This window comes from Miscanthus floridulus, chromosome 19 (assembly GCF_019320115.1).
Source record: "Miscanthus floridulus cultivar M001 chromosome 19, ASM1932011v1, whole genome shotgun sequence".
Lineage (NCBI taxonomy): Eukaryota > Viridiplantae > Streptophyta > Magnoliopsida > Poales > Poaceae > Miscanthus > Miscanthus floridulus.
The window spans coordinates 98,024,744-98,087,261 of record NC_089598.1 but is presented as its reverse complement, the minus strand read 5'-3'; the positions used below and the strand labels follow the sequence as shown (position 1 = coordinate 98,087,261).

General features: G+C 45.0%; 3 protein-coding genes and 1 long non-coding RNA gene across 5 annotated transcripts; all 4 read left to right on the top strand.

The window, feature by feature from the left end:
- Positions 1 to 4,466: 4,466 nt before the first annotated feature.
- On the top strand, positions 4,467 to 8,355 carry LOC136529570 (uncharacterized). Its single transcript, XM_066522648.1, has 6 exons — positions 4,467 to 4,637; positions 4,958 to 5,090; positions 5,303 to 5,406; positions 5,802 to 5,946; positions 6,051 to 6,191; positions 6,317 to 8,355. The coding sequence occupies exons 1-6, from the start codon at positions 4,597 to 4,599 to the stop codon at positions 8,108 to 8,110; spliced, it is 2,358 nt and encodes a 785-aa protein (XP_066378745.1). The 5' UTR covers positions 4,467 to 4,596; the 3' UTR covers positions 8,111 to 8,355.
- A 2,055-nt stretch (positions 8,356 to 10,410) lies between these two features.
- Positions 10,411 to 12,323, top strand: LOC136528087 (uncharacterized). Its single transcript, XR_010776984.1, has 4 exons — positions 10,411 to 10,568; positions 10,704 to 10,759; positions 11,878 to 11,919; positions 12,021 to 12,323. It is a non-coding gene; the product is annotated as an uncharacterized lncRNA (long non-coding RNA).
- Positions 12,324 to 30,803: 18,480 nt separating this feature from the next.
- LOC136526453 (uncharacterized) lies at positions 30,804 to 34,417 on the top strand. The gene is made up of 4 exons (XM_066519117.1): positions 30,804 to 31,814; positions 32,073 to 32,838; positions 33,655 to 33,821; positions 34,406 to 34,417. Exons 1-4 carry the CDS (start codon positions 30,804 to 30,806, stop codon positions 34,415 to 34,417), a joined length of 1,956 nt encoding a protein of 651 aa, XP_066375214.1.
- A 21,300-nt stretch (positions 34,418 to 55,717) lies between these two features.
- On the top strand, positions 55,718 to 58,187 carry LOC136526955 (uncharacterized). Of its 2 annotated transcripts, XM_066519529.1 has the most exons (7): positions 55,718 to 55,831; positions 55,909 to 55,992; positions 56,088 to 56,159; positions 56,947 to 57,036; positions 57,394 to 57,471; positions 57,859 to 57,939; positions 58,041 to 58,187. In XM_066519529.1, exons 2-6 carry the CDS (start codon positions 55,927 to 55,929, stop codon positions 57,928 to 57,930), a joined length of 378 nt encoding a protein of 125 aa, XP_066375626.1. In that variant the 5' UTR covers positions 55,718 to 55,831; positions 55,909 to 55,926; the 3' UTR covers positions 57,931 to 57,939; positions 58,041 to 58,187. The 2 variants fall into 2 exon arrangements, with proteins under 2 accessions (XP_066375626.1, XP_066375627.1); XM_066519530.1 differs by lacking the exon at positions 56,947 to 57,036.
- The last annotated feature ends 4,331 nt before the right edge of the window (positions 58,188 to 62,518 follow it).

The window sequence follows — 62,518 nt, the reverse complement described above, 5'->3', positions numbered from 1 at the left end:
CTCAACTCTGCTTAGCCATTCCCAACGTAGCCTGAGGGCCAGCCCAAAGAACCTGAGATCCAAAACACCTAGGCCGCCCAGAGATGTCGGACGACAGACAGTAGTCCAGACTAGTTTGCATTTTCCTCCTAATGCCCCCAAATTATACCTTTGCCTTGCGCATTTTATTCCATCTCCTCCATTCTTGATGCAACACATGCACCATCCAATCACCAAATGATATGATCCACTTCATATCATCACGTGGCCGTATTGGTTCATCGATCTTGACTTCACTTGCTCTTCACCGTTGCTTCGGTCCATCGGCACCAAGTCATCACTCAACTTGCCCTTCACACTTGCAACCGGTCCATGGAGCCAAGTCTTGTCTTGATCTTCTCCACCTTTATCACATGACTCCATGTCATGTCTCATATGCAATGAGCTCCTTCATCACATGTGTGAGCTCTGCAACATCTCCAAGCCATTTCACCTCCATGGCAAAGGTTGCTCACACATGATGTACTTATGGACTAATCACATGTGTATCTCATATTAAACACAATTAGTCCACCTAGATTGTCACTCAATTACCAAAATCAAACAAGGACCTTTTACCTATACCGGGAGTCCCAGATACCGTTCATTCATTGTTTCTTTTGTAATCTGTAGCAAATCACACACCTCTTTCTTCCCGTGTGGATTAGTATTCCGGCTAAAGAGGACCACCAATTTAGTCTTATTAATCATCTGTCCTGAGCAATATCCATAGAGATCAGGATGTCTTGTAGCTGTTTGGCGTCACCCTCCGTTGCACGAATCAGTATCAAGGACAAGGAGTCATCGGCAAACAAAAGATGTGAAACACTAGGTGCTCTCTGACAAACTTTCACTCCCACAATATTTCCTTCCTGCTCTGCTTGCTGCAATAATGCAGAAAAACCTTCTGCACAAATGAGGAACAAATATGGTGACAAAGGGTCTCCCTGACGTAGACCTCTTTCAGGTTTAAACCCCTCTGACAATTCTCCATTCACCTTAATACGATAGCCCACTGATGTCACACATTCCATAATTAAATTAATCCACTGCTCACAAAACCCCATTTTTCCTATTTTCACCATCATGTTACGAAGAAAGTGCCACTCAACCCTATCATAGGCCTTACTCATATCTATTTTGATCGCTGCATAACCAATGTCACCCTCTCTTTTATTCATCAGGTAGTGAGTGATCTTATAAGCAATAAGAATGTTATCTGAAATCAACCGGCCGGGAACAAAAGCACTTTGGTTCGGAGTGATTATATCCGGCGGCACATCCCGAAGGCGACAAGACAAGACTTTGGATACAATCTTAGACCACATTAGCTCAGTTACCTTCTCTGGCTTTTCTACCTTGGGAATCAAAGCAATGGTCGTTTCATTCCAACCCTCTGGTATAAGCCCTCCATTCAACACGTGCATCACCTCCCGCGTTAGCTTTTCACCGACCACATCCCAAAAATGTTTGTAGAAGACCGATGGAAGACCATCAGGTCCGGGAGCCTCTAGATCACCAATGGAGTCTAGAGCTCTCTTTTATCTCCTCCTCAGTGAACTCGGCCATCAGCTTGGAATTCATGACTCACCTGGACGCAGACAGAATCCCGCGCGCTCCTAGCTCCAACTATGGGCCACGCTCGCTGCAACGGATGATGGGCCGCGTTTGTGGGCTGCTTGCTCTAGCGCGAGGGCAGCAGTGATGCTTTCCGAAACAAACCTGCCCTTGGAGTTGCTCTTCCGAGGTGTCGGTTTGGTGGGGTTTATCAACGATCGTGAAACAAACATGTGGTCTCTGTGATCTGTGAACATTTTATACTCCATATTTATTCCGTTGACGGTCCAGAATGGCAAAGAAAATGTAGAGAGTTTTAAATAAATAGTGCTGCGTAGGACTGTGCAAGCTAGCAATGTTGCTATGCTTTCGTCGATGCATACGGTCCAAATGGCATTCTTGGGAATTCCACTTCGCCGGCACAAGCATCTCTGGTTCTTAATTGATCATCTGCTAATCTTAATCCACTTCTGTCGGTAATAGTAGTACCTGGCAATGTCTCCGCTCTGCTGGTCAACTTGGGAAGAGAACCTATCAGTCCTCGCCACGTCTGCTACCGACAACATCCTACGCTTGCATTTGCATGGAGTATAAAAGGATTGATTATGCCAGTATTCTTTTTTTTTTCAGTATGGCACGATATTCCTTCGAGATTGTAATGGCAGGCAGGCACGGCATCTTTCCTTTTTCTTTTCTGTAATGATATTTTCTTCTCTCCTTTGTTGAAATGGTTTTTCTTCTCTTTGACGTGCCTACCCTCTAGTCCTCTACTATTACTATTTTCTTTAGGGCCTTGTTTAGATGCCATCTAAATTTCAAGTTTTTTCACTCTCTCCATCACATCAATTTTTAGCCGCTTACATGGAGTATTAAATGTAGATAAAAAAAATAACTAATTACACAGTTTAGTTGAAAATCACGAGATGAATTTTTTAAGCCTAGTTGGTCCACGATCGGATAATATTTATCAAATAAGACGAAAGTAGTACTATTTATCGGATTCAAAAAAAAATTGCAAAGTGAACCAGGCCTGGAAAAGGCTTTGTCAACGGCTACGACTACTGGCACGGATTCCGTTCAGCTTGTACGTCCTGCTGCCATAGCTCTGCTGCAGCAGCAGCAAGATTCCTGGTCATGGTCACGGCAGACAGGCATGCCTTGACCTGTGCAAGATTTGAGGAAGAAAAATAAGGTATGTTTAGTTCGCGAAATGAAAATGTTTGATGTCACATCGGATGTTTTGGGATGTCGAAAGGAGTTTTCGGATACTAATAAAAAAACTAATTACATAGTTTGTCTGGAAACTGCGAGACGAAGTTATTAAGCCTAATTAATCCATCATTAACGCATGTTAGTTACCGTAGCACTTATGGCTAATCATGGACTAATTAGTCTTAAAACGTTCGTCTCGTGATTTCCAACCAAACTGTGCAATTAGTTTTTTTTCGTCTATATTTAATACTCCATGCATGTACCGTAAGATTCGATGTGATAGTTTGGGGTGAAATTTTTTGGAAACTAAACTAGGCCTAAGGTTTGGCTGGTGACATTTTATTTTAATATAGCAGATTAGCTCATGTCCATGCCCAAAGCGATCAATTTGGGCCCCGTTCGCTTTACTGAAAAGTCATGCCTAAAAATACTGTTCGCTGATTTGTTTTGAGAGAAAAACACTGTCTGTTCGTTGAAATAGTATGGCTCATAAGACAATCGAACAGGACTTTGATTTGCTGCTGACCTTGAAACCAGAAATGAGAAATCTCGCAATCAAAAAAAAAAGAAAGAAATGAGAAATCTCTCTGGATCAGATCAGCCAGCCAAATCACGTTGGCTTACAGTTCGTGTGGATTTGTGGAAGAGTGTGATAGACGTCAGCGTACCATGCCAGAACGGAAGCTTTTCTGCACGCCCCTTGCCTGTCCAACGGGAAAAGGCAGGCATGATGAGGGTGAGGCCTGGCTGGACGTCTCCGTCTCGCAGAGCACGTGAAACCATCTGCGGTAATCACTTTGTTTTCCCATGCGGGAGGTTAATCATTGTTGTTTACTGTAGTTTTGAGAGAGAGAGAAGCGCAGGCCGGAGTACAGTACAGGAGCAGTACTATTATCCAACTTGCACCCATATAACCTTTAAATTTTAGTTTTACTGTATTAATATATTAGTAAAGTATACGGTTTTATTATAGCATTATCCACTTGAAACAGAGATTCTCTACGAAGCAGCAGCATGTTTCGCAACGGGTTAATGCTACTCATAAAGTTATAGCCTTGTTCGTTTGTGTTTATTTTGCTGAAAGTACTGTTGACTGATCTGATGTGAGAAAAAAATAATGTTCGCCGCCTAATAAGTCATGACTTTTAAGCCAAACGTAACCAAATGAACAGGCTGATAGTATGAAATTTTACCGAGAGGTATCTCACGTGTCATGCCTGACACCTTAACATTACCTACCAAAATCCATATACACATAGTACACAAGTTTTCCAATAAAACTTTTCGAAACTTACTATATTTATCATGTTTGTATATGAGCATCGACATAACCCAACATGGCAATGATGAGATACGACATACGAGTTCCTAAACTGTTGAAAAAGTCAGCAGGGTGCTCGCAAGGATTCCGCAACGGGCCACTCCTAAGATTTAGGAAAGGGCAGGGCTACGAATTTCGAAAGGCGGTTGCTTTATTCCGCTTCTGCCGTTGCCGTCCCGATCCCCGTTCGTCGATCTCCAATCGGACGGCCGGCGACTGTCCGAATCCCTCTCGCCTCCACCTGGCCTGACCTCGCGTCGCCGGCCAAGCCGCCACGACCAGCTCGCTCGCCTCACGTCCGTTCTGTTTTGTCCTCCTGCAGAGTCTGTCCACCACCACCACCATTTCCATTCTCCACTTCGTGGTTCGTGCCTCCCCCAACCGTCTCCTCCCCTCGTAAGCCTCCTCCTTCCCGCACCTCAGCTTCGCCTGTTGGTCGGAGCGCGCAGGGGAAACGAGAGGGAGGAGGTCGCCGGAGCAGTGGCAAGATGTTCGACAGCTTGCTCAACTCCAAGTTCTATAACAAATGGTACCGAAAGATTGCCTTTTCTTCGTCAGGTTTCTTGGTTCTCGGCTTGCTCTGTTCCCGGTCCCAGTGGGATTCATTCGTTCTTTCCTCGGGTTCTTTGGTTTCATGGATATTTTCTTTGCTGGGTCCGGATTCCTTTTTTTTTCTGCCTTTTCTTCGCTTTTATTTATCTGGGATGGGATGCTGAATGCGGTTTCCCTCCCCCCATGGTCGCGACGATTTGGTTGCGTTTGTTTAACCTGAGCGAGAAAAGCGGCTTCTGTTCTTGGGTTGGGCTTAACCAATCTTTGGTTTGTTTGTCTGTTCCACGACGGATGCAGTAAGCACGCCTTCAAATGCATCCGGACACGGATGGCTCCGATACGGCGGAAGAAGCACGCCATGATCCGGTTCCTGAAGAAGGACGTTGCCGACCTCCTAGCCAATGGCCTCGACACCCACGCCTTCGGAAGGGTATGTTTCTTTTCTTCAGCCGGGCGCTCTGTTGTTCAACGTTGCGTATGCATCGCTCTAGAATCGCGAATGGGTTTTGTTCTGGGGCAAAAGCGAGTACGGGAGTCTTGTCTAGGGGTTTAATTGATGGATTTTACCTGTTGGTGGTCGAGCTGTGTTAACTTGGTGCAGTGTATTATGTTTCCTGGCATTAATTGCTATTTGGAATGCAGATGGATGGCCTGATAGTTGAGCTGAACCATGCTTCTTGCTATGATACGATTGAAGGGTTCTGTGATTACATTGGGAAACAACTGGGAAGCCTTCAGAAGCAGAGGTAAATATAATCAGCTCAACTGACGTTTGTTTTTTGTTTCCTCATTTCTGTTGTCAACTACTAACAATCATGGTAACATTGAGGAATTAATCTACGAAACACATTGTTAATGGGCAAGAGTGTTGGTTATGAGCCTTATGGCATACCAACCCATGTCTGTCGGGGCCAGCTGCGGTGCATTTTGTTAAGCAATCAAGACATTAGTTTCGTAGCACTAGCATTTGTAATACTTCTGCTAATGTTTGGTGTTAGTAAAAGTATTCGCCGTAGTTCAGTTGGTGAATTCCAAGTTTCCAACTACCCTTTAGTAGTATGCCAAGAGTGCAAACAGAAAAGCGTTGTCTTGATGCTCAAACAATTAACACATTTGTTTTGCATTTTTCTTTTCCAAACAGGGAATGCCCCCCAGAATTCAGGGAAGCTGTGTCAACCCTCATATCTGCTGCTGCTAGGTATCCAGATTTACCTGAACTTTGTGACTTAAGGCACATATTCACAGAGAGATATGGAAATTTCGTTGAGCATTTTGTTAGCAGGGAGGTACGCAAGATGATGCTAATTTCTTGTTATCAAATTGTTTTATGCTTTTGCGGTCCTCTGCATTACATATTCACAGTATTATAATTCAATCCTTCTGTCTTCAGTTCATTCGGAAACTTGACAGTACAGAGTTCACTAATGAGGAAAGGTTCCAAGTCATGCAAAGTGTTGCTGAAGAATTATCCGTTAGTTTTGATGCCAAGGAATTGCAACTCAAGTTATGGGCCACACCGGAAACAGAACATGTAAGTGCTCCACAAATTTATTAACTGTTTTCTCAAAACAAATTTATTACCTGAACTATGATGTAGGCAAACAAAAATGTGTCCTTAACTTGAAACCATGTAATGTGTTTTCCACTTTTCCTTAGGATATGCCTGAGAAGGGTTCAAGGAAGGCAGCACAACTATCAATGCCTTTATCCAGCAAGCAGAGATGCGTCGAGGATGCTCCATATGAAGAACAAGAGGATATCCTTGAGAAGAGTTCGAGGAAGCCAGCAGAACTAGCAATGCCTTTATTCGACAAGACAAAGTGCGATGGTGATGCTCCATGTGAAAGAAAAAATAAGGATATGCTTGAGAATTACTCAATCAAGCCTGTAGAACTAGCAACTGCTTCATCCAACAAGCAGAAGGTTACTGAGGATGTTCCATGTAAAAGAAACTATGATGCTGAACCTGCACACCATACTGAGAAAGTGGAGGTACAGTTGATCCAAAAAGATATTCAAGCTGTTGCTGATGCACACCATACAATTGATGAGAATTCAAGGAAGCAGCAACCTGATGTGTCTGATGAGAAGGAACATTTGCAGAAACCAGTGTCTCCTGTGGACACTAACAGAAGAAACACCCAAAAAGATGTTCAGAAGCTTAACAGAAGAGCTGTCCGCCCTTTGGAAAAGGAGCTGATGGAAGCAGTGGAGCTTGATCTCAATGGCCTACCTAAGAATGGATTTGGTGCAGTCAAATTTCCTGAAACAGAAGGCAACAAAACTGTTCGACTAAATGTCAAGCCAAACGAGGCTGCGAGAGATTACCATATTGAAAAAGAGAATAACGAAGTCCTTCATGGTTCACGCATGCCTGATGGTCCTGAAAACAATGGTAGACATGTAGATTCAGGGCTAAGAGCTCAGCACCCAGACAATCAAGGACGTCCAGTGAGTCCTCTTAGTGGTAACACTAGAAACAAGGCGCCTTACACTAAGCAGAATGTTGCAAACATGAAGAATCCTACTGAAAAAAAAGGAAACAATGGTTTCTTGCATGATAAACCGCAGCATTTAGCTGATTTGGGATACCCAGTGCAGAAAGGACAAGGAGTGCCAGAGAGGGCAGGTACTATGCTGCCTCCTTATGTTAAACGAAAATCTAACATGCAACCTGTGAATGATGATCCTGAAAAGCAAACTCCAAGTGGTTACAGGAAGCCCAACATCCCTGGACAGATTGATCACTTGGAGAACAAAGATGTGCTTCGACCTGTTTCTGTTAGAAGGAGAGCTGCAAAGCTGACAGCACCTGTTGATACTAATGTTGAGGTGCCAAACAATGAGAAGGTCACAAGCCAAACATCCAAAAGTCACAGAAGCCACTCAAGCAGGCAGAATGGTGCTAAATATGACCAGAACCGGAAATGTAATGGAACTGATGATGTTGGTAGTGGGACAAATGCTCAAATAACTCCAAGTAGCCAATCAAAGCACATAGGCAGGAGGAATGGAGCTTTAAACCACAACAATGACTATGGCAGGTTGATGCAGCGTAGGCAACCTGAAGCAGATGAGACTGCTATTGATTTCGGTAATCTCTTGCCTCGAAATGCAAATGGACAGAGGCGACACAACAGCGGACATAAAGGAGACCTTGATGAGGAGGAAAGGATGATGGACAAGCTTTTGATGCACTATAGCAAGAAGAAAGGTACGGACCCGACCAACAATGAAGCACATATAGATGCTGTGCAGAAGGTTTCCTTGCATCCCCAAGGTAGAGCTATCTCGCCACCACCTGAATATGTTGGCCAGGGCGAAGATGCGAAGGTTCCTTCTCGATCCACCTCACTTCAGCCAGATGGTCCTAGGAGTGCACATGTGCACCCCAAAATGCCAGACTTCGATGAATTGGCTGCTCGGGTTAAGGCTCTGAGGAAGGCTTGAGGTGGCATAACCGCATAAGATGGACTCTGGCTTGTATACACGTTCTTTCAGCTGAAGAGTTGATCCTTTGTTGACAGTTCCTTGCAAGACAACCACTGAGTCGTTCTTTGATGTGCAGTTCCTATAAGAGATTAAACAGATTTGTGTATGTGTTTTACTCTCTTTTTTCTGTTAGATTTTTTTACAGTGCTCTTGTTATAGGTTTTCCTTTGAACCAAGTGTTTGTGTAGAATAGGAGCACTGGTTTCAGGTTAACACGATATATAATACAGTTGATAGGGATTTTCCATTGCTTATTCTTTATTTGTTTGATAAATTCACCACTTCATGATGGAATGTGTGTAAATGATGATAAATTCTCAGGGATACATTCTCTTCAACTGCTTAGATTTGTATGAGTGCTGTACGTTTGTACATACTACATACATCTGGAATTCTGGATTTTACAGCCCTGCCGTATGCAAGGGAGATTACTTTTACTTTCCTAGTCATCCGTACTGGCGTCCGTAGTCCTTTTCTTTTGTCATTTGCAGGAGGTACACTTTTTTGTTCGTTCGTTTGTTTGTCATGTGAGAACCATATTTTGCAAGAGGTACACTTGATTCCTACATCTATCCGTAATACTGAATAATTTTGTCTACGTAATTTTGCCGGATTGTTAAAACTTTGTCGTTTAGCTGCAATGCCTTCAGTTGAGAGGTGGCGCAGAAGGTAATGGTTAGCATTGCAATGCAAAGTTCCTTGTTACAAATTTCAAGGTGAATTTCCTCCGAACAATGGAGTCCATTTCCCCTCTCTCTAGCTCTAGCTAGCCAACCGAATCTACATACATCGACCTGCACATGTCATTGCTACGGCCTACGTGCATGTCATGTCGTCCATGGCCAGCATTTGCTGCGCCTCCTAGCAGAGGCAGCGCATGACGCCGACGACGAAGCTGGCGATGCAGTCCTGGCCGCGGCCGTCACGGCCTCGGAGCGCGTCGTCCCGGACGAGGCGCTCCAGGCCCCGGTTCCTCGGCAGCGCGCCGGCGCGGTGCAGGATCGTCGCCGCCGCGACAGCCGGCCCGCCGGCCGCCACGCGCGCCGCGAACCGAACCACCGGCCTCAGGAACAGCTGGAGCAGGGCCTGCACGAGCACACGAGGGTCAAACAAGGAAACGCGTTAGCGTCGTCAGCAGCCAAGAAGACACAGCGCGAAGATGCCAGCCAGACACTCACCATGAGCTAGCGATGGCTACTGGCAATGTCGCTGCTGGATGGAGGCGTCGCCAATTGGCAACGAAGATGCAGACTCCTCGAGAGCGCCGCCAGACAGCCGAAATGCAGGCTTCAGATGTATACGGAATGCTTGACGGCGATGGCTCTTGGTCAGAGCTTCACAGGAGGGTGATATATACACGGGAGCAGGGAGGGAAGGAAGCCGGAGCCGGCGACGCATGCAAGGCTTGAGCCGTCAGAAGTCAGATGCACGACGCAAACGGGTGGCGGTGGCTGCGGCACTGGTACTGGTCCGGAGGGCGCCCACCGTGCCCGCCGGCCGGCCGCGCCGTTGTACTACGGACAAGGAACGCGCAGCCATCGTTCATCCTGGGGCTGCTGCTGAACCACCACGCCGCCCACGCCACCCTATCTCGGGGCCTGCACCTCTGCCTCTGCGTGCGCCGTGCAGCCCGCCCATTCCGTCACCCCCTCGCGTCTCCATTTCGGCGTCCGTGTTGCTTCTGCTCCGCGTGGCGTGGCACCCCTCGCGCGGCCTGCGTACTGCCGCGTAGTCTAGCATCAGGCCAGCAGTCTGGGGGTTGGTTTTCCGTCGACTTGTTTCTTTGGAGGTTTCGTACCGGCTTCCTCATCAACAAAAATACAAGATCAGGGATGGGTGTACTTGGATTGGATAGATATACATGTACGGTGTACCGTCCACGTACGGTGAAGGGACGTCCAAAATGGAAGTATGGAAAAACTTTGGATAAGTATACAATAGTCACATGATCAATGCTGAATGAAGATCACCTTTGGACTTTGGTTTGGACAACAGCAAGCAATTTCTTGCCTGCACTCCACACGCACGCAGAAAAGGAAACCCAACGGTACACAGAACAGCACATTATGGGCCGAAAGAGCTCATGCCACGACCAAGAGATCCTTCTCAGCCCATTATACAACACACAGGCCGACTCTACCATCCATGGCTCAAAAGCCCATACTAGAAAAGGCCCGGCCCGGGTTCCCCCGACCGAAAGATTCCCACGGGCTGGCGTCGCGTCTCATGCACGCAGCCTCCGTGCATATTCACGCAGCCTCCGTGCATATCACTCGCCCGTCTCCCCTCGCTCTCGCCCACGCGCACCCGATTCCCCGCTTGCCTTTCCCCACCTACTGGCCGTCGCGGCGCTCGCCAGTCTAGGGTTTCGTCCCCTCGCCCGCCGATCCGCCCCCGCCGGCCATGTCGAAGCAAGGTGCGTTCGTCTCGTCGTTTCCTCCCTTCCCTCTTCTGCGATCGGGTGGGATCGGGTTGTTGTTTGGTGTCGATTGGTTGGTTTTTTTTTTCGTTCTCGAGGGTTCTGACACGACGGCTGGGTTTTGCTTTCCAGGAGGGAAGGCCAAGCCGCTGAAGGCGCCCAAGGTTGACAAGAAGGATTACGATGAGGTATGCTGCTACGCGTTGGACTTTCTTCCCGTTTCGTTGCTCGATTGGTTCATTGCCCCGAATAGCGATCTGCGTCTGTGAAACGCCTAACCATAGGGTGTGGGCGGTTGACTGGTGGAGCCCGTCTTCGTGTTTTAGATCGGTTCATGTTTCGTGCTTAGTTCGTACTTCGTAGTTAAAATCCTGCAGAAGGGGAATTTGGCGAATGGTATGTGGGGTGTCAGAACTTGTGATAATTGGGCTGTCATGTAAGATGTGCTCTTGACGTATTTTTAGCAGATGTGCACGATAGTGGATTCATCATGTAAAACAGCTAGGATAGCTTCAAAAATCTGCAAGTGACCATCTTTTTTCTTATGTCGTGCTGTAAAACGCTGGTAGCTGGATCTATTCATGACTTTCCGTATTCCAACTACTGGCCCGAACTTCCTCTGAAACATTAAAGGTGGCGTACCCAGTGCAGAGAGCTCTCGCTCTGTGCGGGGTCTGGGGAAGGGTGTTAGTGGCAAGCTTTACCCTCGCCTGTGCAATGTGAGGAGACCGCGACTCGAACCTGGGACCTTCCGGTCACAGGCGGTAAGACTCTACCGCTTGCACCAGGCCCGCCCTTCTCTGAAACATTAATCAATTGTTTTTTACAGTCCATTAACCAATTGTTTTGGAATATAGTTTTCAGAACTAAATTGCTTTGAATTGGCATCTCCGAACCTCGGAGTAAATGTAATGGTACAGAGGTAGCTATGCGAGTGGTTGTTTTATATGTTTGTGTGGTTGTCTAGTTCAACATAGATGAATACCTTAGGTATTATTTTGATGAATGGCTGTCTTACCACATTAATGAGGGAGGATGGAATGAGCATGTTCGTATGGTTGTCTAGTTCAACATAGATGAATGCCTTGAGTATTTTGATGAATGTTGTCTTACCCCATATTAATGAGGGAGGGTGAATGAGCATCTGACTTAGACGATGGTCATGCCTTCAAAATTATGAGCAATTCCTTCTTACTTGGAGAACTAGTTAGTGAGCAATTAGTAGAAGGTGTAATTTGAGCCAGCTTCAGTGATCAGTCCACAACTGATCTCTACTTGACATTATTCTGGTATCCTTTCTGTGCAGAGTGATCTTGCTTATTTGCAGAAGAAGAAAGATGAGGAAAAGGTGAGACATTGTGGTCAATTTTATCTGGTATCTTTTTCTATTCTGCTTGGGTGGAGGATCCTAATTTGCAGCCATTTATTGTATGGTTTTTGCACCAACAGGCACTGAAGGAGCTGAAGGCCAAGGCACAGAAAGGCGCAATTGGAGGCTCGGGTCTCAAGAAAAGTGGAAAGAAATGAGCCTGGCCACCTTCTCTGTGTTATGCTTCACTATATGCGATTGTAACAGTGCTACCTATTGTGTTCTGTGTTTCGCAATGTTGCAGTTGGTTGCTTGATCCGAAGATGTTTCAGCCTCTCATCTGCAAGCTATGGTACTGATGGTTTCGTGATAATAATGATGACATATTCTGTAATGGATGCCACAAGACAAGTTTCTTGCATTTAAATCTCTCTGTTCCTTGAGTTTTACATGATCCCAACTAGGAATGGAAAGTCACTCTGTTGGCCTTGCCCGCACTCAAGTGAGAATCTAAATTTTCCCAATTTTCTGTGCTGAAGATTACTGACCATCCCAAGTGCCCATTTATTCCAAGTCTTCACATAGGTTTTGTGCCCGTTCTGTTTGTTTAGGCCACGTTATTTAAGTAAGTTGCCCACTTTAAAATGGCTTATTTGGAAGTCTTAGGACAAAATGTGCTTGCTTGCATCCCTAGCACACACATGTTTTGGGGTATTTACAGCTCAGGTTTTGTTCGTGTTTACCTACTCCTAACAAGCTGATCCGTTGTTTCCGTTTTGTTATACTGATCAGCCAAACAATGTCTTCGTTTTGTTATACTGTTGTTTCCGTTTTGTTATACTGCTCAGCCAAACCATGTCTTCGTTTTGTTATACTGCTCAGCCAAAACATGTCTTCATTATTTTTCCAGGGGGCAGACTTGCATTAGGCTTCGCTCAGCCAAAGCATGTCTTCGTTATTTTTCCAGGGGGGCAGACTTGCATTAGGCTTCGCTCTTGTGTCTTGTGCACGAGGCGGCTTCCGCTCATGTACACGGAGACGAGATCGCTCTTGTACACGGCAGACGAGAAAGTGGAGTTATAGCACTGTCTTGCAGTAGCACGACTGGCATTAGTAGAGTCAGCCCCTTTGATGGCAGGATAACCACTACCACCAGTAGCTCTTCTTGTCCCAACATCTCTCATGCCCAAATTGTCAAACTAGCCAGCAACACATTGTTACATAGAGGGTGGTGAATAAGGAACTAACGGAGCATTGGTGGTGGAGAGAAGAAACACACTAGCACGTAAGTAGAATGAGTTCACCCTTTCCAAAGTCTTTATACACCTGAGAAGGTTCTCAAAGACAGACTTACCCCCTAAGTGCAGGACGTTCTTAGACCATTTATAGCGGGGTTCGCTAGAGGGAAGTAGACAAGCAGTCATTGACGCCTGTCGATCGAAACCTTATTATGCCGTCAATGCCGGGGCCCTACACTCCTAATGCTTGCTTCTTAATTTCATTCTTACATACATGTGTGATGTCTCAAGAGCTAACATAAATTATCTGGGATAGGATAGTCACATTCTGATTTCCAGGTACAGCTCTTTAATTCCCGTGCCTAACTTGAAGCCTAGCTTGGAGACATAAGGGAGTAGTGCTTAGTCATCAATGAAGACTTGGAGACATAAGGGAGTAGTGCTTAGTCATCAATGAAGACGATGCAATCCGAAAGCATAAACTGAGAAATAATCCTGCTTGTTATTATATATCTACAAGCCATAACCAAATAGTACACGATTACCTTTAATCTACCCAAATACTGTCGAGGGGGTGCATCGTCCGCGGAGCCATCGTCCATGCTCGTGCGGCTGGAGCGCCGACCGGAGACGCCGCAGCCCACGGGGCCAAGCAGAAGGCTCCATCGGCATTTATCGTCCGTCGGCGTCATGGGTATGAGCGGTAGCATCTGTTAGCACGCAGCAGGGACTAGGAATTGGAGAATATTATAGAACAGAGGATTGGATCATTGGATCTGGGGTTCCAAACTGGAATGTTTAGAGGAGTTTAGAGTAAAGTTTGTACAGTTTCCTGATACCCCCAAATGAGCGTTCACAGGCACACCTACGGCTCACAGAGCCACACACGCACACAGGCACATTGATCCACTCTGGCTCGAATATTTCTGAGTTTTGCCTCCTGACAGACCCATTTTGCGTTCATTGTTCCTCTGGACTCTTAGGTATGGTAATAGTATCACAGGTTACAAAGGCGGAGGCGCAACGAGTCCACAGATGTGCACAGAGTCCCTCTCCCTCTCTTACCCTATTACCCATTCGTTACCCACGCCCTGTCGGTGATGGGTCATTTGCGGGTACGGGGATGGATCACCCGCGGTGTCCCAGATGGCATCGCTAATTAGTCCTCGCTAGCATACACAGAAGGCAGAGACGAGAAGGACATCATATACCGGTTGTAACTCTGTAAGTGGCACTACAACACTGTGAAGCAGTAGTACAGCTACCAGTGGCTCTAGGCTAGTCCTAAGTAGAGGCAGTCTCCTGGATTGCACCATCACATCTACCATGTGTAGCTCTTCGTGTCCCAACACCTCTCATGCCCAAATTGACAAACTAGCCAACAACACATTGTTACATAGATGTTGGTGATTAACGGATCCTGCATTGGTGGTGGAGACAAGAGAGAAGAAACATACTAGTACTACGTAAGTAGAATGAGTTCACCCTTTCTGGTGTTTTTATTTATACACCTTGATAAGGTTCTCAAAGACTGACTTACCCCTGAGAGTAGCAAGTTCTTAGGCCATTTATTATAGCCCTGACTATATATAGTCATTTTTCTAGAGGAAAGTAGTCATTGGCGTCTGCAATTCAACACCTTAATTATGCCATAAATGTCGGGCCCTGCACTCCTACTTCGTTTTTTTGGGTTTTCATGGCCTATAGTCCCCTGCCGCCAAAGCACGAACTACTTGAAATCATGAAAATTTCATCCTTAATCTAGGCTTTTTTTACATGATTCAATGGCTAATATAATTATATGATTTCCGAGTATAACTCTTTAATTCCTATGCCTAAATTGAATACGAGGGAGTGCTGCTTAGTCGTCAATCTGATGAGTACAGGCCCGATCTTCCGAGAGGTAGCCGGTAAGTTCGATTTGTGGAGATCTCGACGTTGGCGATCCGGCTTCAAATCAGACACGATTCGAACCCTGCAACCGTTACACCACCGCTCCGTTGGTTATCAACCAAGCACAACTTGAGTGACCTCGCCAAGAAGGCTTTTCCTGCAAGCGAATCGAAGAGCACAAGCAAGAAGGTAAAACACGCAATCTGAAATTACAAATATGAATGACGCGAATATCAATAGAGGGTTCAAGAACTCGGTTCCAAAGGACTAATCGACACAGTGGAGGAGATCAAGAACGGGGGCCCTGGATCACTGTAAAAGGATTTGTCACCACAGTTACAATGAACGATTCAGTTTCTCGAGGGAAAACTAAACTCTAAACAAAACCCAATTGTGTAGCAGCGGCGGCGACTGTGTTTATAGTCTAAGACTCGACCTAGGGTTGGGGACGGCCAGGGGTTGGGCGCCCACAACTTGGGCTTAAGGCCCGACACGATACATGGCCAAGTTGGCCCAAATAGGTGACGCAGCACCTTGCCGTGGTCACACAGAATGATCCACGGACCTTCTAGAGCTGGGACCAGATCCAAAACGACGGCATCGTCGTCCCCTTTCCAACGCATCCAAGAATGGCCCGTTTCGATGTCGTATGAGGAAGTTATGACTGAAACAGTAACGACGTGTCTGCTGAATCCGAGGACGACGTGGCAGCTGAGTTGGAAACGAATTGCAACTTGGGGAAGACCATGGCGTCGGTGTGTCCAGCGTGGCGATGTCCTCATCATCCTCCCCTTCTCGAATTGGAGTCGTCCTCGACTCCATCTTGACGATGTCCTCATTATCCCCTCCTTGTAGAATTGGAGTCGTCCTCGACTCCATCCCATCATCAGCGAACTCCTGCAAAAGGTTAGTGACAGCAGGCAATGCACCAGACATAAAAGGTTGACAAAACATAGTATAACATGGTGCATCAGGATTATCACATAACTCAGCAGTAGCAGGAGTTGTAGCAAGAAAAGCACCTCCTTTTAACTTAATCCCATTATTTTTAGCAATGTCTGTTGGAGGTTTATTTTTGATCTCATTAGCATGTTTAATAATATCCGTAGGAGACAAAGGCAGCAATGTAATTTTCTTGTCCTTATGTATGATAGTGTATGTATTAGTTCTACCATGGTGTAAGGCATCATTATCAAATTCCCATGGGCGACCTAACAAAATGGAACAAGCTTGCATAGGGACAACATCAAAATCAGCAGTATCATGATAAGAGCCTGTGAAAAAGCTAATGCGTGCTGATTTAGTTACCTTAGTCTTACCACTATTATTGAACCATTGAAGTTTATATGGATACGAATGTTGTCGTGTGGTCAAGCCAAGCTTGTCAACCAAATCTGAACTCACCAAGTTGTTGCAACTCCCGCTATCAATGATAGTGAGAACACGACAACCCTGCACAATGAGATACATGTGGAATAAATTGTGGCGTTGGATCTTCATCTCGTCTTCATGACCCACACGTGTACTCAACACACGCTGCACAAGAAGGCTAGGGTAGTCCGCGGCAGCAGCCACAGAGTCAATGGTGATGGCCTCCTTGTCATGATCGTCCTCGATGGGATCTGCATCAATGTTAGCAGCAAGGGCTAAATCATCTTCAACATCACTAGCACTTACATATCCATCCTCGGTAGCAATGAAAGCGCGACGACTGGGGCATTCCTTCATGACATGTCCCATGCCTTTGCATCGGTGGCAAATGATTTTAGAGCTGGACGAGGAGGAGCTAGTAGAAGCACCCGGAGTGCCACCTTTCTTCAGCTGTGGAAACTGCACATTAGACAATTTACTTACCCCGGAAGAAAATGGAGGTGTAGATGGCTGTAGTGCAACAGGAAGCTTGGGCGTCTCCGGCTCGGAATGCTACTGAAAATTCCTCCCATTGTTAGACCTGAGAGGCTGGTGTTGTTTGCGTCCCTGTACTTCTCGTTCGGCCTTAATAGCAAGATGATACAATTGGGAAAAATTGCGCCATTCTTTGTAATCAAGTATGTTCTGTATATCATGGTTTAAACCACCAAAAAATCTAGCACTAGCATCATCATCATCTTCATTTATACTACAACGTGCTAAACCAATAAGCAATTCTTGATAGTATGCTTCTACTCCTTTATCACCTTGTTTTAAAGTTTGTAGTTTCAAACGTAAATCACGTTGGTAATAAGGAGGAACAAAACGAGATTTCATACGTTGCTTTAAAACATTCCAAGTTTGAGGCACAGCAGCAGCATTATTGGCATTGCAAAGATCACTCCACCAGAACAAAGCAAAATTAGTAAACTCACTGGTAGCAAGTCTAACTCTATGCTCAGCAGGAACATTATGAGAATCAAATTTTTGTTGAACAGCAAGCTCCCAATCTAAATATGCCTCTGGATCAACATTACCAGCAAAAGGTGGTAGACTAAATTTAATTTTAGCAAAAGGATCATTATTACCATGATTATTACCTGCCATACCGCGACGATTGAAGTTGAGGCGGCGACGGGCACCACCGTCAGCATACGCATCTTCATCACCAGCATCTTCATCATCAGCACGATAAGGTGGAGGGCGTTGCTCAAGCTGTTCAATGCGGGTGACCAGATTGTTCACGTTGCGCGTCAGCTCGGTCATAAGATTGCGTTGTTCAGTCATGAACGTTGCAAGCTCGCCCTTGGACACGCACTCATTGAAGTCCGTCGGAGTTCCTGCCATGGTTAGAAGATAGAAAAAGACAACACCAAAGTATTATCCCTATCAACTAAAAGGAAACAAGTGGTGGTGATGGTGGTGAAAGTGGAATGCAAAATCACAAGCGGCTTACCACCGTCTTGCCTGTATTCTTACCAACGCCAAACAGGAGCAAAACCAAAGTGGCGAAGCAATCTGTTGTTGAGCGTGGGTAACAGTTGCAAGATGAACCTGTGCTGACAGAAGAATATGTGGAGCTATGGGTAGGCACACAATATGACAGCAAGGATTAGCAATTAACGAGTGCAGAGTAGCGATTGTTCAATCTGGATCCAAAGTACAAATCACAGTTGCTGGCTAAGACGTGTCGAGACGAAGCGCAACAAGGTGAAAACAAAGAACGATCGAAAGAACTCACAGAACAAGCAAATAGCCCGGATTTCTCCTTTTTCCTGAATTTTTCCCGGATTTTCCCAAAAGGCACTAGTAGGAAACAAACTTTTTTTTTACTATTTTTTTTATACTTTTCTCTGAACAAGGACCACAAAAGATGCAACCACAAAAATTGGCACCTACAACTGAGGTGGGATGTGGTCTACAGAAATTCAGCACGTTCTCTGAAAAGCATGCAAAAACTTTGACAATTTTTTTTCTATATTTTCCCGAATTTTTTTGGCAATTTTGATGAAACCAAACAGGGCAAAGCCTAGTTTGGGTTGGGTCCAAATGGTGTCAAGAAGCTGCACAAAAAAACTCAACAACACGAATCTGAAACGAAATTGCAAAGGCACAAAGGGCGATAGGACAGCGGAAATTGAAATATTTTTGGGCTTTTTGTGGACTCTAGGGAATGAACAAATATGAATCTAAGGCAAACGAGATTATACCTCGCGGTAAACCTGAAATATCTGATACCAATTGATAAGTACAGGCCCGATCTTCCGAGAGGTAGCCGGTAAGTTCGATTTGTGGAGATCTCGACGTTGGCGATCCGGCTTCAAATCAGACACGATTCGAACCCTGCAACCGTTACACCACCGCTCCGTTGGTTATCAACCAAGCACAACTTGAGTGACCTCGCCAAGAAGGCTTTTCCTGCAAGCGAATCGAAGAGCACAAGCAAGAAGGTAAAACACGCAATCTGAAATTGCAAATATGAATGACGCGAATATCAATAGAGGGTTCAAGAACTCGGTTCCAAAGGACTAATCGACACAGTGGAGGAGATCAAGAACGGGGGCCCTGGATCACTGTAAAAGGATTTGTCACCACAGTTACAATGAACGATTCAGTTTCTCGAGGGAAAACTAAACTCTAAACAAAACCCAATTGTGTAGCAGCGGCGGCGACTGTGTTTATAGTCTAAGACTCGACCTAGGGTTGGGGATGGCCAGGGGTTGGGCGCCCACAACTTGGGCTTAAGGCCCGACACGATACATGGCCAAGTTGGCCCAAATAGGTGACGCAGCACCTTGCCGTGGTCACACAGAATGATCCACGGACCTTCTGGAGCTGGGACCAGATCCAAAACGACGGCATCGTCGTCCCCTTTCCAACGCATCCAAGAATGGCCCGTTTCGATGTCGTATGAGAAAGTTATGACCGAAACAGTAACGACGTGTCTGCTGAATCCGAGGACGACGTGGCAGCTGAGTTGGAAACGAATTGCAACTTGGGGAAGACCATGGCGTCGGTGTGTCCAGCGTGGCGATGTCCTCATCACAATCAATCCGAAAGCATAAACTCAAATAATAATCTGGCTTATTATTATATCTACAAACCATAACCAAATAGTACACGACTACCTGTAATACAATGTTACTACTCCAAATTAAAGCTAAGGATTGCGTGATTTCATCACATCTATAATTAATTAATGAAGAATAAATGTCCCAATTCATGAATGGTAAGGCACTAACAAGCTGTCAAAGAAAGCCAGCTTGTACTGAACTGGCATAGCCGACTCCTCTAAAGGGCACGGGAGGAATGGAGCTTTGAACCAACCATGGCTATTACAGGTAGGTAGCTAGAAGCAGACGAGAGAGACTGCTATCGATTCTGGTAATTTCTTCACGAAATGCAAATGGACAGAGGAACAATAATGAAGATATAGATAGTAATTGGCAGGTTTATTGTTTGGATCCGACCAACAAAGAAGCACATATAGATGCTCGACAAAAGGTTTCCTTGCATCTCCCGGCTTGCTACTGCCTGAATGAATTCATTGGCCCGCGCCAAGATGCCAAGGTTCCTGTTCTCACTTCAAAAGGGTTTGAAACTATAGCAGCTATAATAAGAAAAAGAAACATTCGAGCGAACCCTCAACCGACTGGCTAGCAGCGCCGCGTTGCACCCTGGCGACCCAGGTTCGAGCCCCACAGGGTACGTTTCGCTAGGCAGAGGCAGGTCAAAGGCCAGCTCAGTATTCACGGGTGCCAGGGATTTTCTGGAGCTGTCATACTCCCTGCGGATCGAATTTTTTTTATAATAAGAAAAAACATCATTGTGGAGTTATACCAATATAATTGGAGTAGGGAGGGCATGAGCCACCACTGGTAGGATTGGAGGAGGTATGTGAGGAGCCGTCGTCGAGTATAGGGTGGTTAGGGTTTGGCGATTGAAAGAGAGAAGGGATAAGTTCATATACACATACGTAAAGTTTATGGTTAGACATAGACCATATATACTATTGGGCCTATTAGTTTACTCTTTTTTTCTTCTATTTTTTCCTCTCGTTAACCAAGGCAATGGCTAATAGCCGACTTAAAATGGCTTTGTTTCCAAGTTCATGAGCAGTACAACAATAACTATAAGTAGAATCGTATTACTCCCCGGGAGTAGCATTCTAGCTAGCGGCGATACTTCAGGATTAAGTAGAGGCATGCTATGTCATGGCGACATCACGCTTACTATCCGTAGCTAGCTAGCTCAACGTGTCCCAAAACCTCTCATGCTTAAACCATTTTTTAAATTATACAGTACAACGTAGACGCTCACAACATGCACGTATACGTATATGTTGACACCGTTTTTTGCACGTGTCAAAATAATCGGAGTGGACTAATCGGCAAGGGGAAAGTTATTGAATACTTTGATAGCCAATGAAAGCCAGTTTGTAAAAATGGTTGCCGATAGCTGGTGATGATCGATGGAAAGGTTGATTTGGACTCGGGCGTTGCCGATGAGGTTGGAGGAGTTATTGTCGATGCCGATGAAGGAAGACTTGAAGACTACTGCCGATGAAACAGGGAGTATGCCGATGAAGGAAGACTTGAAGACTACTGCCGATGAAGCAGGGAGTATGCCGATGGGAAGGAGGACAGTGAGATTTCCATCGTAATTGAGGCGGACAGGGAAATAGATAGGAGTTGATTTCCTTTTCTGTATTTGTTAGGTTATGATTCGTGTAAGAGTCACGTGTTTCCTTAGATATAGGATTGGTGTCCTAGTTGTGTTTGGTTGTGTCTCTTTAGATCAGGGTATAAATATGGAGTAAGGGGCAATGTAATAGACAATATCAATCAATATCAAAACCAACTTTTACTCCTATTTGCATCTACTTACTTTTCGGCGACTTCGTCAATTTGCATATTTTTTCTTTTTACGAGTTCTCATTGATTCGGCGAGCTGCATCGCTTCAGTGCGACCTTCGGCGATTCTCGAGTTCCGCGTGAGCACCTCTTGGCCGTGACTTCCGGGCGTATCGCTGTTGTCAGGACCAAAGTGTTCGTATCTTCATCCTTGTCGATTAGCAGGTCAAATCGACTGGCACGCTTTGGATATCGATTCGGGTATTAGCCCTTTGTGTTTGCAGATCACTTTTGCATCAACACATCTTTTGGCACGCCTGGTGGGACAAATCAATCAATATGTTCAATTCCGAGATCGATCCAGGGAACATTATCGCAGTATCAGAAGAAGATCTCAAGGAAGAACAGAGGCAGGCTATGGAAAAGGCTGTAGAAGAATACAAGCAGCTTTGTCTGAGATCGTTTAGCTTGAACAAGAGTGGACAAGTCATCCAGAAGCAAGATTTGCCGTTGCCTCGGCAGGTTACCTTTGACTCCAATCCTGGTAAACTTCAAGAGATGGTTAATTCTGCAGTAAATCATGCTTTGATTAATCATTCCAATGTGCTGTCCAATACTGTTCATAATGCTGTGGTTCGAACTCTCAAAGAAGGACAAGCGGCACCACATTACGTTGGGCCTGCCTATCATCAACCAGAGCCGGCATCTGTCAAAACTCCATCGGCTCCTTCGGCCGTTGTGGGTACAGAAGTTACTTCCCCTCCAATATTGGCAGGCTCACCTAATATTCAATCTACACCGATACAATCAGATCAGGTGTTACCAGGAGGGCGAGTTCAGCTTAATACAGATCTATCGGCATCAGCTATGTCAGGCCCTGTGTCTCAGAATAACCAGATTCCTACTAATTGGTGGGGATATGGCATGCCTCCAGAGTCATCTGCTTTCAATCCTAGATTACCTCAAGTATTGGATGCAGCAGGAAGAGCGCCTATATCATCGGCCGTTTCGCCGATGGCTCAAGTGCCTCAATATGCCGCAACTACTTCTGTACAACCAACTCTAGGAGGTTTCCAGATGCCTATGATTCAAACATTCAATTCAAGTCCATCGGCGAGCGTGCTGCCGATGCAGCAGAAAGCCCTGCTATGAGTCAAACTGGGGTCCAGTTCATGCCTCAAACCGGTTATAATTATCCAACAATATCAGCAAATTACCAGCCATCGGTAAGTTTTGTACCGATGAGTTCTAATAATGATTGGTCAGGACAGTTACCTGTTCAACATACAGTTCAGCGAAATCAGCAGGTTGCAGGGATTCAACAAGGTCATATGCAAGCTGGTTTCCAGAATCAAACATCGGCAGCCCAGCCGATGAATCCTTTCCAACAGGCTAATGGACCACAAGTAACGGCAAATATGCCGATTGCTGGAGATCGTGGGCTACAAAGATATGTAGAGGGATGTCAGCAGGCACCTCCTGTAGAAATTCAACCAGTTCGTCAGCAGGAGGCTGATGCTTTTTGGGCCGATAAGATAGCAGAAATTGTGAAGGATCAGTTTGGGATAAAGCCCAAGGTCAATACTTATTCTTATCGAACTCCATACCCTCCTGCATACGATTTAATTCCTCTCCCAAATCGGTACAAGGTACCGGATTTCACTAAATTCTCTGGGCAAGATGATACATCAACAATGGAACATGTCAATCGCTTCATTATTCAATGTGGAGAGGCAGCTAACAGAGATGAATTAAGAGTTCGTTTATTTTCATCATCTTTGTCTGGATCAGCATTTACATGGTTCATTTCATTACCACCAAATTCTATTATTACTTGGGTTGATCTAGAAAAACAGTTCCATAAGTATTTCTTTGCTGGAATCCATGAAAAGAAGCTTACCGATTTAGTAAAATTAAGACAGCGTAATGATGAATCGGTAGAGAGCTTTGTACAAATGTTGGCACAAATTTTGGCCTACCTAAATACATGTGAATATTTATGCCATGAGAGATAAAATAATAAATAATTCAGATGGTTATATGCCATATACAGAAATCATAAAATAAAACATAATTGAAAAGAATGAAATTAATATATCTAAAAGAGACGCATGACAAAGATGAAAGCCTATGCAAATATATACCCGTCGTATATATTTGTATACCATATATTGTTCATTCACAAAAGGAGGAGAGATGTATATTGTTTATCTACATTCCAAGGAAATAAAAACATATATATAGAAGCAAATGCGTTTGGACACGCACACACGTTGGGTTAATTAAATTATGGCCATGAGCGTACGTGTGTATATACGATACGTATCTGTACACAATTGACAAGCTAGCTAGCCAGCACATATACGTAACACACGTACGTGCATGCGGCCCAGCCCACACAAGAAGATGTCGACTGTACGTTCTCCATAATTACTTTGATTAAAGAATAAATAAACGGCCCAAAAAACCAGTTGTCAGGCAAGGGGTTCAAGAGTTCACAGTTGCGCGCCTTACACGTTCAAACAGGGCTGCGTCTGGTCGACACCGCTCGCGCACGACTGCACGATCTTCGCTCCCGTTGATTCAAACTTTGGCGCCGGCACCGGTTAATCAAAGGAAAGAGCGCCAAAACACCACGGAACTGCTCTTGCTTTAGGCCTATAAATACATGGCCAGTAGTAGAGAGAAGCCCGGCTCCATCTGCATATCGCCTCCAGGCTGCCCCCGCTCCATCTGCATATCGCCTCCAGGCTGCCTCGCTGCATCACTCAACACATAGTGCCGTCAGGCTGCGCTAACCGCCCGCCGGAAGTTCACCGTTGTGCTGCTGCCCTCCGGCGTCGTCGAAGCACACATCAGCGGCCCCTTCGCAAGAAGCTGCTACGTCCGTCCGTCGGCCCCTCGCAAGAAGCCGCTGCGTCGTCCGTCCGCCGGCATCCCGAAGAAGGTGAGCGGCGTTTCATGGCGTTCTGCTGATCCTCTTCCACGTCTTCATCTTCACGGCTCCACGGCGGCGTCCGGCAACAACTTCATCAACACCATGATCAAGACCTCGTGCGCAACCTTGCTCTCTTGAGCAAGTTGCCATGAGATGATCCAAGGCCCCAAGCCAGATTTGTTATGCAAACTGGATAGGGAAGAGCCTTGTTCTCGTGAACAAGAGCTATCGTCTCCAAGATCAAGACCTCAGATGCGGCTTGGCTCCATCGGGCAAGTTGCTATGAGATGTCTCAAGACCCCATGCCGGATTTGTCGTGCAAACCGGACAGGGAAGAGCATTGTTCTCTAGAACAAGAGCTAAAACCTCAAACATGCAAAGATCTTCATCTTCTGCAGTCAATCTGTGCATGGGTTCAAATCAACAGGAACCTTTGCTCGGAAAGACACAGAGATAGATGCAAACTCCATGCAAAGCGCTGCCCATATGCAGTATATGTGTATATGCAGTCCTCTAGACAGTTGTCTTCTTTGCATTGCATAAGTAGCTAACCAGCGTCTACATGTACATGTGATGTATATTAGAACAGCCATACTTTGTGAACTAACTAGCTTGCATGTGCCTGGAGTGCGTCATCGATTGACTAGCCAGCATATATATATATGTGCACATATACCTATATATCGATCCAGCCATGCATTGCATATTTAGTCCATACATCTGCACGCCGCTAGCAAGTCTCGGCATCAAACCATAGCGCAAGCCACATGAACAGAAAAGTGCCAAGCTGATTCATATACCTGATAAATTTGTAAAGATAAAATAAATTAAAATCAAATGATCGTCATCCTAATAGTCGCCGTACTATCCAAAGTTAATAAATGAATTAATATCCCCTTATGTGCTTAGGTGGTCTTCATCCTTGAACCTAGATCCTGCTGTGTCACAAAAATGAATCAAATAAAATTAGTCCTTCCATGCCAAATCCCATGCGTCCATGCCACGTCCATCACCCAGATGCTAATTAACTGGCTGCGGCGTTCTGGCTAAAATAAATAATATTTGTCATAGTTTCCCGAAACCAGTCATACATGCCAAGCATAGACTCTCTATAAATACCGTGCACCATATGGGCACGTCAAATATTGCATCTCAGTTAGACAACATTCATATATGATTGTGCCTAATTAGCTGATAAATCAAAAACCAAACCAAATCAAATTTAAATAAATGAGATTGCACGTGCTGATCCACGGTCAAACACCATGCTATTAGTACGCACGCTGACCTTGATGAAATAATATATATAATTACATAGACCCTGGCCGAGGCCGGTGACGCAACCTCGGCCATAGTAAAATAAACGTCGTCCTAGCTTAAGCCCAAATGAAATATCGCACCATATATATGATGAGTGCATCGTATATGTCAAAATATGTTAATCCATGGTCTCGCACGGGACTATATCAAATTTAGTCTCTAAGATAAATCACGTCCATGTATACGTGATATAATAATGAACCAAGTAAATTAATGTCCCTCCGTCGACATTAGCATATGTCAAAATGCATGCAAGGCATCTATGTCCAATCAACTAAGCAGAAATCATATGCCGGGTTAGTAATTAAGACCTAGCCTTATGTCATGGTCCAAATAAATAACATGATATACACTCAAAATACGCATGAGTTAAATACATGCGTACTCAACTAAAAGACCCAAACAAGCTATCCGCCACTCATATATTAAAAAAAGTGAAGTAGCTCATCGAGAAATTCATATTCATCCATCGGCAACTACAAGACTGAAGAATTTGTTTTCTTTTGTAGTTTGTAATAGGAAGCCATATGATGTAATCTTTATTCATCATGTAATCATGTTGGAACTCTTAATCAGGGGTTTTCTCTTCGGAGATGTAATTAACATAATTTTTATGAAAATATAAGAATTATGGAAGTATGGACTCGCATTACCTGTTCTTTTATATTTGTCCCGTCTAAATTCACCAAAATTAAATTTGTCTCTGCTGACGTGGAGGCGGGTCGTTAGCCGCCCGTTTTCCCGCCATCAGATTCTGGCACGCCTGGTGGGACCTACTTCTCACCTCATCTTTGAGTTCCATCATGTTTGCATCATATGGCTTTGACCTAAAATGTCAAATGAAGTTTTATGCATAGATATTTGCATTCAAGAAGACTCATATATGGTTTTCTTATATATGAAGGTATGGCTGGACGTGTGCAAGAGTTCGTCACCATCCGCATTGGCTCCCTTTGGGTCGATGTGCCCATGGGTCCTGCTGTCTCCAACAACGCAAGTTCGCTCGACACCACAGCTGCCTCTCCAGCTGTGGTTGCTCAAGACCAAGAAGTTGACTCCAAGCCCGAGGAGGGCTTCACTCCTGTAACGTCCAAAGATGCTAAGCGACGGGCAAGGAGAGTTGCTGCCAAGGCAAGGATGGCCTCTAATGAACGTGCCACCAACTGGCGCAAGGCCGCACCTGTCAACAAGGCTGCACCTACCAATGTTGTGGCTGCTAGCTCATCCAAACCCTCAAGCTCCAAGGTGGCGCGGAGCTTCCGCCCCGCCACACTTGGGGAGTGGCCTGTCTGCACCAAGAGGGCGTCGCCTGCCAAGTCGACTTCACTGATGGCATCCTCCTCATCAACTGCAAAAGCAAAAGGGGGAATGACAACACCAACGCCACCAACTATTAACAAGTTGGGGGCTTGTCCACCCAAGCTTGCTCCAGGCATACTGGGGGCAGCTCCAACAAAGATCGCACCTACCACAAATATTCCACCTCCAAGTAGGGGGATAGTGCTGCGGGATTCTCCTCAAAACCCACAGCCTAGCAACAAGGAAAAGGCTTCTATTAGCAAAGGAAAGGCCGGGGTAATAAAAAATAATTTGTCATCCAATCTTGACAACAACCCCTCTCACTCCATGGACCAAGAAAAGATGTTCATGGTTGGTGGTAATGAAATCCTGGTCACGGTCACATCCTCAACCACAACGGTGGAGCACTTCCTGCGAGATGTCCGTAGTAAGGAGTCTAAGGCCCTCATAGTTGGCTTAGATACCGAGTGGTTTGAGTGGGACCGCAAGAAAATAGCCCTTATTCAGATATGTGTTGGCAAGAAGTGTCTTCTTTTCAAGGTCGGCCACGCCGGCATCATCCCCGATGATCTCAAAAGTTTCCTTGCGGACGAAAACCATGTTTTCGTTGGCGTTGCAATCGCTAATGACCTGGATCGGCTACGGGAAGGTCACCAAGTTGAACTTTCTAACAAGATAGAGCTGCAAGCCATGGTGCCATTTATAATACCAGGCAAGCATTGGGACAATGTGCCAAGCCTTGCGACTCTCGCACAAGTGTTGTTGGGCGTGTCTGTGGAAGGAAAGGGTACTGCACTCCGTTATAAAGAGTGGGACAATGAGCTTCTGACAGACGACCAAATCAAATATGCATCCACCGATGTTGTCGTGCCATACATGATCGGAGAGATGTTGCAGAATGAGTATGGTTGTAATCTTCATTTCGTGCAGTCTCCTAACCCTAGCTCTGACTCTTCGGGTGACATTGAAGACATAGAAGATCAACACGTACAGTTGTGTTTTATCGAGAATCAACAGACAAAAAGAATCCACACTTGCCCAGCTTGCCCAGCTTGCCCAGGTGTTGCAAAGCGAAAGAACTGGATGTGGAATGAAGCCTTTTCTCATGCTATGAGTCAAGCTTTCTCTGAAAAGGAAGGTACCGAAGAAAAGCAAAAACTCCATAAGCAGTTGCTACGCAACCATGGTTTCCATGCTAGTACAAGTGATGACGATAGAAGCAATCCTAAAGATAGGGTGGAAATAATGATGGTAGAGTCTACATCATCATCCGAGAGTGACTCATCGACCAAGAGCCGACTCCGGGCCGAGGCCCCGGAATTCATTCCCACCATGGTCTGCAATCCCAGCTATGATCAGCCAAAGCATGAGCTTCGGTGGCAGGGGATTCACCTCTCCCTTAATGATATAAAGAGAGGATATGTGGATCCTGCTGCAACACTCTCTGATCCCATATCATCAGAGGTGGCGCTATCACGACCTTCTGCACAAGCTTCTGTGTCCCCAAAGCGACACCGCCAAGAGCAACACAACATCCTTAAATCATGGGATGACTTCTCCAATGAACTTGACTCAATGACCGATGCACAAAGGGCTCACGTTTGTGATTCACTCCTAGCCCAACAAAAAAGGGAGTATCACAGGATCCGAAATGCTGCAAGGCAAGCTTTCCAAGCGTCCATAGAAAGAACTATATGCCAAGATTTAAGGAAATTGTTACCTGGAGTATCTGCATCCTCGGATAATATTGAGGGTGAGATCATGCGTCGTGCTGAGACTCTAGCCAAATCACCTGAGTACCAAGAGTTCATAAAGAAGGACTCACGGCGAAAGAAATATGCAAAGCAAGCTGCAAATGTACGTGCAAAGCGTGCTAGCTTAAAAGAAAGAGAGCTAGCAATCCCGACAAACTCTACCTCTAGCAGGGTGCAAGGGGAAACATCTTCAACACCCACTGGCGACACCCAAAATGAGATCAGGATAATCGCTCCGAGATTGAGGAGTGCGACAACAACGCCTTATCAACCCCCTCATAAAAGGGTTGTGAGTAATCGTTTCGAGGTATTTTCGTCTATGCCGGTGGGTGTTGAGGAAGAGGATTGCAACACAAGCGATGCTTCTTCAGCTTCAACCCACTTTAAAAGGAAGAAGCCTCGCAACCAAATTCCATTGGGTCATCGTCCGGTGACTCGAAGCCAAACAAGTTCTGGTAATTTACAAAATCATGCGATCTATGTAGGGTCTTATAATCCCCTATTTAATGATCATTCTAATATTGAAAATGAATTATTGGATACTGCAGGCTCAACTGATCCAAACCCACCAAACGGGGAAGATCCACAAGCCCCAAGTGATATCGGTTCACACTCTTCGCATAATGAGAGTGAGCCTAGCGAGGCTGAACAAGTCCTTGCCACCAATGATGGACAATCCGTGCAAGAGCAAATGAATCAAATGATGGCTGCATTGCAGCAAAAAGAAGAAGAGTTGGCCGCACTCCGCGAGCAGGTGACCAACGCCAGAAATAATACAAATGGGGCCAATGCATCGACCAGTCAGAATGATCCTCCTCCTCATCCTTCGGCAAATCAGGATGGTCCTCATCGCCACCCTCAACCTGAAATTACCCTTGAAAGCATACAAAGGATGATTTCCGAGGGCGTGAAAGCGCAATATATGCAAACTCATTACTCCATGCGCCCTGGGTATGTCAAGCCCTATCCGCCGGAAGTAGATATGATACCATTTCCAAGCAATTATCGCCAGCCGCAATTCAGCAAGTTCAATGGGACTGGGTCACCACATGAACATGTGGCTCATTTCCTCGCCGCGTGCCAAGATACAGCGCATAATGGAGCTCTCCTCCTACGTCAGTTTGTGCAAACATTATCAGGTCCAGCTTTCACATGGTATAGCAAGTTGGCACCAGGCTCAGTCCGCACATGGGAACAAATGCAGGACGCCTTCTTAGAGCGCTTTTATAGCACTCAAAGGATGGTGGGAATAACTGAGCTCACTCAAACTATGCAAAGGCCAAATGAGAAGGCTGCGGACTTCATAAATAGATGGAGGAATTTAAGCCTCCACTGCCCACAGCCAATCACCGAACCCGAAGCGGTTCGTATGTGTATGAACAACTTGAGTCCAGACATGGCCATTCACCTGCAAGGTGTGAGGCCAATAACTTTTGAAGAGTTGTCTTCAAAGGCTACAGACATAGAAAATTATATGCATCACCTGTCTCGTCCGCCAAGGACATTCAATAAAGCACCGTTGGACAAAAGTAACCCACGAGATAAGCCCACCTCCTCCAAGCCAAAACAAGTGCAAGCTATGGAGGCAACAATGGCACCCCGAAAGTTCCAACCTGGGGGTACGTCCACAAGAATGCCAAACAAAGAAGGTGCACCCGCTCCTAGGAGACCAACTCTTAGTGAGCGACAAAATCAGAAATATTCCTTCCCTGTTGAAGAAGTGGATGATCTGTTCATGGGATTGAGGGAATTAGGACTCATTGAGCTCCCTAAACCAAAGAGGCCCGAGGAAGCTTCTAAATTTGATGATCCTAATTTCTACCACTACCATCGCATCCTAGGCCATACACTGAAAGATTGCTTTGTGGTCAAGAACTTAATACAAAAGCTCATAGATGAAGGCACCTTAGATGCTGATCAACAGAAAGACATGACGAAAGGGAAGAAAACGGCAACGTCAAATGTCGCCACCTTTCAAAATGATTTGGTGAGTCGTGCAGCTCCAAAAATAGGGCCAAGTTATGATCAATATATGATATCAAAACCTGAACATGTTAATGTGTCTTTCTCAGGATATCCAAAACAGCAAGCTGAGTGCCAGCATGAAGGCAAGACTTTCCTTCGATGGATCCACTCCCCAAAAGGAGGACCATCAAGTTCCCAAAGATCCGGAGAGCGTCGACAGCAACTCTCAAGGCGATTTGCTCTACGACGAATGATGGAAAAGGGCGAAGGCCCGCGCTTCTACCAAAATATTAAGAAGCGCGAGGCCGACCCCCTCGAAAAGTACGATGCCTTCCCCATCGGAATGTTTGAGGATGATGATGACGAGTCTCTTCACTTCCCTGAAGAAGAGACATTAGAAGTTGATGAAGTTCAGCTTAGATCAGGCCGTCAACTGCCTAGACCATCTCCTCAACAAAGAAATCCCCCAAATGTAACTCCGAGTGATGTAACTGACCATGTTCCCAATGTGTCGGTCAAATATGATGTAATCTCGCACTTGAAGAAAATACCAGCAATGTTGTCTGTGTATGATGCTTTGTGTCTCTCTTCTGATTTACGAAAAGCATTTATTACCGCACTTTCATTTCCTGAAGATTATAGGGTTGAGGTTTCACAAGCAGAAGTAAAATTAGCTCGAGCTCAAAGTATTACCTTCAGTGATGAGGATCTGTTATTAGGGAATACAAAACATAACAGGCCCCTTTTCATGCTTGGTGAAATTGACGATCTTCCTATTAATCGTATAATGATTGATGGTGGTTCAGCCATAAACTTGTTGCCCATGCGCACTCTCAAAAAGATTGGATATTCCAAAGGAGATTTATGTCACTCGAATGTTGTCATCCATGGCTTCAATCAATCAGGCCAAGAAGCATTGGGTACCATATGTCTAGTTTTAAAGTTTGAAAGTTTCACGACATATGTAAAGTTTTATGTGATTGATGCAGCAACCTCATATAATGCTCTCATTGGACGCCCATGGCTACATGAAAATAAAGTTATTCCATCTACTCTCCATCAATGCATCAAGTACAAAGATCCTTCAGGAGATATAATAAGGATTTTTGCGGATAAGAAGCCATTTACCACGGCGGAAACCTTCTATGCTGACGCAAAGTTCTATTTTGAGCATGTTGATAAAGTCTCAAAGCCGAAACCAACATTACCATTAGAGGAAAATATCCCCAAGATAGAAGTTGGCGAGACTACATCAAGCAAAAAGGTATATCGGTATATACCAAATAACCAAAGGAAGAAAGGCGATCCTATATTTCGCATCATAAATAAAAAGCCCTCTCAAAATAGAGGTACTTCATTTCCAACTCCCTTACCTCCTTTGGTGCAATATAACATTAAACAAGCCCAAAGTGAAAGAGACGTTAAAATAAAGGGGTCTACACAAATTACTTTGTTAAATAAAGATGATCAAACATTACCTATCTCTTTATATGACGACAAAATTCTTTACATTATGCAACAGATGGGATATGATATATCTACTGGCCCGTCTTTATGTGATGGCCGGGGGCAGCTCGCACCTTTCGAAAAGTTGTTGTCTCAGGCTCAACTCAATGCTCTACATCAAGATGAAGTGTTGAAAGAAGAGAAATATGGTTTAGGCTATGAAGTTAATATGACTTCCACTGAACCTCTCGATGCTACTGAAGCCTCTCCACAAATGGAAGACGGAAATCAACCAACTACTGATGAGTTGGAAGAAATTAATATTGGCACGGACGATGATCCCCGTCCAATCTTCATTAGCAAACGTTTATCCAAAGAAAGTAAGAAAGAATACCATAAATTTCTTTCTGCAAATAAAGATATATTTGCTTGGTCTTATGAAGAAATGCCAGGTTTAGATCCAATGGTGGCTGAACATAAATTGGCCGTCCGGAAGGATGTCACTCCGGTGAAGCAAGGACAAAGAAGATATCGTCCTGAACTTCTCCCGCAAATAGAAGCTGAGGTCGATAAACTCATTGCTGCCGGGTTTATTCGAGAAGTAAAATACCCGAAATGGGTGTCTAGTATTGTACCCGTTAAAAAGAAAAATGGGAAGATACGTGTGTGTGTTGATTTTAGAGATTTAAACAAAGCATGTCCAAAAGATGAGTTTCCAATTCCGATCTCTGAAATCCTTATTGACGCCACTATGGGGTATGAAATATTCTCCTTCATGGATGGCTTTTCTGGCTACAATCAAATAAAAATGTCGCCAGAAGATGAAGAGTTAACAGCATTTCGTACACCTAAAGGCATATTCTGTTATAAAGTCATGCCCTTTGGATTGAAAAATGCGGGTGCCACGTATCAACGGGCGATGGCCATTATTTTAGATGGCTTATTGTATGAAATCGTTGAGTGCTATATAGACGATATTGTGGTAAAGTCTAAGCGCGAGAAAGATCACTTAAAACACTTGGAAGAAGTGTTTACACGCCTTAGAAAGCACAAATTGAAAATGAATCCTATGAAGTGTGCCTTCGGGGTGTCCTCAGGGAAATTCCTGGGTTTCGTGGTCACTAAACATGGCGTTGAGATCGACCCTACTAAAATAAAGACAATTGTCGACATGCCTCGACCAACAAACTTGCACGAATTAAAGAGCCTCCAAGGCCATTTAGCGTATATTAGGAGATTCATCTCAAATTTATCCGGGAGGTGCAAGCCTTTCTCTCGGCTCATGAAGAAAGGAGTCCCGTTCCAATGGGATCAAGCATGTCAAAATGCTTTTGATGATATAAAGAAATATTTAACGAACCCTCCTGTGTTGTGCGCGCCAATTAAAGGGCGGCCACTAATCCTCTATACAGCAGCTATGCCAACTTCATTAGGCGCTTTATTAGCACAAACCAATGATGAAGGGAAAGAGGTCTCACTATATTACTTAAGCCGCACCCTGCTGGGGGCAGAGTGCAACTATCCGGATATAGAAAAAATATGCCTAGCACTTGTATTTGCAGCTCAAAAACTCCGTCATTACATGTTAGAACACACCGTGCATCTCGTATCGAGAGCTGATCCACTCCGACATATTTTAAGTAAAATGACATTATCAGGTAGATTGGCCAAGTGGGCGATGATCCTTTCACAATTTGATATTGTATTTGTGCCACAAAAAGCCGTTAAAGGTCAAGCTTTGGCTAATTTTCTAGCTGCACATCCTATACCTGACGACTTTCCCATCGACGATGATCTACCAGATGAGGAAGCCTTCACCACTACGGTATCTAATCCTACGTGGCAAATGTATTTTGATGGCGCTTGCCGAAAGTCGGGAGCAGGTGCAGGAGTTGTATTTGTCACACCTGATGAGGCGATATTCCCATATTCTTTCACACTCACTTCGGCGGTCTCAAATAATGCTGCTGAATATGAGGCGCTAATTATTGGGCTTGAGATAGCTCACAATATGGGCTTAAACACACTCTCTATATATGGAGACTCCCAATTAATAGTCAATCAATTGTTGGGAACATATACAGTAAAGAAAGAAGGGCTTGTACCTTATTTTAAGAAAGCAAAAGAACTAATGACTAGGTTTGCTGATTTGAAAATTCAGCATGTCGTAAGAAGCCAAAATGAGAAAGCCGATGCATTGGCAAGCTTAGCTGCCAGCATGTCAATAAATCCATGTCAAACTATGGACGTTCATGTGGAGGAGCGAAGAGTTCTTCCCGTACTTGCTGAGGAAGAGAATATATTATCTACTTCGGCCATGACTATAGATACGTGTGAAATCGAGATGGGTGATTGGAGAACACCTTTTCTGGATTATTTGCTCCATGGATATTTGCCCTTGGATTCTAGTCAAAGGTCTAGGATCCGAAAGAGGTCAATTAACTATACGTGTATAAATGATACACTCTATCGACGCTCTTGCGATGGCATTTTGCTACGTTGCCTTGCCGGTGGTGAAATAATTGAAGCTTTGAAAGAAGTTCACTCTGGAGTATGCGGCGCGCACCAATCTGGACCAAAGCTCCATTACCAATTAAAACATTTGGGTTATTATTGGCCTACAATGTTTGTTGATTCTATGGAATTCGCAAAGAAATACCATGAATGTCAAATACATGGTAATTTTATACACCAACCCCATGAACCGTTACATCCAACCAACATGTCTTGGCCCTTTGAAATGTGGGGAATGGATGTAGTCGGGCCAATAAATCCCCCATCCTCTAAGGGGCACAGGTTTATCCTTGCCGCGACCGACTACTTCTCTAAGTGGGCGGAAGCCATAGCACTAAAAGAGGTTAAAGCAGAAAATGTGGAAAATTTTATAAGGACGAACCTTATATATCGGTTTGGGGTTCCAGCTCGAATCATATCCGATAATGGAACAAATTTTAAGAATCGGCAAATAGAGAAAATGTGTGCCAAATTCAAAATTAAGCACCATTTCTCTACTGGCTATAACCCATCTGCTAACGGTCAAGCGGAAGCATTCAATAAAGTGCTATGCAAATTGCTTAAAAAGGTTGTCTCGCAAAACAAGAGACATTGGCATGAAAAATTGCTTGAAACTTTGTGGGCGTATAGAACCACGACCCGGACGCCAACGAAAATGACGCCTTACTCGCTTGTATATGGAGGAGAGGCGGTCTTACCGTTGGAGGTGCAAATCGCCTCCTTACGCGTTGCTATCCGAGAAGAACTCAATGAGGATGAACCGGCGAAATTACGCCTAAAAGAACTAGATAATCTCGAAGAAAAACGGCTTCAAGCGTTGCAAAATTTGGAGGCATACCAAGCTAGAATGTCTCGAGCGTTCGATAAATGTGTAAAAAGGAGGTCGTTCAAAGAAGGGGATTTGGTTCTCGCAGTTATTCGGCCTATGAACATCACACATAAGATGCAAAGTAAATTCGAGCCTAAATGGGAAGGCCCATATATTGTAAAAGACGTCTACTCTAGTGGCGCTTACAGAATCATATCTCCGGACGGGGAATATTGCCCACCGCCGGTAAATGGAAAATTCTTAAAGCGTTACTACGCGTAAAAACCTCCATTGCTTCATGAGGCTAAACTGAAGTCAAAAAAAAAAAAAAAAAAGAAATCAATCATATGCTCCATTACTGCATGAGCGTAAACTGCAGCGCCAAAGACTATATAATGTCCCGCATTAGCCTGACCTGCGAGAAGTAAACATACATGGCCATTGCGTCATAATAAACTAGCTAAAGTGCTAGTAATCAATAAAGTTTATTGTATAAACACCACACAAACTTCAGTGCATAGAGGTGCAGGATATTAACGCACTGATCATATACAATAAAAAAGAAAGGAACAGACAAACAGGTTTCTCAAATGCATTGGAAATAAATAAAGATCCCAATGCATATCTGAATTAACAAATAGTTCAAAAGATACCAACTAATGATTTTAGAACCAAATTAAATATGACGACGCAACGTCCAGCAAATGAAAGCGAATAAATGTTCAGAACTAATTTATTCAGAGTCTGATTCGAGACTTAATAAAGCTGATGAAACTGGATCCATCAGTCGGCTGTAGGGAGTAAACGGACCAAATCACCGAGCAGCTTCTCGGCCTCCTGAGCAGGAACCATTGTCTTCGCCTCAAGGTTTTTCCTAGCCCTTGTGCTGGCCTTTGCAGTGGCGTCACATAATGCCTGCTCCTGTTGCTTCACCGCTGAATCCAGAGCAGATCGAGTCTCAAGAAGTTGTCTCTCTTTTTCATTTAATTCTTGCAAGGCACGGTTGAGTTCATCTTTCTTCTTTTCAACCGATACTATTTCCTGGACTGCGACCTGAAGGGCATGTTCCCTAGCTGAAAGCTCCTTTTTGGCTTCATCAACAGCTTGGTCTACTTGCCCTGAGCTGCTTGCTGCAAATTCGGAATGAGCTTTCTGCAGTTGTTCAGAAAGATCAATCAGCTTGTCCAACATGGCCTTGATCTCAGAAATGCTAGTAAAGTTCACAGGAAGTTTAGCTGAGGTGTTTTGCAGGGCGGCACGACGCTCAGACTCTCTCAATGAAGTGACACTCAATCCATCAAGGACCTTTTTCACCACCTTGCGGGCAGCTGTCAGGAACACTTCCTCAATCTCTGAAACGTCCATGCTTTGCGTCCCCTGAAATTGCGCTTGGCTTGCGGAAGGACGATCAGGCGGCTGCTCCAATCCTAAACAAAAACCGAATGACATATGAATATAAAAAAAAATGAACAAAATATAATAGTTATTAAAAAACATTCATGAATATAGAAACATCAAGTGAATCAATGCTAGAAAAGACTCCCCGAATCATGTTGCAGAGACTTTTATAAAAAAAAGAAGAAAAGAAAAGTCCCCACCAGGTTTCGTGGTAACGATAGATGGAAGAGGCTGAAAATTACCTCCCCTTCTCATTATGCCAAAACCTGCAGCAGTTGCATTGTCATCGTTTTCATCTTCTAGATAATCATCATCACTGGGAGACTGATTATGACCAGCAATGTTGGGGGCATGATCAAGAGGGACCTCTCCAATGTCTGGATTAAAATCCTCATTCATATTAACAAAGGCTTCTGGAGCAATAATATCAAGGGATGGCTGCCCTTGGTTCTCTCCGATGATGGCAGCTCCAATGACTGGGTTGGAATCTCCATCCTCATTATCGAAATCAAGCTTCCGTTTGGCTCGAGGCTCGGCACTGGCATCAGGAACGATAGGGTTGGGAGATGGTTGCCCTTGGTTACCGCCCGGCGGCAAGACAGCTTGATTTTCTATCGCCGCCTGATTGTTCACTTGGTTCTCTTGAGCTGGTGGACCTTCAACTAAAATAGGCATACAGGAAGAGCCAGCAGCAGGATCGACATAGGAACTGCGTCTTGGCTGCAGAGATGAATGTACAGATTATTAAAAATAAATGATGACTCGTGAAGAAAGAATGAAATGAGATATTAAATTTGCTGATATTTTATTTAAAAAAAAAAGGGGGAAACGCATATACCTGAAATGGTCGGATGGAAGGAAGAGTCCCCGAACGCAGAAAGTCGCATAGTGCTTTTTTCCACGGACCAGTGAATTCCTCTACTTTTGATTTGATGAACTCAGCATGCTGAGCACGGCGTTGCTCAGGTACCTCATGCACCACAAACAAATCATGGTGCGAAAGCCGACGACTGACAATAACATTGTCAACTGCTCTCTTCTTCCTGTCTTGATATGGTACCTTACCCACAGCAATACCATGGCTCAGGGCATCCAAAATGGAGTTAAAGGGCTCTGAAAATTTCTTGTACCACTTGAGCCAATGCACTGTGCACTGGCCAGTAATGGAGTCATCCGGAAGAAGAGGCAAGTTATCTTGCACAGGACGAAGAATGTGCCTCCAATAAGCATGGGCGATTCCAAAATCTTCTACGGTATATAAACTTGCTAGTGGAAGGAATGGGATCACTTGGTCAAGTCTGAATTGACGAGCCACGCGATCCGGGTGGTATGGCTCTGCAATGCATAGTCCAGCCCGCCTCCAAGGAAGCATACCACGACGGAGAGATAGATAAAATGTGTTGCGGATCCATGCTGGTGGGGGTGCCCTTGCTCGATCTGAGAATTTTGGCTTGTAGGGAGACCAAAGAATGTTGGCATCTTTACATAAAAAATCAAATGCCCCTACAGAATTAAAATGTGTGGGAATTCTGAACATGATGTTCGCCATCATCGGCTTCTTTAAGGCATGGTTATAGGCTGGAACGTGTGCACCCCGCATTCTATCACCAAAGATATTTTTGAAATAGGCCCCCATCCAGCCTATGATATAATGAACAGACCAACTCCTATTCAGATAAGAGGGACCAACTGGGTTTGTGCTGATCAGTCTCAGTGAATAGTACAATGAGCATAGTGCTGGCTGTGCTAGAGCATAGCGACGACCCATAGCCATCCAAGAGGCCATCACAAACACCCCTGGCCGAATCAGAGATCCTCCTCCAACGACAACAAAACTACAAAGCCAAAGTGCCAAGAAAGCTGCTTTGCAGGTAAGCGAAGCATCAGCATCGTCAGAATTAGGGGGTCCTCTTGGTGTATTATGAAAATGATCACACCATTCTTGAAATGAAACTTCTCCTCCAACTTGCAATTTATCCCATACCCTGAGAAGCTGAGACAGACATTTGGGATAACATAGGAGAGAAGGGTCTTGCTCATGCCGAGAAGGAACAAATTCTTCATAAAACTCTCCATCTAGAGGTAAACCCGCAAGCCGAAGCATATCTAAGAGAGTTATTGTACGCTCACCATCAGCGAATATAAAGGTGTTTGTTTCTGGATTCCACCTCTCTAAAAAAGACCTGAATAATGAAAGCGAGATGGAATAACGGCCCAAGGAACAATATATGGCCCCATAGATATAATCAGTACCTTCCCCATCTCCTTTGAGATTTGTACAGTGATGGTTTAGGACTGCAGTACCCCATTCCACATACCCTGAAGGAGTTAAAACATACTCCATGCTATGGTATTCCCATCCAAAACCCTGAGATATCATGCGATTACCCAAGGTGTATGCTTGCACAGATTGAGGCGAGGGTGCATGGGGATAAAAACAATGGCCACGGAAAGTTGACACCCTTCTCCACCCACGAGCACTACCGTCCCTCTCGCCTTTCTTTAATTCAGTTTCTATAATCACGGGGTTGGCCTCATCACCAGATGCTGGGATATATGTGTGAAATTGAGCCACGCAAGAAAGCGGCAGCCTCTCAAATGAACCAGGAGATGGCTCATTCGTCTCCATCTACAACAAAATGCCGATGACACAAGGCATCATACACAGAAACCATCACCATTTCTTTTACCTTTTACGGGGGTAAAACCAAAAAAAAATGATTGCCGACAGAATTGCGAAAATGTTCCTACCACATATAAAGGTAGATAAATTGGCAACACTAGGGCTCCAAAATACAAGCCGTACGTAAGAAAATAAATGGATATATATATGCAATGAACAGGTTCCGAGGAATTTGTCCACGTCTGTCAGATTGTTAGAAAAAAAGGGACTAGCCTATGACTGATAAATCAAATAAATTCAACTCAAGCCATCTAGGAATACAAACACAAGCGTGTGCTCAAAGCATGATTAAATAAATCAAGTACGACGACGGCCGGATGGAGATTAGAAGAATTATACCTTTCGTCGCCGCCGGAAGTAACGGCAAGGAGAAGTCGGTACACCAGACTTGGAATATCTTACTTGAACGAGCCTCGATGAACTGAAGCAAATCCGAGGAAACTTCAATAATGTTAGGTAGGAACGATGGAAAGATGAGAGAGGAGCTCAATGAAAGGATATATCACCGTGGACTAGGAGAGATTGAAAGAGCAGATATTCGGAGAGTCCTGCGCCGCCAAGCTTCTCGAGTTAAAAGCAAACGTGACTAACCAAGTCCTATTATTTAGCCACGAGCCTTCCCACCTCCCGGCATACTCGGGAGTTCAGGTTTCAGGAGCATTTTTTTCAATATAAAAAAAGGGGGGACAAAATGAAAATGATGAATGAATATATATCCTTCATATATCCGGCACGTACGTAGGATACGGAAGTCCGTTCAAGTGCTATACGACAAATATATTTCCCATATAAAACAAAACAGAGGAATACATAATGAAATATAAAATAGCTCAATTTTCGAGCTCCGGATCCGTAAGCATATATTTTCGCATCCGGACCTCGAGGGGGCATCTGTTGGCACAAATTTTGGCCTACCTAAATACATGTGAATATTTATGCCATGAGAGATAAAATAATAAATAATTCAGATGGTTATATGCCATATACAGAAATCATAAAATAAAACATAATTGAAAAGAATGAAATTAATATATCTAAAAGAGACGCATGACAAAGATGAAAGCCTATGCAAATATATACCCGTCGTATATATTTGTATACCATATATTGTTCATTCACAAAAGGAGGAGAGATGTATATTGTTTATCTACATTCCAAGGAAATAAAAACATATATATAGAAGCAAATGCGTTTGGACACGCACACACGTTGGGTTAATTAAATTATGGCCATGAGCGTACGTGTGTATATACGATACGTATCTGTACACAATTGACAAGCTAGCTAGCCAGCACATATACGTAACACACGTACGTGCATGCGGCCCAGCCCACACAAGAAGATGTCGACTGTACGTTCTCCATAATTACTTTGATTAAAGAATAAATAAACGGCCCAAAAAACCAGTTGTCAGGCAAGGGGTTCAAGAGTTCACAGTTGCGCGCCTTACACGTTCAAACAGGGCTGCGTCTGGTCGACACCGCTCGCGCACGACTGCACGATCTCCGCTCCCGTTGATTCAAACTTTGGCGCCGGCACCGGTTAATCAAAGGAAAGAGCGCCAAAACACCACGGAACTGCTCTTGCTTTAGGCCTATAAATACATGGCCAGTAGTAGAGAGAAGCCCGGCTCCATCTGCATATCGCCTCCAGGCTGCCCCCGCTCCATCTGCATATCGCCTCCAGGCTGCCTCGCTGCATCACTCAACACATAGTGCCGTCAGGCTGCGCTAACCGCCCGCCGGAAGTTCACCGTTGTGCTGCTGCCCTCCGGCGTCGTCGAAGCACACATCAGCGGCCCCTTCGCAAGAAGCTGCTACGTCCGTCCGTCGGCCCCTCGCAAGAAGCCGCTGCGTCGTCCGTCCGCCGGCATCCCGAAGAAGGTGAGCGGCGTTTCATGGCGTTCTGCTGATCCTCTTCCACGTCTTCATCTTCACGGCTCCACGGCGGCGTCCGGCAACAACTTCATCAACACCATGATCAAGACCTCGTGCGCAACCTTGCTCTCTTGAGCAAGTTGCCATGAGATGATCCAAGGCCCCAAGCCAGATTTGTTATGCAAACTGGATAGGGAAGAGCCTTGTTCTCGTGAACAAGAGCTATCGTCTCCAAGATCAAGACCTCAGATGCGGCTTGGCTCCATCGGGCAAGTTGCTATGAGATGTCTCAAGACCCCATGCCGGATTTGTCGTGCAAACCGGACAGGGAAGAGCATTGTTCTCTAGAACAAGAGCTAAAACCTCAAACATGCAAAGATCTTCATCTTCTGCAGTCAATCTGTGCATGGGTTCAAATCAACAGGAACCTTTGCTCGGAAAGACACAGAGATAGATGCAAACTCCATGCAAAGCGCTGCCCATATGCAGTATATGTGTATATGCAGTCCTCTAGACAGTTGTCTTCTTTGCATTGCATAAGTAGCTAACCAGCGTCTACATGTACATGTGATGTATATTAGAACAGCCATACTTTGTGAACTAACTAGCTTGCATGTGCCTGGAGTGCGTCATCGATTGACTAGCCAGCATATATATATATGTGCACATATACCTATATATCGATCCAGCCATGCATTGCATATTTAGTCCATACATCTGCACGCCGCTAGCAAGTCTCGGCATCAAACCATAGCGCAAGCCACATGAACAGAAAAGTGCCAAGCTGATTCATATACCTGATAAATTTGTAAAGATAAAATAAATTAAAATCAAATGATCGTCATCCTAATAGTCGCCGTACTATCCAAAGTTAATAAATGAATTAATATCCCCTTATGTGCTTAGGTGGTCTTCATCCTTGAACCTAGATCCTGCTGTGTCACAAAAATGAATCAAATAAAATTAGTCCTTCCATGCCAAATCCCATGCGTCCATGCCACGTCCATCACCCAGATGCTAATTAACTGGCTGCGGCGTTCTGGCTAAAATAAATAATATTTGTCATAGTTTCCCGAAACCAGTCATACATGCCAAGCATAGACTCTCTATAAATACCGTGCACCATATGGGCACGTCAAATATTGCATCTCAGTTAGACAACATTCATATATGATTGTGCCTAATTAGCTGATAAATCAAAAACCAAACCAAATCAAATTTAAATAAATGAGATTGCACGTGCTGATCCACGGTCAAACACCATGCTATTAGTACGCACGCTGACCTTGATGAAATAATATATATAATTACATAGACCCTGGCCGAGGCCGGTGACGCAACCTCGGCCATAGTAAAATAAACGTCGTCCTAGCTTAAGCCCAAATGAAATATCGCACCATATATATGATGAGTGCATCGTATATGTCAAAATATGTTAATCCATGGTCTCGCACGGGACTATATCAAATTTAGTCTCTAAGATAAATCACGTCCATGTATACGTGATATAATAATGAACCAAGTAAATTAATGTCCCTCCGTCGACATTAGCATATGTCAAAATGCATGCAAGGCATCTATGTCCAATCAACTAAGCAGAAATCATATGCCGGGTTAGTAATTAAGACCTAGCCTTATGTCATGGTCCAAATAAATAACATGATATACACTCAAAATACGCATGAGTTAAATACATGCGTACTCAACTAAAAGACCCAAACAAGCTATCCGCCACTCATATATTAAAAAAAGTGAAGTAGCTCATCGAGAAATTCATATTCATCCATCGGCAACTACAAGACTGAAGAATTTGTTTTCTTTTGTAGTTTGTAATAGGAAGCCATATGATGTAATCTTTATTCATCATGTAATCATGTTGGAACTCTTAATCAGGGGTTTTCTCTTCGGAGATGTAATTAACATAATTTTTATGAAAATATAAGAATTATGGAAGTATGGACTCGCATTACCTGTTCTTTTATATTTGTCCCGTCTAAATTCACCAAAATTAAATTTGTCTCTGCTGACGTGGAGGCGGGTCGTTAGCCGCCCGTTTTCCCGCCATCAACAAAGGCTACGAGATGTAAAAAATAAGTGCTACAGCCTGGTGCTGGACGATCGGCAGCTTGCCGATCTGGCTTTCCAAGGGTTATTGCCACATCTTAAGGACAGATATGCTTCTCAGGAGTTTGAAAGCCTCAGTCATCTTGTGCAAAGGATCTCTGATCAAGATACTAGGGTTTTTGAACCTAAAAAGAATTGGAGTAAAAAGGTATCATTTGTTGAAGAAGTAGGAGATTCTGACTCTGATGAAGAACCAGTTATCGGCTTAGCTGAGTGGGTTAAGAATAAAAAGCCGATATCATGTCCCTTTGGTCAAAAAGAGCCAGAAAAGTTTACCTTTGATATTACCAAGGTCGATAAAATATTTGATCTTCTGCTTCAAGAGGGCCAAATTAAGCTGTCACCTAATCATGTGATCCCATCGGCAGAAGAGTTGAAGAAGATTTTGTACTGCAAATGGCACAATGCAACTTCACACAGTACAAATGAGTGCAAGGTATTCAGGCAATAGTTACAATCGGCTATTGAATCTGGGAGAATTAAGTTTGGTACTTCCAAGACCCAGAAGCCGATGAAAATTGATCAACACCCTTTTCCAGCAAATATGTTGGATGCCAAAGGAAAGACCAAGGTATTGACGTCAGAGGCTGCTGAGAAAAACGCATCAGTAGACCCCCAACATCGGATAACTACCGATGATGCAAAGAGTAAGGGTTTGTTAGGAGAAAGCAGTAGTTCCAAAAATCCTCCTCGACTTGGCATTGTGATTACTCATCGAAGGCAGCAGGAGGGTTGGCGTCAACGTAATGACCGATATCGGCAACAGCAAGAAATGAGACGTCAGGAAGAGTGGAATCGACATAAAGATCATTGGAGATGTCCGTTCTTCATCCATTGCTGGGAAGAAGGTATTAAGTTGCCAACTGTTGAAAATTGCCCTGAGTGTAATGGTTATTACGGAGTCAATCGTTCAGAAAGGAGGTTTCAACGTGGTAATCAGGGTTTGTCTATCAACGAGCCGATCAGAGGCAGAGCATCAGTGCATGATCGGCTGGGGGGCAGACTTAGTGTACATGAGAGGCTTGGTAAACGCGCTGGATATTTTCCAAGGAATCAAGAGGAGCTTGAGGAGATGGCAAACGCAAGAGTTCTCGATGAGGAAATATTCTACAGAGACCCTAATATACGTCGTGTAGAACCAACTAGGACTTGTTATCAGCCGGTTTGGAAAACCAAGTTTCCTCGATGGTGCTCAGAGGGTCTGACAAAGACGCAGAGAAGGAGGATGCAACGTGAGCGTCAGGAGGATTTATACCAAGAGGAAGATTCCTCCAATGAAAGGCCTGGTCATCAGCAGTGGCAGGTAAAACACAAAAATAAAGGTCCATCGGCAGATGTCAATATGGTATTCATGTTGCCGATGGAGTTTTTGGCACTACCTGATAATGAGGAAGAAGTTGTTCTCTCTGATCAAGTAGCCCAGTTAACACTAGATCCAATGATGGCTGTTTTTGAGAAACCTACCGATGACGAGAGACAGCATCTTAAAGCTTTATTTGTGAAGGGCAGAGTTGATGGGCAGCCTGTGTCTAAGGTACTTATTGATGGAGGGGCTGCGATTAATATTATGCCTTACGTGATGTATCGGAAACTTGGTAAGGGAGATCAAGACTTGACCAAAACCGATATGATGTTGAAAGATTTTGAAGGCAATGTGTCACCGGCTAAAGGGGCAGTGTGCGTTGAATTGACCATCGGCAGCAAAACCTTGCCAACGACGTTCTTTGTTATCAACGGCAAGGGTGCATATAATCTGCTTCTAGGGAGGGATTGGATTCATGCTAATTGTTGTGTTCCTTCTACAATGCATCAATGCCTCGTACAGTGGATTGGGGATAAGATTGAGGTCGTCCCTGGTGATTCTTCTTATATCATCGCATCGGCAGAATCAGATACTTATGAGCGAACTAAATGCATATCGGGAGAAGCTTGGGAAAAAGAGTTCCTTAGAGTTGCTGATTATGAAATTCCACCGATCCAAGCAGTCGGTTCTGAAGAGGAGTTTTAATGGATAGGTTTGCCGATGATGGAAAATTAGGTCAAGGGTTCACATCGGCAGATGATTTAGTAGAAGTAGATATCGGTGATGGTGATAGGTCGAGGCCTACTTTTATTAGTGCTAAGTTAGATTCCAAGTGTAAGCAGCGAATAACAGATTTGTTAAAAGAATATAAAGATTGTTTTGCTTGGGATTATACTGAGATGCCTGGATTAGACCGATCGATAGTTGAACATCGGTTACCTATCAAATCTGGATTTCGGCCACATCAGCAGCCAGCGCGCCGATGCAACCCTAATGTACTTCCTGACATTAAGGCCGAAATAACTAAATTAATTGAAGCAAAGTTTATTCGGCAATGTCGATACGCAGAGTGGATCTCTAATGTGGTTCCTGTTTATAAGAAAAATGGAAAACTTCGTGTTTGTATTGATTTCAGGAATCTCAACAAAGCCACACCGATGGATGGCTATCCAATGCCGATTGCTGATTTGTTGATTGATGCTGCGGCTGGACATCAAATTATCAGCTTCATGGATGGTAATGCAGGTTACAATCAAATATTCATGGCTGAGGAATATATTCCCAAGACTGCTTTCAGATGTCCAGGACATGTGGGGTTGTTCGAATGGATAGTCATGACGTTTGGTTTGAAAAATGCCGGTGCTACTTATCAAAGGGCTATGAACTTTATTTTTCATGAGTACATCGGTACATTAGTGGAGATCTACATTGATGATGTAGTGATTAAGTCTGGAGATATCACAGCACATTTAGCCGATCTGCGAAAGATACTGGAGTGCACAAGGAAGCATGGATTGAAGATGAATCCTAATAAATGTGCATTCGGTGTATCGGCAGGACAATTCTTGGGTTTTATGGTGCATCAGCGGGGGATTGAAATCAGTAGGAAGTCTATTGATGCAATTAACAAGGTGATTGCTCCTGCCAATAAGACTGAATTACAATCTTTGATCGGTAAGATTAATTTCATTAGAAGATTCATATCTAATCTGTCGGGTAAGATCAAGGCTTTCAGCCCACTACTTAGATTGAAAGCTGATCAGGAATTTGTATGGGGAGTTGAACAGCAATTAGCCCTTGATGAAATTAAGAAATATTTATCAAATCCTCCAGTGCTAGTTCCACCTCAACATGGGAAGCCTTTCAGGTTATATTTGTCAGCTGATGATGCAGTTATCGGTTCAGCTCTTATTCAAGAATTTGAAGGGAAAGAACGTGTTATTTATTATTTGAGCAGAAGATTAGTGGATGCTGAGACGAGGTATTCGGCTATCGAGAAATTGTGTCTGTGCTTATACTTTTCTTGTATCAAAATAAGGCATTATTTGTTATCTGCCGAATGTACGGTCATATGCAAAGACGATGTGGTCAAGTATATGCTGTCGATGCCGATATTAAGTGGTAGAATCGGCAAGTGGATTTTAGCATTATCAGAATTTGAACTACGCTACAAATCAACTAAGGCAGTTAAAGGGCAAGTGATGGCTGATTTTGTCATTCAGCATTGTAACACGGTGGATTCTCTGGGGATTGCTCCCTGGACACTTTTCTTCGATGGGTCCACATGTGGTGAAGGAGCAGGTATCGGCATTGTGTTAATTTCACCTCAAGGAAAGAAGTATGAGTTTTCATTGCCGATTGTTGCTACAGCGACAAATAATCAAGCTGAATACCAAGCCTTGATAAAGGGGTTAGAATTGCTGAAGGAGATACGTGCCGATGTTGTTGAAATCTTTGGTGATTCTATGCTAGTTATAAATCAATTGGCTGGAATTTATGAATGCCGAAGTGAAGCTTTGATTTCGTATTATGAAAGGTGTTTGCAATTATTGAAAGGATTTAGAGATTTTCGTCTTGAACATATCTCTCGATTGCATAATGAGGAAGCTAATCGACTGGCTCAGCATGCTTCAGGGTATCAGCCTATTCAGGAAGTGCTAACATCGGCAGTTGATACCGATGACTGGAGGAAAGAGATTATCGATTATTTAAAGGATCCATGTAGAAAGGTTGAGAGACATATAAGGTTCCAAGCTACCAAATATGTGCTCCTCGATGGTGAATTATATTATCGAACTATAGATGGGGTTTTACTCAGATGTGTTAGCAATGATGAATCGAAAAGCTTGATGGGTGAAATTCATGAAGGAGTATGTGGGGCACATCAATCGGCTTTCAAGATGAAATGGATGATCAGAAGGAATGGGTACTATTGGCCGACTATTCTTGAAGATTGTTTTAAATATTTTAAGGGATGCCAGGGGTGTCAGAAGTTTGGTAATATTCAAAGAGTGCCTGCATCGGCTATGAATCCTATAATCAAACCATGGCCGTTCCGGGGATGGGCTATTGATCTCATTGGTCAGATTTATCCGCCATCAAGTAAAGGACATAAATTTATTCTGGTTGCTACCGATTATTTCACAAAGTGGGTTGAGGCAATTCCTTTAAAAAAGGTGACATCGGTCAATATGATTGATTTTGTGAAAGAGCATATTGTTTACCGATTTGGTATTCCTCAGACTATCACTACCGATCAGGGTACTATGTTTACATCAGGAGAATTTGATGAGTTTGCTGTAGGTATGAGAATTAAAATTTTAAATTCTTCTCCATATTATGCTCAAGCTAATGGTCAAGCTGAGGCTTCTAACAAAGGGATCATCAAACTCATTAAGCGCAAAATTGAAGAAAATCCTAGGAGGTGGCATACAGTATTAAATGAAGCCTTGTGGTCATATCGGATGTCATGCCATGGTGCAACCAAAGTAACGCCTTATCAGTTAGTATATGGACACGATGCAGTGTTGCCTTGGGAAATTAAGGTTGGCTCTAGACGAATACGTTCTCAAAATCAGCTGACAGCCGATGAATATAATACTCTTATGAAGGATGAGTTGGAAGATGTGGCGGGTCATCGGTTAAGGGCTTTAGTTAGTATTGAAGAAAATAAGAAAAGAGTAGCTAGATGGTATGACAAGAAGGTGAAAGTAAAAGAGTTTGCCGATGGAGATCTGGTCTGGAAATTGATTTTACCGATTGGGACTAAAAGTTCAAAGTTTGGAAAGTGGTCTCCTAATTGGGAAGGTCCATATCGGATAAATCAGTCTATTCCTGGTAATGCATATATTTTAGAAACCCTCGAAGGGGTTGTGTTTCCCAGAGCGTTAAATGGAAAATATTTAAAGAAATATTACCCTAGTATCTGGACAGATGCATAAAAGTATAAGTGCCGATAACAGTACTATCGGCTAGAATTATGCAGGGGTATCAATGTCTCATAAAGTGCCGATACAATAAATAAGATTACACGTTCAGCAAGGATTGGATAGCTAATATCGCACGCAGGCGAATCTGGTCGGCTTCTTCCATTTCTTTGATATCGTCATCGGCAGCACCCTCCACAGGCTTGAGTTTCTTCTTCATGGCTAAAGCTTTGCGAGCTTGGATATCTCTTTCTTGTTGAAGGGCTTTGACGGCATTGGGTAGCTGGCTTTCTTCTTGTTGAGCATGAGTTAAGGCTGCATCGATTTCTTTCAATTCAGCCAATAGAGCTGCCTTCCTTGCCGATAGATCCAAGATTTTCTGCTTAAGTGCAGCACCCGAAGTCTGCAAGTTGACGATGCCCTTGTGCTTCTCATCAGCGATTTGTTTCAGTTGTAGCATCTCTTCTTTAAGTTGAGCTTGAGCTGCTCTATCGGCAATGCACTGAGCAGCCCGTTGATATTGCAGTTGACGGCTTTCTAAGTGAGCTGCTGGGAAGAGTATTTCTTCGACATCGGCAGGGACCTGGCCACGAATTGTTTTGAAAATTGCCTTTGCGGGGTCCGAGTCATCTACCAGTTGGGCGGTACCTTGCTGTAGCAAGTTCAGGAGGGTTTCCAACTTGGATTTAGTCTCTGCCGATATTGTTCCCAGTGCAAGGGAAGAACTTGTTTCCTCTCCATCGTCGTCAGAAATGTCAATGGCAAAGGAAAATAGGCTGTTCGAGGAATCTTGTTCCTGAGAGAAAGACAAGGAGATCAGTCAGGGGTAAGTATGAGTATTGTAAAATCAGATAGGTTGATCGGTTTACCTGTTTCAAGGCAATTTCCTGTGCTTGACTGGAGGAAGCAACCTGGAGTATGTCGTGTGGATCGGCTGAGCTTGCCGATGGGATATCCTCTGTGACTTCATCGGTGGTGGGCTCTTGAGGTATGATGACCGATGACATTGGGGCAGATGTAGGGATCGGCATAGACCTTTGTCGTTTTGGCTGTGCTTCAGTATCTGTTGAAGCTTTGCGCTTTGCTTGGACATCGGCAACGATTGGCTGGGGGGCATCGACGCTTGTTGGTTGTAAAGCTTGGGCATCTGGTACGTTTGCCAATGTACCCAATTGTTGCTGCAAAACAAGTGTAAGATATGGTATTTAACAGATAAAATGTAAAGTCAAGAAGCTACCTCTGAAGGAGTGGTGCTTGATATCGGCGGAATTGCCGATGACGATCCAGTAGCAGCTCTTACCCCCTGATGATTAAGGTTAATATAGTTTGTGATCGGCATAAGTGAAAATAAACAAGGTTGTTACCTTAAAGGCTTTGACCAAGGTTGTAGCAGCGGCCGATGGAGTAGCCCTGGATGTAGCCAATTTGGACTTAGAAGTGATGGTCTTGGTACGAATCTTCTGGTGGGTCAAAGCGGCTAAGGTGGGAGCGTTGTAGCCGATCGGCGATGTTGGGGAAACAGGCCAGAGGTTGAAGGGTTTCCCACTTTTGCTCACCGATGGTGCTGGGTTGTTAACCTGTTACAAGGGAGTCAGTTACTGATAAATGAAGGGAAAAGCAGAAGGGAGTTAAAGGAAACTTACCGCGTCGTCAGGGATGGCATATTCAGGGTCGATCATGTGCCGATATGTGTGAGCAGAAGTTGCGAACAGTTGCTCTTTCCACTCTCGCCACCATTGCTTGTATGACTCGGTGATGAAAGATATTGGTGTCTAGGTGGATATATCAACATCTGTAGTATCGGCATCAGGAGAAAGTTGTACTACCTTGTTCCAGTCTGTTCCGCAGGTGATTGTTTCCCTGGGTTTGATCACATCGGCGAAGCAGAGTTTGATTGGCAGTTGCCCAAAAGCCAATTGGCGGGATACTGCCGATGGGTTGTAAAATTCATATGTAATGTTGGTGTTTTTCCCGCTGCCGAATGTGTTTACTGGAATTGCCCTGGGAGTGATGATAGCCATCATGAGCTCATTATCTTGATTCAGAGTGTCATCGGCAAAGTTGAAAAGAAGGGGGAATCTGTTTTCTTCGTCGATATAAGGCACCCAGGCCCTATGATCACGAGAAAGACCATTATAGAAGCTTTGAAAGAATCTGCCGATTTGGTCTTCGTTGGCTTCTGTTCCAGGAAGGACAATTATGGCTTCACCAAAATTGAGGGGTGAGCGTGTTGCCGATTCATCATCCCCGAGCACATAATCTTCAGCAATTTCTCGTGGGAATTGTTGAGCAAAAAAGTCCCATTGCAAACGTTTGTGCATATGGGCATTCAGCCACATGTTGATAAACCACCACGGGCCTCCCAGGTTGCCGATGGGTTCGCCAAGCAAAAGTTTCTGAGACACTTGGTGAAGAAGATGATAGGTGGAGCTCAGAAGGTATCGGCCAAGAGGAAACCTTACGCCATTAGCCAAAAGTTCAGCTGCAGGGAGGAAGGCGTTGGTTGGTCCTACTGATCGACCACAGAAGATAAATTTTTCTAACCACATATTCAGGAATGTGGCATGTTCCCTCTGGCTAGGTGTCCCGGTTTTCTGGTATTCTTGAATATATCCTGTCCAACCGCCGATGTTACGGGTATTCACTCTATATTCAGGCTTTCTACCATAGATGGAGCCTTCATCGGCAGTTGAGATGTCCAAGCCAGTAAGCATGTGGATATCGGCAAGGGTAGGAGTAGCTGGGCCATGTCCAAACATAAAAGTATTGGTCGTATCTGACCAAAAATAAGCAGCTGCAATTATCATTGATTCATTTTTCTGCATATCGGCAATAGAGAGCCTGATACATTGGTCTAACCTTCGTTCTGCCCAGTATACTTGCATCGATCTATTAACCCTCAAATACCAATCTTTCCACCCTTTGGTGGTTTTGGGCCAAGATCGGAATGTGTCTTTCCACAAATTCAGAGAGAAATTTTGGGCTCTAAAGGGAATTCTGTTAACCTCTGCGTTGATCAGATCGGTTGGATCTGGGTTGCCCATTGGTCCAAGGCATTGGACGTGCGGCTGATCGGTTGGGATAATTAATTTGTTGCGCAGTTCCTAAGGTTATGGAATCCAGAAGACAGAAGAAAGGAAAAATCACCAACTAAATAAATTTGCAAAAAGATCAAAGTAAAAGGTAATGGAAGTGGAGCGAACCGCGGGAACGTCGAAGTTGATGGCCATTGTCTTGAGGAAGGTGGAGATACGAGCCGGGAACTTGAAGTTAGCGCCGGAGAAGGGTTCTTGGTGGTTGAGGTCGCGCGGTTGTTCGTCGGAGTCGCCGCCGGAGAGAGAGAATGCCAAGGATTGGAGGCTGAAGATAGAAAATGAGGGTTCCGGAGAAATCTATTTATAAGCCGCCCAGAATAAGGGTATTTTGGACTTATCTCTATGACGCGCGCATATAGGTCAAGGCGGTGCAGAGGGATATGGTAACTATTCGCGCGATAATCAGGGGATTGTACAGATGAGTTGATAACAAGTAATCATGACTTGGAAGGGATATCGATACATGATATTTTAATTCTGAAAATGGCAGCATTATCATGTTAAGATCTTGCCGATGGGTTATTGTTTTGGTATCTCAATCAAGGCAAGAGTGGTTGGCGATTGTGCGATATTTACTGAAGTGCGTGAATCAAGATTAGATTTGATTGGATTTGATAACAAATCAAGTTTTGGCTTGGAGAATGAGTTACGGTAATTGGGCAAAGGCAAGCGTTATCTGGAGTAAATTTCGGAGCATTAATGGTTTTATACTCCGAAATTGGGGGGCATGTGTTGACACCGTTTTTTGCACGTGTCAAAATAATCGGAGTGGACTAATCGGCAAGGGGAAAGTTATTGAATACTTTGATAGCCAATGAAAGCCAGTTTGTAAAAATGGTTGCTGATAGCTGGTGATGATCGATGGAAAGGTTGATTTGGACTCGGGCGTTGCCGATGAGGTTGGAGGAGTTATTGTCGATGCCGATGAAGGAAGACTTGAAGACTACTGCCGATGAAACAGGGAGTATGCCGATGAAGGAAGACTTGAAGACTACTGCCGATGAAGCAGGGAGTATGCCGATGGGAAGGAGGACAGTGAGATTTCCATCGTAATTGAGGCGGACAGGGAAATAGATAGGAGTTGATTTCCTTTTCTGTATTTGTTAGGTTATGATTCGTGTAAGAGTCACGTGTTTCCTTAGATATAGGATTGGTGTCCTAGTTGTGTTTGGTTGTGTCTCTTTAGATCAGGGTATAAATATGGAGTAAGGGGCAATGTAATAGACAATATCAATCAATATCAAAACCAACTTTTACTCCTATTTGCATCTACTTACTTTTCGGCGACTTCGTCAATTTGCATATTTTTTCTTTTTACGAGTTCTCATTGATTCGGCGAGCTGCATCGCTTCAGTGCGACCTTCGGCGATTCTCGAGTTCCGCGTGAGCACCTCTTGGCCGTGACTTCCAGGCGTATCGCTGTTGTCAGGACCAAAGTGTTCGTATCTTCATCCTTGTCGATTAGCAGGTCAAATCGACTGGCACGCTTTGGATATCGATTCGGGTATTAGCCCTTTGTGTTTGCAGATCACTTTTGCATCAACAGTATATAAACCCTACCTCTATGAGTACCTCCGAAGGACTGAGCCGGCAGATCTCGAGATTCACGAAATCATTACAGGCGCCTCGCTGTGGGAGGGAACGTCGCCTACCACTGAAAACATAGCGTCGTTAAATTCTAGAATAAATCCAGAAAAATGTGCGAGCACCCATGTCAAGTCGAGAACTTGAACCCAGGTGAATAGGTTCCACCACAAGGAATCCAACCAACTGATCTATGATCAGTTCGCTCATGCTAATTGTTGGAGCAAAGAGCCAACCTCACATTGTTACATAGATGGTGGTGACTAATGGAGTCGATCTACCGCCTTGGTGGTGGAGAGAAGAATCTTGGTATAGTAGAATGAGTTCACCCTTTTCAGTGTACTTTATTTATACACCTCAAGAAGATTCTCAAAGATAGACTTATCCAGAGAGCAGCACGATAGTAGACCATTTGTAGTCCTGACTGGAGGGGTAACACAATCATTTTGCTGGAGGGGAGTAGTCACCGGTGCCTGCCGTTGAAAACCTTTATGACATCAATGTCGGGACCCTACACTCCTGCTGCATGCTTCTTGATCTCATCCTAAATTCACTTTTTTTTTCTTTCATACATGACTCAATAGCTAACATAAATTATCTATCCATAGGATAGTCACATCCGATTTCCAGGTACAACTCTTTAATTCTTGTGCCTAACTTGAACTCATGAATGTGCCTAACTTGAATATGAGGGAGTATACTGCATAGTCGTCAATCAATCCGAAAGTATAAACTCTCTTATTATATCTAAATACCATAATTGAATAGTAACGGCTACCTTTAAGACAATCTACCCTTAATACTCCAGATTAAAGCTAAGGATTGAGTAATTGACATCTATAATTAATGGAGAGTAAATGTACAAGTCACGACCAATAAGGAACCAACAAGTTGTCCAACGGAAGCCAACACAGCCGGGCACGGCGCTGGAGGAATGGAGCTGTGATCCACAACATTGGCTATTGTAGGTTTGCGCAAACATAGGCCCTGTTTGGATCCATAAGGCTAAAGTACCTTTTAGCCCTCACGGATCCAAACTGGAGGGATAAAAAAGTGAGGGCTAAACTTAGTCCACCCCTTTTCTATTAGCCCCTCCAAAGTGGGCTAAAGAGGGTTAAAAGTGGTCCCTTCATAGCAAAAGACGTATATTACCCCCACCCACCCTCTTTAGCATGAGTATTAATTAGGAGCAAATGGGTCATGGCAGGGTACATGACTGATTTTTAGCCCCTAGATTCAAACAACCATATGGGCTAAACTTTAGTTCATTCATTATAAGGGCTAAAGATTAGCCTTATGGATCCAAATAGGGCCATAGGCAACAACAAGTGGATGAGAGACTGCTATTGATTTTGGTAATCTCTTCCATGAAATGCATGCAGACGAAGGAATGAGGAACAATAATGAAGATAGCTTAGATACTAATCAACATGTTTTATGTTTTGGGTCCCACCAACAATGAAGCACACATATATAGATCTTAAAAAATGGTTTCCTTGCATCTCCCGGGGCGCTACAGCCTGATTTCTTTGACCCACGCGAAGACGCGATCAAGTGTGAGTACAAGGACCGGTATGATACACCTAGCCAAGTTTGAAGACTCGCCATGCACTTTACTCTATCTATAGAATTTGTGTGTTAGTCATTTTATGAAACTTGACTTAATTATAGAATCCATAGAACATATTGTGTCATCTAGGAGTGCATACTAACTACAAACCATAGATGGCCCTACGTCCAATACCCAATGATCGGCATGAGGCCCGATGCTATTATGCAAAACCTGACACCACTGCGCTACCAATTCGTTCTGGCCTGATCCAAGCGTAGTAGAACCATGGTTAGACTGCTCCTCTGTAGTGTCGATATGAGCATGACTAAAATTGTTGCATGTTCTCCTCCTGCGTGCCTTCGAATTAAAAAAAGGCACTAAGTATCTATGGCAACCGGGCTTATTAGGGCACGTGTCTAAACGGGCTTGTGCCATGCCGCCCGTTCAGCCCTCTATTCTGCAAACATTACTAAATAAAGGAGAAAAAAACAGGTCGCGCTCCTCCTCGTACAGTCGTACTGGACTAGGAGTCAACTGCTGGGCGAACTCACGGCTTGCATATATATATATATACGTGAGTACGTGAGCCCTCGAGCACTTTTGCTTCGCCGATCCTCCAGTTTTCCTAACCGCCCTAACACCCCGACGCCAGTTCTCAATCGGGTTTGCAGAAGCCATGGCGGCCGTGCGCTTTCTTCGATCCAAGCTTTTCTGAGCGAATCTTCACCAATGTGGTGTGAGACCCAGCCCATTGGGCCCGGACCGAATTCAGGCTACTGTTACTGTACCCTAACGTGAATTCTGAGTTCGCCGAACCAGCTTAAATAGCCAGATCAAAGACGCGTAGTACCTTCGGTTAACCGTTTTACGCGAAGCGAGGACAAAAGTACAAACGAGTTGCTACGTAGGTGGGACCCACCCTTGGTAGAGTGGGCCTGTGCCGTGTGGCCGGGCCTAGGGTGTTACATGTGGTCAGTCTCCAAATCTTGGCTTACATACACATCAGTTTGGCTTCTCTCTTTTTTGCATCTTCTTTTCTTGTTTTCAGCTAGAGGACGCCCGGATCATGCCGCACCGTCTCGTGAAGGGGCTACCACCGCTGGCGTCCCAAGGGACCAAGATTGCCCCGTTGGTATGGATAATTTCATCATTTGATTCATTGGGTCGGAACGGGTGTCATATGTCGATCTTTGCTGTTGGCTGATTTGAGGTTTGCTCTATTTTCAGGCGAGGGATTCTGCCATCGGTTCTACTATGCCAATCAAGAACATGACGTTTCAGTCTTTCAAATCCGCCAAGGTCTGTTTCTTTCCTGGTTCCTCTGCAATAGTCATTTTGCGTGTGCTCCTTTGGACAATGTGGTATACCATTATGACATCAAGAATTATCATAAGTAATCCCTGCTCTCTTTTGCCCACATTGTATAATAATTCTTGCAGTACCATTATTAGAATGTTTTGCCCACATTGTCCTTAATATTTCTTGTCAGCATCCATATATATATACTGGTATACCTCCTCTAGTGCCACAACAGTAATACGGTTAATGCAAACACAAAACTGATAACAATGATCTTCCTCATACCCAGGATATTTGAAAACACTTTGTATGATTGTTTGCCTTATTTTTGTAGCCTGGCAGTTTATGCCATATATGTCATTTGTGAAATTGAAGAAAAGTTTTATCTTTCTTTTACTTTATGGTACCTAATATAAGTTGTTTTGCTTTCTTTGATTCATGAAGGTGGCTAAAATATCTTTGATTCATGAAGGTGGCTAAAATATCTTTTTGGAACTGGTGAACATCTAATTATTCTTGACTGAACCAACCTTATGAGCATTAAGCTGATGGGTTGTATTTGATGAATTTTTTCATAGCAACTCACGGGCAGTCAGCTTAGTAGGACGTACGTGTGTTGAAAAGAAAATGAATTTGCTCCTCACTAAATATCTTGAATAATACTTTTCCTCAGTCCATCATGTAGGACCTTATCTTCAGTTCTTCACTTAAGTAGTTGTGCATTTGGTCTTTAATTCATATGTGGGATGTCACTCAAACCCCTTGGTAGCGTCTTCCTATTGTACAGGTACCAGAGAGCATGCCCTTTGGTTTCCTACCTAATGCCAAGAATGTACTTTACAATGAGGCTGGCTATAACCTTTCTTCAACCTTCAAGGTATTACTCTGTTTTGGGGGTGGGGGGGTCAACATCGTGGGGAAAAAATCATGTCTCTGTTTCAATAGGATTTTGTCATGCTATTTGCTAAGATTGCTAACTGTTCTTATGCAAGCCTTTGCTTTGTTGCTTCAAACATTGCTTTGAGGTCACTGTAACAATATCTGGATCGAGGTTTTGCTCAATCCAAAAATTTATACACATCAGTTTGACTTTTTTTTTTTACTGTCAACGGGGGGCATCAGTTTGACTATTGTGATTACATTGTCCTGGGATGATGAGTTCTGTATTAAGACAGACAATTTTATTATCATGTACATTTGATTTACTTTTGAGCATTGTTTTTTTGCATTGCAGGGAAAGTCTGGTCCCATTTTGATTCATGGAAGAAGAAACTTCAGCTCATGCCCTCCTGGCACTAAGAACATTCGTAAGGTATATAATCTTGCAGCCACATTTCCTTCTCTAGCTGTATTCGGCCTTCCAACGTTTTGGCTGTTTCATACATTGTTTTACTTGATTACTATTGCTTGATGGAAGGAGAGATAAGTACAGTTGTCACAGGAGCCACCATTTTCAGATTGCTACAGACCATTCCACGTGCATATATTTCAAGTAGTACTAGTATGAAGTGACTTATACTGGTATAGATACAGATGTAGAGCCGGATTCCTAAAAAATACTAGTGCCAGTTTCATGTCAGGCTACACATTGATAGCTGTTAGTCTCTTGCATTATGTGATGAATGTAGAAGCTTCAGTTCCCATTTGTTTTGCAATGAGAGGCATGAGTCTGAATCGCTGTATACATGTACTACTTCAGATGGATGCAGGCAACAAGGGATCCAGTAGACCGGGAACTGAAAAGATTTCTGGAGTGAAAAGGAGACTCTGATAGCTCAATGTAAGTTGGTGCTCTACAGTACATTGCATTAGATTTGAGAATATACCTTGCTCCTGAATTCAGAAGTGTCCTGATTATTCATACTTTACTCACTCTACCAGGTCGCGTTCTGAGTTGATGGTAAAGATCTTCAGAGTCTACGCAGTGGTGTTTTGTTCTGTCAACTGTTTCGCTTATTACTACACCTTTTGGGATTCTCTCTGCAGGGAACCTTATCTTTTCTTTGTCACCGTGCCATTGCATATCTTCAGCTTACTTTTAGTAATGGGCGTGTTCAACTGAGCTACTCTGCAGCCATTTCACTGTAGCTGCTGCAACTTTCTTTACATTTGGTGAATGCTCAGTTAGTTAGCTTCTTGTTTTGTTTGGGTCGTTTGACCTGCTGGTTTACGTCATGGCTTGCTTATATCTGGTGTCAGTCTCCTCTAACTTCTCGTGTCACTAGCAGGTGGATTTAATTACAATTCACTAGTATATGGTTTATTACTAGTATTTACCTTATGGATCGGACAGCCAACGTGAAAAAGGCCTTTTCTTCCACTTCAAAAGAAAAACGTGAAAAGGCCTCACTTTTCGACTGATGGACTCCATCAGCAGTTCCCATGAAGTTTCTCCTGCAGGACACAGATCCGTCCATCTACAGATCAGGGGACTGTTTCTTCATTCCTTTCGCAAAATATCTCGCGTCGCTCGACAAATATCGGAGTACTTGTGCAGTTGTGCTAACGGAAAGTAAGAAACGGGTGGATCATATCCGGCCGGAGCAGCAACAGCGGCGAGAAAGTTCGGTGCTTGTCGTGATGAGCTTGGCTGGAGGCTGGAGCCCCCATCATCCAACACCCATCAAGTGGCGTCCGATTCCGCTGGGCCGACGACGCCGACCCAGTGGACTCCGCGATGCCGCCGCTGACGGCGACTCGGGGCCGGGGGACAGCCTGCCGCGACCGTGGGCCGTGCCGTGCCTCAGCTTTCCAGGCGACAGCCCGGAGCCTCGCATGATCCACTGCTGAGGATCGGATCTTGAAGGAGAATATAATTGGTGGAGATTAGATATATTGCATTGGGTCTTATGGGCTGATTATATAGGGTATACAGGACTAACAGCTCACGTGGGTACACAATGTGGTACTATTCATATTTACTTTAACATCCCCCCGCAATCACAGCGGGAGCACTACAAACAGTGAGACTGGAGAAGAAGCTGGCATTCCCTCGCAGTCATAATAGTTGATGCGGCGCATATGATGTGGCTGGAGAATAAGCCGATGAGTCCTCATGCAAGGCGGTAGCCCTTTTGTGCCGATGTCGAGGTAGCCGAGTGTGAGGGCGCAATAGCCGTGGTCGAAGAAACTGTGCTGAAGATGGCCGAGGTCGACGTAGTTGTGGTTGGGTTGCCATGTCGATGGAGCTGCAGGCGCTCGAGGGGCGCCATGATGATGACGGAGACGTGTCGAGGCAGTCGTCGTGGAAGGGGGCGATGCCGAAGTCAACGCAGTAAGGCCGTCGTAGACGTAGAAGAAAGGCGACGACGCAGTCGAGGCAGACGGGGTAGGAACGGAAGGGTCGATGCCGAAGTCGATGCAGTCAAGCCACCTGTGCGCCGAGCGCGTGGGCTGGGTTTGCTAGTCCCAGCAACGCATCGGGGATGAAAGCACGCGTCGATGTTGCCAATACCGGGCGTACAAGGTAGAGGGCCCCAACCACGGTGATGCTGTCGACGTGGTTGTGCTGGACGAAGAAGAAGCAGTGCGAGAGCAGACGCATCGGCGAGCAGGGCTCAGCGACGATGCGAGGGGTGCGACCGGCGAGCATGGCTCAGCGACGGCGCGGGTAGCGGCAGCTCGATGACGAAGACCCAATCAACAGGACGAAGACCTTGTGCAGACGGAATGGCGCAGCAAAGAGTGCGCAGTACAGTCGTCGATGCACAGGGGACGGTGATGTAGATGCAACGGCGAAGCGGACACACGGGTGGCGGTGCTGTAGCCTGACGAGGTGACACGGTAGCAAGCCAGCAGCCCTGTTGCTCGGAGAGGATGCGCGTAGTACTCGGCGATGGACGTCACGGGAGCCGGGTGGATCGCGCATAATCGGTTGTACGGACCGAGTACGCGCGAGGTGGAGCGACGATGAAAGAAGCCTGCGGAGGCGTCCCGGTCTGTGGTGGTGATGACGAACCGACGATGTAGACATGCAGACTGAATGACCGAGAAGCGACGCAGGAAGGCATCCCGATCTGTGGTGGTGATGACTAACCGACGATGTAGACATGCGGACTGAATGACCGAGAAGCGACGCGGGAAGGCATCCCCTCGGCATCGCCTGCCCCGGCCAGGCCGCACAGTCGAAGATGTAGATGTCATTGTAGTCGATGTCGATGCCGGAGTAGGTATGCGCGAGGTCGACTGGCGATGGACGACTCAATCTCGATCAGTGATCGGGCAAACCAAAAAGATACAGCAGCAACGGATCAGGTGTACCCCGGCAACAGTGCACCTCAGCGCGGCTCGTCCTGGCTCGCGGCACGAGCTGTCGGAGTCGGACAGGACGGGGCGCACGGCGGGTCGCGGGCACGCGAGGTCGCACGAGGATGACGCAGATTGGCCGGCCGCCACCATGGCGGCATGGTGTTGGGGTCAATCTGCCCAGGCCACCACCACGGCGGCGCGGGATGGGGCGACGCCCAGCATCCTCCACAGTGAGCGCGGAGAGGTTGGCGCGCGCCGCGAGAAGACCCGATCTGCCGCTTGACGACAACGAAGAGGACGCGGGATCAATAGGATCCGGCGCCTAAAGAGGTGACGCTGCCCCCGGCGGAGATCGATTTCTCTCCGGGGGCGTGCGGTGCGGAAGCGGCGGCGGCTAGAGTTAGGATCTAAACCTAGGCGAATGATACCATGACGGAGAATATAATTGGTGGAGATTAGATATGTTGCATTGGGCCTCATGGGCTGATTATATAGGATATACAGGACTAACGGCTCATGTGGGTACACAATGTGGTACTATTCCTATTTACTCTAACAGATCTTACGGTGGATCGATCGTGTCGTGCACGGATAGAGCATCCGCGTCCATGCACCGTACATACGCAGCGGCAGGCAGTGAGGCAGACCCAGCTGACTGTCTGATTGATCGGTGTGGGCGTGTAGCGCTCCATCGCAAGTTCTCGTGCGTCTGGATGCGCGTCGCGATCGGTTGGCACTTGGCAGTGGGCCACTGCCGGTCGTGTCCGTCCATCAGCCATTGTCGTTCATCACAAAAGAAAAGGAGAGGCGTGGAGGCGACTGGGTTTATCGGGTAGTACTTGAGCGTGAGAAACTCACTGCAGAACGTTCATCCTGATTGTTTGGTTGTGGCGTAAATTTTTAGTCGAAATAATATTTTTCTCTCACACAAATCAGTCAGCAGTACTTTTTCACAGCAACAATACGAACAAGTCAAACGAACAGGCTGCATGTGTCTGTCGGTCGACAGATGGAATATCTCAGGGGCACGGAAAACACACCAGCCACCTAGATAGATAGGAGTATTATATAATATAAGACCTGATGATGTTCCATCACCAGTGGGGTGCAGATGCAGGAGATGGTGGTTTGGTTCGTGACGTGGAAAGCCCAGCAGCGCGGCAGCGCCAGCGCGAACGGCGAAGCTCCCACGCCGACCGACGCAAGCGCGACGCCGCAACAACGGGATCGGAACCCCAAGAGGCGAGACCATCGGCAAGTCACTCGTGGATTTCGCACGAAACCGCGCAGAATCTCCCGTGATCGGCCGGGGCAAACCCGCCCTCCCCGCCTTTCAACCAGTTTTCCCGCCCGGAGTTACCCGTACCGTACGCGAAGGAAAAGAAAGGGGGGCGGCCACGCACGCTAACGCTAGCAGCAGTAGTAGCAGTCCTCGCTCGTGGCCCGCGCGGGCGGACGTGGCTTTCGTTGGTCCGGCAGCGGGAAACGACGGCGCGGGCGCGGCGGAGAAACTGAGAAAGGCCAGGTATTAGGCGACGGCGGAGGTGTAGTAGCAGTACGGTACGAGAAAGCGACCGATCGGCCTGGATGCGACTGATGGGTGCATGAGTGAGTGGGAGATGCGTCGATCGCGCACCACCCGCTGGTCTGGTCCACTACGGCGTTACCGGATCGATCGCTTCCTTTTCCCCGTCGATCCGGCCGTGCACTGAACCTGACCGGATGTCGGCTTGCTCCCCCGGACGGACGGACGGACCGTGGTGGATGCGGTCTCGCCTCTTTGGCCTCGGGGACACTGGGTGGAACGCTACGCACGCCGTTGCTTGGCAATGGCACCGATCCGTCCGTGCCTCCGTGGATCCAGGCATCCGTTCAGCACCTTTGCTTGATTGCTTCGCCATCACTTTTTTTGACAACATGCTTCGCCATCACTTTGGTAGAGCTCTGTTTGTTTAGTGCTCCTACCAGTACTAGTAGTAGGGTATATATATACCAAAAGATCTCGCACTAGGGGACCTGCAATTCGGAGATCCCACGAGCCATGCTTTGACGGACCGTGCTCACTGTTCAGACCGGTGGGCCTACGGCCACGAGCGCCCTGTTCCAGAAGG

Coding starts and splice junctions, on each gene's coding strand:
- LOC136529570 (XM_066522648.1), top strand. CDS start 4,597: ATGTTCGACAGCTTGCTCAACTCCAAGTTCTATAACAAATG. Junction 5,947..6,050: donor AGCATTTTGTTAGCAGGGAG/GTACGCAAGATG, acceptor TTCTGTCTTCAG/TTCATTCGGAAACTTGACAG. Junction 6,192..6,316: donor CCACACCGGAAACAGAACAT/GTAAGTGCTCCA, acceptor ACTTTTCCTTAG/GATATGCCTGAGAAGGGTTC.
- LOC136526453 (XM_066519117.1), top strand. CDS start 30,804: ATGGAAAAGGGCGAAGGCCCGCGCTTCTACCAAAATATTAAGAAGCGC. Junction 31,815..32,072: donor AGACTACATCAAGCAAAAAG/GTATATCGGTAT, acceptor ATTATGCAACAG/ATGGGATATGATATATCTAC. Junction 32,839..33,654: donor TGAAGAGTTAACAGCATTTC/GTACACCTAAAG, acceptor TGACATTATCAG/GTAGATTGGCCAAGTGGGCG.
- LOC136526955 (XM_066519529.1), top strand. CDS start 55,927: ATGCCGCACCGTCTCGTGAAGGGGCTACCACCGCTGGCGTCCCAAGGG. Junction 55,993..56,087: donor GGACCAAGATTGCCCCGTTG/GTATGGATAATT, acceptor CTCTATTTTCAG/GCGAGGGATTCTGCCATCGG. Junction 57,472..57,858: donor GCACTAAGAACATTCGTAAG/GTATATAATCTT, acceptor GTACTACTTCAG/ATGGATGCAGGCAACAAGGG.